This window comes from Equus przewalskii, chromosome 9 (assembly GCF_037783145.1).
Source record: "Equus przewalskii isolate Varuska chromosome 9, EquPr2, whole genome shotgun sequence".
In the NCBI taxonomy this organism is placed as follows: Eukaryota; Metazoa; Chordata; class Mammalia; order Perissodactyla; family Equidae; genus Equus; species Equus przewalskii.
Genome location: NC_091839.1, coordinates 30,630,802 through 30,702,890, shown reverse-complemented (window position 1 = coordinate 30,702,890; position 72,089 = coordinate 30,630,802). Strand labels below are relative to the sequence as shown.

At 36.9% G+C, this 72,089-nt stretch overlaps 1 long non-coding RNA gene across 1 annotated transcript; it reads left to right on the top strand.

The window, feature by feature from the left end:
- The first annotated feature begins 49,700 nt into the window (after positions 1–49,700).
- On the top strand, positions 49,701–58,292 carry LOC139073711 (uncharacterized). The gene is made up of 3 exons (XR_011522693.1): positions 49,701–49,783; positions 51,576–51,699; positions 58,142–58,292. It is a non-coding gene; the product is annotated as an uncharacterized lncRNA (long non-coding RNA).
- The last annotated feature ends 13,797 nt before the right edge of the window (positions 58,293–72,089 follow it).

Genomic DNA, 72,089 nt, shown 5'->3' with positions numbered 1-72,089 from the left:
ACAGTAAGACATAAGTCAAAGTCCAGAAAATTAAAATTGCCATGATGACATCTTTTGTGTCTCCTGTTAAATCTCAACTCTATCACTTATTGGTTGAGAAATCTTTCTAGCCTTAGTTTTCTCATCTATGAAATGGAGCTAATTATCCCTAATTTATAGGTTTCTTGTGAGAATTCAAATTGTAATGTCCTCAAAGTGATTAACACATTTCCTGACTCAAATACTAGCTGTTACTAGAGTTGTATTTGGGACTTAAATTACATTACATGTATAAAAATGATTCCCAGAGAAAGCACCTGTTTTAGAGAAGCAAAGCAAGTGCTCTCATCATGAGTTATTCATTTTTTCATTCATTCATCCATTCATTTCAAAATACTTATTAAGGGCCAGCCTCATGGCCGAGTGGTTATATTCAGGCACTCTGCTTCAGTGGCCCAGGGTTTCCCCAGCTCGGATCCTAGGCGTGGACATGGCATTGCTCATTAGGCCATGCTGAGGTGGTGTCTCACGTGCTACAAGTAGAAGGACCCGCAAGTAAAATATACAACTATGTACCGGGGAGCTTTAGGGAGAAAGAAAAAAAAATGAAGATTGGCAACAGATGTTAGCTCAGGTGCCAATCTTTAAAAAAAAAACTTATTAAGCTTTGAACAGTTGCCAGAATATATGCTGGGCACTAGGATAACAAAACGATATGACACCTTCTATGCAAGGTTCGCAGACTAGTGGAAGAGAAAGAACTATGAACCGATTAGTTGAAATAAGGTGTCACAAGTGCTGTATAAAAGAACACAAATGAGGGAATGGCAAATCTTGAGGAGTTAGGGATGAATTCATAACATTTCAAAGAACTATTAAGGAATTAGTAGGAAGATTCTAGAAATCCTATTAAATGAAGCTCTCAGAGTAAAATCGGGTAACAAGAAGTAGAAAAATGTCATCAAGACATCAGATAAATTAGGAAATATGTAAAATGAACTAAAGGAGAAACTTTCTGATCAATAGTAGTTATCCGCCTTTTATCAGCTCTTCCCCACACTCAAATCCCCACCCCGACCTGAGTCAGCAGCACCTGCTTCCCCACCGCACCGAGTCCCGTTTAAGGGATAAGGATGGTAGTCAGCATCTTCAGTTCTCCGCATTAGAATTAGCTCATAAGAAGCAGATGCCACCGCTGCAGAGGAGGATGGGAGCCTCGCTAGAATTCCACTGCTAAATGGTTTCTTTTTTAAATGCAGGCCTGTTTTGACGGCTCTACCTCAAGATATTTCTGGTTTCTTTTTACTCTTCCTTATCAGCATGAATGAGACTGAAAGATTGGTTCATTCTTTTCTTCTAAGTTCAGTTCACAGATGGTTAGCATTGTGTCTTGGAAAACTTTGCCTCTCCATTCTGTTGTTTAGACTGGCTGTGAAAAATAAGATCGATGTTTATAAAGACAGGAAAGAGACCACAGACCCCTATGTCCTCTACTTTGCTACAGTTGGTGACTTTTCATCAGTGTCATTTAAATGTGAGCTTCCTCCATATTTTAGTTGAAAATAGAAGGCCATCTTCAATCCTTTATTACCCCCTAGCTATTCTTTCTCTTCTCTTATTTGTAGCCAAAATGATTGACATCACTCCCCATCCTCACTTCCTCACGTTTCATTCACTCCTCCATCCTCGGAAATCTGGCTTCCTTTCCCAAAACATCACTGAAGTTGTTTCCCAAAAAAGGTTGCCAATCACTGTACATTCTAAACACAGAGTACACTTTTTAGCTTTATCCTACTTGGACTCGCATCAGAATTTTCCATCGACATCAACACTCCCTTTAGTTTCTGTGACAGCACTCTCTACCCTACTTGTCTGTCTTTCTCTCTGGCCCCTCTATCCCATTCTCTGTCTCTGTTGTTACAGTGCTGGTGTTCCTGGGGTTCTTGGATAGGCCTTCATTTCTACCCATCTTCCATTGACTTCCTTGCTGATTTCGTCCACTTACATAGTTTCAATTAGCCTCCATATCTTGTTGACTCCAAAACATATGGGTCATATATCTCATCTATACACTCATCACCTTGCATCCATTTATCCAAATCCTATGAAAACCTAACTGAATGCTTATATTTGTCCAGCTTACTCCATTCATTTAAAACAGTGTTCTCCAAATATTTTTATTGCCAAACAGTATTATATGTGTATATATTTACATGTTATAAAATATGCAAAATAGAAGCGTAAAGTGGTTGAAAGAAAATAAAATTATAGAAGTTCTGTTTCTTTTCGAGCCGAATTAGCTAATCTTGTGCACCCCAGGCGCTTATACCCCTGCTTCAGAGATGGTAAGTCTGTGCCATCAGCATGTCCTGCCTCGAATAGTGCAGCAGGGTCTCATTTCTACCTTGAAGTCTATTTATAGTACTATAGATAGAGGGAGATTCTCAAAAGAAAAAAGTTTATCATCCCCCCAAATTAAAATCCTTCAAAGATCTTAGGAAAAAAACCTTCCTAGTACAGTAAACAAAACCCCTATTGGTCTATCTCCTACCCCCTCCCATATCCAGGCTTCCTCCCTGTTCCCTGATTGCCTCAAGGCTTACAGGTGGTCTTCCCTCCTCTATAAGCTGCCCTGACTTCACTGAGCTCACTCTTATTTGCCATTTAAGATTCAGCTTGGGAATCATACCCCAAAAATCTTCCGACTCGGGGATAGGTGGACCTACTCTGTGCTTCCAAGGCATCTTGGGCTTTTCTTTTCTTTAAGTCACAATTCATTTACTTCAAAATGAAATCATGTGTCTGAACCTGCCTCTCCTACCTCCCAAGACCACACAGTGTCTGCCTCTGGATTCTCAGCATCTTGCATATCGTTTGGCACATAATGCATGCTCCCGAAATGTCTTCTGAACTAGCAAATATTGCCTATGAGCTTTGAATTTAACTATCGTCTTTTCTTTCTGCTTGAATATAGAGATGCACATAGCAGGAAGGTTTGGAGCTCAGGCTTTGGTGTCACACAGACTCGGTTCAAATCCTGACTTTGCCATTTCTTATCTGTGTGACTTTGGACAAGGCACTTATCATCTCTGAGCCTCAGTTTGTGCATCTGTTAAATGGAGTAATAAGTCTTACCTCAGCACATTTGAATAGGCACTATGGAAATTCAATAAATTGAGCACTTATTCCTCTTAAGAGTTCTCAAACCAGGGGAGTTTGAAGTGCATCTTAAGGTAGAAGGGTTGAGTCATTAATTTACTTATTCAATAAGTAATAATTATCGCCAACTATGTGCAAGATACTCTACAGGCTTCTTAAGCTCTTGTTTTAAGTAATCATACTATTGGAGCTTTTGGCCTTACTTGTTTCCACGTTTTGTTAATAAACTTTCATTTTCTCATCTTATTGGACCTTAGAATATTTTCAGATCCTTTCGTTTTATGGCTCTTAATTGAACACACATCTTTCAATTTTAACTGCAAATTTTCTTCAAACATCTTTCTCTTGTCTTCTACTGTCATCTTTTAATCAATTTTCTACTTTGTTTGTTAAATTTTATTTAGAAACTTTTATTAACTTTTATTTTATGTATCACCCACAAAGCAGTTTTGATAAAATTTCAGGTCATTTAATATAGGTCATGGAGTTCTGTAGACTATTATATTCCTATCTTTCTCATTTCACTTTTTCTGTTACGTGCCTCAGCTAGAGGGGCTGAAGCTAATGCTTCTCTGTAGTTGGTTTGAACCCTCATGTGTACATCCTCTATGCTAATGGCCAATGAAGGATAATGATCATGAAAATGAAACAACTATTAAACTTAGAAAAATCAGTTTTGTATCTGGCCTGACATCCTTTCTCTCCATGCAGGATGGTTAATGCTTAGGGCATGTTGTAGAACCCATTATGCTCCTATCTGTGCAAAACTACTCCCCTCAAAATCAGTTTTCCCCTATCAGCTAATCATCAGTTTGAGGCCAAAACACAAGGACTGTAAGAATCCAATGCTTTGGAAATGCTCCCTGTAGTAAAATTGTAGCAGCTGTTCTTGTGCGCACGTGTTCTCCCGTAGTCAACATCCTCTGGGATTAGCTCAGTCCCATGTCACACCCTGCTGACAATTATTTTATTAAGAATAAATAAGCCATTCTTTTTCTCCTTTCTCTTTAAGTCCTAACATTAGAAGAAGGTAACCTTTGAAATAACTGATCAAGTTAAATATCTGCTGAAAATAGGAAAAAGAAGTGATTTTTATTAGACATGCATTTTATTGACATTGTCTTTCTCTTGTTTTTTTCTAACACTTTTTCCCTGTTTATGAGAAAGGGCTTGAATATAGTCAAAATATGGATAATATAGCAAAACCACAAGACTTAAAATAAGTTGTTACAGAAAATTCACCATGGGACTGCAGACATGACGTACACTCCTGATCTTGTTTCATTGTCTATAAATTGAGGGAGTTTTACTAGATCCCCTTTCAAGTCATTTAATTTTTACTTTGGGCCATTCCAAACATGGCCTTTATGTGGGTCCTTACCAAAATGATGACGGCAGTAAACAGAAGTGCTTAAACAACATCTCCAATCACCTTACATGAGACGATCACCTTCTGTATTTGTATTATAATCGTTTGAATCCCTTAACTCCTAATGTAATGACACATTACTTGTCTTGCAGACAAGCACTAATGAAACCTAATGTTTGAGATTTGTAAATTAACTTTATTATTTGAAATAAAACTAAACTAGCAAAATACAAACCAAGAAGGAATCACACTTCAAAGCAAATGTCACTGGACAGAACAATCACTATAAACAAATAAAACACGGATTTCTTAGCATTTGGGGTGGAGAGGATGTCTTATTTTCTGGTAGGTTTAGTATTACGGAGAGGTGCTTATATTGAGAGACGGTCATTCTCTCAAAGAATAATATTACTATACAATAAGAGCTATTTATTTAATCTGTACTACAGTACTAACGATAGATATTATTACCCTGTTTTTTCATGCTATTTTTTTTTGGCAAACTCAGTCTTAGAAAAGTTTAATAATTTAACCAAAGTCACACAGTTTACAAGTATGCTCTAAAATTAGTTCTGTACCCAGTTAGTCACTTTGCTTTCTCAACCAAAATAGCTTTGTTGAGCTCTGTTAATGAATACTTCAATGATGTTCTTCATGTCCACAATGTAAAGCTTTGGATTGTGGGAAAGACTTTGATGGGGTAAAAAGGTCTGTCAAAAAGTTTCTTGAAATATAAAGGAAATCAGATTGGATTATAAGAAGAAGCTAGCATTAAACCAGGTTGTATTAGGTCTCAGGCACTATGCTAATCCCTTGATCATAAAATACATGCAAAATTTAACACATATAACATACTATCACTCAGTCATTCTTTCAATGTTAATTGAATGCCTTTCCTGTTGCTTTTATATTTAAAATACTGTGAGGTTCTTATTATTATCCCTATTTCACAGGTGGAAAAACTTAAGTTCAGGAACTTTAAACACCTTGCTTAAGGTCACACAGCTCCATGTGATCGAGTCAGTTCAGAGCTGATTCAGAACTAGAGCTCCAACCGCTGAGCCTCACAGTCCTGGGGAAAGCATGGGCGACTCCAGGAGACTGACGACGTCTATCGTGATGCAACATGGAGGACTGCCCCAAAACACGCAGCTTCAAGAGGAAATCATGGAATTCTGAACTCCTCTTACCCAATACACACATCATTAAATGACTTTCGTATAAAAATGTTTTCTGTTTCAGGTGAGACACTAGCAATTATCAACTAGTCCTCCCATCAGCTCCTTATTACTCAGATTTATATATATCATCTAAGTTTTATTCTCTTAATTTCATGCCTCATATCTTTCCACTTCTTGCATGTCAAATCAAACCCATGTATATTCTTTCTAGAGTTCATATTCAGTAAGAAACTGTTTTTTAAGTAGAAAGAAGATTGGAACTATTTTTTGACATAATCACAGAATCGAAAATTTCAGAAAACAGAAACCATAAATATCAAACAGAACAGCTTCTACTTCCAGGATTCCTTTGAAGCAACCGAATATGGTCTCTGGCTCCTCGATTTGAGGCTTTAATGCTATTCTCTACTAAAAGGAACCAGAACTCTGAAAAACAGCTAATTCAATGTCCTGAGGCAGGAAAAAACAAGGTGAATCTGGATTATTTTTTGTAAAGGAATGCTTCCAGAGTAAACAATGGTGGTAATAATAATAATAATAATAGTAGAAAGGACAGGCAAGGGGCCAAGTAGGGAAAATCTGAGCAGGGCAAAAAGATTGGAACACATTGATGTTGTTAGAATAGTCCGTAATGATGCTGACAGGAAAAGGTAACAAAAATTGTGTTAAAAGGTTATTGTATGCAAACATGAGTTCATCACATTGTCTATAAAAATGCTGTACATTGAACAACCCAAATTGTGTGATAACACTGAATGTTCGGTCAATTGCAACATTATAAAGTACAAATATGGATTTGTTTTTATAGGGAGATAAAATTTAAAAAGACATGTAAAAGGAAGGTGAGTGTTGAATAAAAATTATCCATGAGAAATTTCAAATACTCAGATGTGAGATGAGAAAAAAATCATATATTGCATGTACTTGTGGTAATTATCTCCCAAGATGGGTCTTGATGATTCTTGCTTCTTGGTGTTTGTACACTGTGTGGTCCCCTACTACACTGAGTAGGAATAACCTAGGTAACCACTAGTATGACTTACGAGACTAAGGCAAAAAAGACATTGCAGCTTCCATCTTGCTCACTCTTGGATTACTGACCTGGAAGCAATGAGCTGCTTTATCATGAGGAACTCAGGCCTCTGAAGAGGAACACATTGCAAGGAACAGAAGCCTCTTGCCAACAACCAGAACTAATTTGTCAGTAACAAGAGCATGCCACCTTAGAGGTTGTGATAGTTAATTTTATGTGGCAACTTGACCAGATCAGGGAATTCCAAGATATCTGGTGAAACATTATTTCTGGGTGTGGCTATGTGGGTGTTTCTGGATGGGATCAGGATTTGAACTGGTGACTCAGTAGACTAGACTAGCTCCCCAGTGAGGACAGGCATCATCTAATCTGGTGAGGTTCTAAATAGAACAAAAAGGCAGTGGAAGGAGGAATTTACCCCATTTTTTTCTACCTCATTAGTTAAACTGGGACATTTCATCTCATCTTCTCCTTCCCTTGGGCTGGAATTCACACCATCAGCTCCCCTGGTTCTCAGGCATTTGGACTGGGACTGAATTACACCACTAGTTTTCCTGGGTCTCCAGGTTTCAGACAGCAGATTATGGGGTTTCTCTGCCTCCATAATCACATGAGCCAATTCCTCAGGATAAATCTCCTTTTCTATTCTGTTAATTCTGCTCTCCAGAGACCCCTGGCTGTTGCAGAGGTTGATCCTTTAGCCTCAGTCAAGTCTTTGCTGACATCTTGCCTGGAACTCACAAGAGATTCCCAATTAGAACCACCTAGCTAGACTGTTCCCAAATTCCTAATCCACAGAAATGGTGTGGGACAATACACATTTATTCTTGTTTCAAGCTGCTAATTTTAGGGGAAATTAGTTATACAACAACAAATAACTAATACAGTGTTGGAAGGAAAAATTATTCAGAATAGTTTGTAAGAACATATAAAGCTGATATATCCATGAAAATGGAGAGTTAGACAAAAAAAACAAAAGAAAACTATATAATGTTTGGAAAGGGCATAAGCCCCTCTGAGCTTTTTAACCCCTCAGAGAATAAAAACAAGGAAGCAAGCCAAAGTAAATGTGAAAAGAAAGGAGAAATTATATCAAAGTAAAAAGAAAAAGAAAACAAAAACAAGAGATAAAGAACAAGAGAAAAGTACATTTTAACAAAAACATCAAGAAACACAGAATGACACCCTTTTCAAAAGAGATTTGGGGGCGAGCCCCGTGGCCTAGTGGTTAAGTTCAGTGTGCTCTGCTTCAGTGGCTCAGGTTCACAGGTTTGGATCCTGGGCATGGACCTATACCACTCATCAGCCATGCTGTGGTGGCAACCCACATACAAAATGGAGGAAGATTGGCACAGATGTTAGTCCAGGGCTAATCTTCCTCAGGAAAAAGAAAAAGAAGAAGAAGAAGAAGAAGAGCTTTAAAAGAGACTGACAACACCAAAATCACTAGTGACTTATAGCAGAAGTGAAACATCAAGTTCTTCATATTACAATTAAATTATAATGCAAAGAGTCAGAAGTACAGGCTTCATACACTTTTAGCAGAGGCAGCCCCAAGAGACATATCGGACACTAATTAGGGTAAAGAAAGAAAACAAAAGAAGAAAGATTTTGTTGCTGTTGCTTTGTATAAATATGTAAATATATACATTCGAAACCAGATATTTAAGTGTCTTGGGTACCACCAATATGATATTCTTCTTGACTCTAGTCATGTAAATACATGTAAGGAATCTCATAGTTGAATGCCCTTCTAATCAATCAGCGTTGCTACATTAGGAGAAAGGTCAACCTCGGTTTTCATTTGCCTCAACTAACACATCTCATGTTGGTATATAAAATGCAAACATACGTGTACTGCATCATCAGGCAGCATCTAAAAGGATAGGATTCCCATCAGCTTATATATTTTACGTCTTTTTTTGAACTCCAAATAAAATTTAGCCAGATGTATATTTGGATAATAATTTTACAAATGATAAGGTAAAAATTGCACCATCTTTCAAGTATGGTACCTAATCCAGTGATTTAGATTGAGTTATATATGCTCCAAAAATCCTGAGTTGAGGAAAGAAGACATGATTGCAACCATATAAAATTTCATATAGAAATACATTCTCAGAATTGATTTTCTTTCCTACAAAAAGTTAACGGTAGTGAATCATTTTTGCACTAAAGTAATTAGCAATATTGTCAAATTCAAAATATAAATCTAGTTCTGGTAAATAGTTTAGGGAAATTACATTATCAACTTTGATGTTTTATTTCATTCAATTTATATCTGTTAAAGAACTGCTTGTTAAAATGTGATCCCTGATTTGGAGTAAGTCTACAAAAATCCATTTTAGAACCTTCCCTAACATCATGTAAATTCCTAGGCTCATTAACTTCATTACAGAATCAACCAAGTCAAAAGTTAATAAGTACATTAAATCTTCTAGATTTTATCTGCTTTCCATTTTATAGAAATAAAGAGTAGCACTTTATAAAACATAGTTATAAATTCTAAGTGAAGTGCAATTTAACTCAAGCTGATAGATCCAATTTGGGATATATTTTAAAGATGATTGCTTATTAACCCTAATTCGTAATAACTATACAAATTATTTTATAGAGGAAATGTTCTATGCAAAAGAAAGTTACATCTTTCAACATCACCAAGAAGCCAAAACAAACTCCTATACTGTACTTTGCAATTTTATTATGCTTTTCCATTTCTTTGTTCTATAAGCTTTTGGAGCACTGAGCCCCTGTCTAGCTTGATTCTGAATCCCAGGTACCTGGAATACTACATGAACACAGTCAATTAACTTCATGGGCTGCAACTACAGCGTCAACATTTTTCTGTCACTGACTCTCTTGGGGTTTTTTTCTTAAATAATCTGACATAGATAGGCTTCATTTTCTATATTTCTTATTTTGTACACATTTTCCTTTAAAAACTACACCCTATTTTGACACAACATTTTGGCCTCTACTTCAGTAGTGCATAAGTGAAGTATTAATTTTCCTATTCTTTTCCTAGACCTTTAATTTATTGTTTGTCTATTTGATTTAGTCTTTGATAGTCAATACTAAAATTCAAGTATTTATTGGAGTTGAAAAAAGAGAAATTCCCAAGAAAACCATTTTTGTACCTAACCTAGATTCAGAAATGTATTCTAAAATGTATCCTGAAAGCCTAGCAAGTAAAATCTAGGTCCTAAAGCTTAATCCTCAGGGACTAACCGGGTAACTAAGTTTCATCTGCACACTCAGGGCCTCATTTTTGCATGGTAGCGGGACAAGCACATTTCCTCTCCCGCTGGTTAATTCTAATCCTTGCACAAGTCACTAAGGAGTTCTGTGAACCAAACCTAGGAATTTCTGCATGAATATGTATGAGTATTTTTATTAAAGCTTATGTTTGAAATAAAGTCTTTCTGATGTAGCTGTTTATGGAAATATATTTCTACTGACCAAAGAGATGCTAACATCTCTATAATATCATAAATCTTTGTTCATGTTGTACCTTTTGGTGAAATTAATGAACCATATGAATTTCAACAAATGGTACAACTACAACATGACGTAAAACATGTCTTCAGATTTCTTTCCCTTTCATAGCTCTTTTCTATGCTACATCCCAGACTTTCAAGTTCTACTTCTCTATTCCTCTGTCAAGTACCAAGCATTGGAATTTTGATTCTATATAAAGCATTTCATATTAAATAGACAAGCCAAAAATAAGAATATTCCAGTAGGAAAACACAAATCAAACAATTGCTAAATCTATTATTTAAGAACTTTTGAATATTTAAAACTTAATACTCATGATTGTTTTGAGAAGTGGGCAATAACAATATTCCTAACCCAACTTTATTATATGGGTGGTATGAACAAAACTGAGACCCCTCCCTCTGGTCTAACAAGCAAACCTAGCAAATAGGCTGCATAGGCTTAAAGTCAGAAGAATAAAAATCCATGTCATACAGTGAAGCAGCTGTGCAGGCCTCATAAGCTGGTGTCTAAATGATCTTGCGACTCCACACCTCATGACTGAAGACCCCAGCTGGACAGATCCACAATAGGAAAGATAAAGGGACCTCGCTCTCATATTTCCCAGCTGCATTTCTGAGAGACTGAGAGAAAAGGTAATGACCCTTGTCCTTGCCTCCCCCCACATGTAGATAACAGCAACATTACAAGCCTTGTTTGATGTATAACCAAAAAGTTCTTCTTCTCTTTCAAGCATATGGCTATTAGATAGGTAAGCCATTTCCTGCACATACACTGCTTTATTAAAGGGTATATAAACTACACCCAGATCTGTAGACCTCAGAGCAGTTCCTCAGGATATTCTGTCAGACTGTTTCCTGGGAATCAAGTTCTTCATCTTATTTCCCAAATAAACTCCTTTAATTAACCTTTATCCAGACTCTTTATTTTGGTTGACAAATTGATGACCAGAAAGGAACCCAGAGAGGCTACCTGAGACCACCTGGAGCATCAAGAGGACACAGTGCCATGCTCCAGCAGGGCCCTTTGAGCACATCCAGCTTCCCAGAGCTCCAGCTGTGGCAAGATGAGTCTTTCCTGGGTCTTAGGTCTCTTAATCAATGGTTGAATGTCCTTGGGTTTATTTGATAGTTGTTTTGTTTTTGTCTGGGTGAGACAAATTATCCTCTGTGTTCACAAGAAGGAAATCATAAACTTGGTGCTCAGGTTTTCTGGCCTTTTGAACCAAGAAAAATAAGGAGAATAGGCGGTGGCTTGAGTTGGAGTTTTCTTTTATTTGCCTCCTTGACAAGTGAAAACTCATTCAGCTAGCACAGAGCTAGAAGGGAAAATAAAACATCAGAAGCTGGGAAATGTGTGGCATCTGACAGCGAACCACCTGCTAGTATTCCAGCAGAAATACTTACGGAGCGTATGCTTGCAAATGGCTTCCTAAATGGTAGGATATTACTAAAGGTGATCTCACTTTAAAATGGCTATGCTGGGGAACTTTTGTTTCAGGTAAGTCTACCTTAAGGGTTGCCCTTAAAAGATAAGATTCTGAAACTCTCAGAGACGATGGAATGCATTCTTTGATTGACATGCAGGAGTTTCTAAAAGACAAAATAATTTCAAAAACAGCTCTAAAAAGGATCCTACAGCAAATAAAAAAAAATCTTTATCAATAAAACAATTTGGATCAAACTATTCTTTGTAGTTTTGTACCTGAGATGTAGCTAAAATTTTTTATGGATCTCTGTTTATGTCTATTCATATGTCTCTACCTCTCTATATCTGTATATCTTTCTCTATATATTTTCCTACCTGTATATGGTATAATTTCTAAAAGAGCTCTTTCTAATTGACTTAAAGTAAGCACTTATATAATTTATTTCTAAATGTAATGGAAACTAATCCAAATGTCTTTCAAGTTAACATGATACAAAATAATCTTTGGTATGTGAAAGCTTAAGTTTGTTGGTTTGATTAAAATAAACATGTTTTAAGAGTTATCAGCATTAGATATGATAGAGACGTTATCTCTGTTACAAAATTTATCAGCAAAAAATAGTAACTTAGGAGAAGAGTTTATTTTGTCTAATCTATCATGAAGTTTTTGTAGGCAGTTTAAATATAATGGCTGGGAAAAAGTGAACTAAATATATGTGAAAGTAAGTTTTGAGGTGAATTTTTTAACAATAATTGTGTTCTAGTATATGTACTTCAAAACCTGTTAATAACTTGAAACTTTAAAGTTTTGCTAAATTAAGTTAAATGATAAAAATTTATTGAGTATCTAGGTCATTTCCACTTAAGATAAAATATTAGAATTTATTATTAAATATAGATTATCTACCTTTGGCCTCTTATTTCATAGAAAGAAAATATTTGGGTTTATTAATAAATATGTTTTGTACCATGATGGGAAATTTTTTATGAGAAAGCACATATTTCTAGGCAGTCTATATACAAAGAAAATAAGATGTATGTTTTCAATAAAGAAGGTATACAGAATGGAGATATTTTTGTTTCTTTTGTTATGAAAGATAAATTTGTCATAAAGTACTAGGGCACAAAAAAGGCATAGGAGAAATTCTGAATGCAAAAAAGAAAGTGGTAGAAGTTTTGTAAAATAAAAACTCTGAAGAGTTTTGTGCATGATCAAATTGGCTAAGATTGAAATGAATTTAATTAAGTAAAATCTTAATATCAACAATTAAAGTTAGGTTTTCTTTTTCTTAAAAGGAAGATTTTCTTGGACTTTTAATCTACTCTTGAAAAAGAGATTATGAAAGGTTTCTTTAGCTTTGAGTAGTCTACCAGAAAAGCAGGGATTTTGTATTTTATCAAAATAAATTTCCTGTATTGTTTTTATCATCTTTAATCAGAAGAGTTAAGTTTTTTCTTGCAACTGTTTAAATTTCTGTATTTATCTGAAAGTTTTTTTATTGTACCTTTGGTTAAATAGATAATTGTTTTGTTTCATATTGATCTATGATTCTATTTAACCAACCATACTAAAACCTTTTGATATTTTTGACAAAATTCCACAAATTCAAATTCAAAGTAAAGTCTTTCTTTTGACCTGAAAATAGCTGAGAATTTCCAACAGACCCCTGGGATTTCTCAAAGAACTTTATCTTTCTTCTTATAAAAAGGGAAATATTAAACTAATTAGGCTTGTTTGGTATGTTAAATTACACGACATGCTTTGTCAAATAAGTGATGCTAAGCCTCCCTTATGGATATCCTTGCATGAATATATGTTATTTATATGTGATTTTAAAATTTTTTAAATTTTTAGGATGTCTTGGTATAACATTATCACTTGTATTTCTATCTTAAAATGTTATATGTCACAGAAATATCCAAATTCCCTTGTCAATTACATTATACTGTTAAGTCTTTTGTCATCAATAGATAGTTATTTTGCTCTGATGCTTTCACACATGTTTCATCCTCAGAAAGATTCAGGGCAAGGCCTCTAACACTCTAGAATACAGATTTCTGATAAAATTTCAGATCATAAAACTGAACTAGGTAAAAAATTACAGAAATATAACAGAAAAACTGATGGCCTCATAAACTGCTAACAAAGAACAATTGAGGGAATTTTGTAGGACTCACTAGATACTGCAGAAATTGGGTGCCTAACTTTTCACTCATAGCTTAACCTTTATATATATATTACTTAAGTCTGACTAGTCCAATTTGATTAAATGGAAAAGAGAAGGTTAAAAAAGCCATAAACAGGGGCTGGCCCCGTGGCCGAGTGGTTAAGTTTGTGCGCTCCGCTGCAGGCGGCCCAGTGTTTCATTGGTTCGAATCCTGGGCGCGGACATGGCACTGCTCATCGGACCACGCTGAGGCAGCGTCCCACATGCCACAAGTAGAAGGACCCACAACGAAGAATATACAACTATGTACTGGGGGGGCTTTGGGGAGAAAAAGGAAAAAATAAAATCTTTAAAAAAAAAAAAAGCCATAAACACCTTAAAGTCCATCTTGGCTCAGGCACCAAATTTAGGTCACCCCAATTTTAACTTGCCATTTTTTCTCTTTGTACACAAAGATAAAAGAAATGCTTTAGGTGTATTAACTCAAGAATATGATGATCAGCATTGACCTATAGGTTATCACAGTCAACTATTAGACTCGGTAGCATAAGGACTTCCACTGTGTATGAGGACTATTTCAACAACAGCTCTCTTGTATAAGTCTACTGAAGAAATCATAACGAGATCTCCTTTAACTATTTATGTCCTACACTCAGTTGAATCTGTTCTAAGTTGTCATCACTCTCAGCAATGTTCTGTAAACCAATTAGCATCTTCTGAAGTTCTGTTGCTTTCTGCACTTAATATTACTTTAGCCAATGTAATAATCTTAACCCTTCAACTTTGCTTTCAGTACTACAGGAGGAAGATGACCATGCCTGCATTTAATAGCAGATTACCTTTTTGCTCCTAGGAATAATTTACAAGAAACTCCTATTGTTAATGCTGATCTAATCTGGTTTGCAATCAGGTCTTACTTAAAGGATGAACAAGAACATTACGGGGCTGGGCATGGAATAACATCCTCAGTAGGCATAATTGAAAGTTCTTATTTATCATAAATAAAATCAGTACAACAACCCAAATTAATTGCTTTGACTCAGGTTTGTCAAATGGCTAAAGAGCAGGTGGCAAATATTTTTACTGACAGTGGATATGCATTTAGAGTAACCCATGATTTGGCGATGCTCTGGGAACAAAGGAGTTTTTTTTAACCTCTGATGGACAACATATTAAAAATGGGAAGCAAGTGACTGGTTTGCTGGAAGACATTTTCCTCCCTAAGGAATTAGCAATAATAAAAGCACACGTCCACTCTATGGACACTTTAAAAACTAAAAGAAACCAGTTAGCAGATCCCTCTCTGACGTAACTGAAGATTTGTTTGATTTCAGAAGACTTCCACAAAAAAAATGAAAACAAATGTGGATCCCAAAATGGGGGACTTTTGATTCTCATGGGAACCTGTGGATTGGACTGAATCAATGCCTAATACTTCCATTAAATGCTCAACTTCCTTTTCTACAGTATATACAGGATGTGACTCATTGGGCCCCAGAGAAAATAATCTCTTGGGGAAAACAATACTGTTGGGAAACTCTCTTTTACCATAGCACAAAAAATATATTCTAAATGTTTAATGTGCCCAAAATGTAACCCAGGGAAACCTCTGCATAATTCAAAGGGAGTTTTCCCTTTGCCAATGGGACTATTTGAAATTTGGCAAATGGATTTTATCCAAATGCCACCCTCTTAAGGTTTTCAGTATATACTTGCTATCATTTGTAAGTTTTCACATTGGGTTGAAGCTTTCCCTTGCAGAACAGCAATGGTTTTTACAGTCGGTAAATTATTACTAGAAAAAGTAATTCCTGTTTAAGGAATTCCTATCAAATTATACAGTGACCAGAGAACTCATTTCACTGGACAAATAATTAAATCTACTTGTGACATTTGGCCAATAATACAGCCCTTTCACTGTGCTTATCATCCCTAGTCCTCAGGATTAATGGAAAGAACTAATGGCACTATCAAAACAATTGGCAAAAGTTTCAGAAGCATTTAATCTCTCATGGCCAAAGTTCTTCCACTAGTGTTCCTCAATCTTAGATCTACGCCTTCTGGTAAACATTGACTGTCTCCCCTTAAAATAGTAAGAGGACGAACTAGGCAATTAGATGAGGGAATGTACGAACCCATTTTGCCCAAAGAAGCTATCTTGCATTATTGTCAAGTTCTTATTAAGACACTAAAAAGAAATGAAAGAAGCAGATTCCTTTCACAGTGAGCTCCTGGAAGACGAAGATCTTAAGAATCATGGACTACAACCTGGAGGTTTTCTTTGTTGAAAGAGATACCAAATTAAAGACTTTTTGCAGGCCCATTGGAAAGGACCATACCAAGTACTCTTAAACAATCCATGCACTACAAAATTAAAAGACATAAACTCATGGATTCGTATTTCTCATTTATAAAAGGCCCCTCCTCCTGAGTAGACTTCAACTTCCGTAAATGACACTCAGCTTCAACTAAGACAAGTGCTGACAAACCAGGATGAGAAAAAGTTGACATCTGATGTAGACAGCTCTCCCAAGAGGCTGGACCAAGCCAATAATCAAGGGGAAACATGCATTACTTTTGTTTCTTTCTGGACTCTCCTATTCTTGTCACAGCATTTGTCTTTCCAAGCCATCCCAATTCTGAGATACTAACCATTGGTCTTGGGAAAAGGTTACCACTTTGAGTCCAACAAGTGCTGAGCTCATAAGTCAAATACTCATGTTTAACTCTAAAACCCAGAGTCTAAGATCTATCTTGCCTAAACCTGTTCTAAAGCCTCCTATTAATCCTGATTTCATGGGATCATCTATTATATAAGACATGCCCTGGGGAAAACTTCCAGAGAAATTCTTCCAGGGTACATTTTTTGGGAGAGAAATTTAAAAACTATTTTCCTTAATTGTAACTTTGATCATATTGATTATCATGTTGTTCCAATGTTATGGTAGGTGTCAAAGGAGGCAACAACAGGGCAAGGCCTGGATCACATTAACTAGGAAGGTAAAAGTGGTCCTGAATATACTTTTAATGAATGATTTGTAAGATAGGTAAGGAAATGAGAGGTACCCTACCATGTCAGAGGAAAACCAAAAGAACACCTCAATGGTCATGAATGAAACCTTGGGTTGCTGATGACCAAAAGGGGGATCACGAACAAAACTGGGACCCCTCTCCCTGGTCTGATAGGTGAATCTAGCAAGCAAGTTGCATAGGCTTAAAGTCAGAACAATAAAAATCCATGCTGTGTTCTGAAGCAGCCAGGCAGGCCTCATAAGCCAGTGTCTCAATGACCTTGCAACCCCTCTTCTCATGACTGAAGAAACCAACTGGACAGATCTATAACAGGAAAAGATAAAGGGACCTCACTTTCACATTTCCCAGCTGTATTTCTAACAGATCGCGGGAAAAAGTAATGACCCTGGTCCTTGCCTCCATCCACACATGGATAACACCAACATTCCAAGCTTTGTTCCATATATTACTGAAAGTTCTGATTATCTTTGAAGTACATGGCTATTAGATGGGTGAGTCCTTTCCTGCACAGAAACTGCTTTGTCAAAAGTGTAAAAACTGCACTCAGATCTGTAGAACTTGGAGCAGTTCCTCAGAATACTCTGTTGGACTATTTTCTGGGATTTGAGTTCTTCTCCTTGATTATCAAATAAACTCCTTTAGTTAACCTTTACTCAGACTTTTTATTTCAGTTGACAATGGTGATTGTCTTGTTAACCTATAAAAGAGGAAGACACAATTAATAATTATTAATCTGACCTATGGTCAACCCATTGTGTACTCAGCTATAAGAAATGTTGGTAGATATAAATACTGGGATTGGGCCAAAATGATATCAGTAAATTTTTCTATAAAGATAGAAAAGTACCAACAATCATTCACTTTATGATATCAATATACCAATTGTTTAACTTTGCAAAAAGAATTCTAGCTTGGTTCGTTAAGTAATATTGTAACACACCTCTTTTGAAATATTTATTTTCACCCTAATTGTCACTATCAGTTATATATTTATAGATTTGTTAAAAATTTAGCGAGAATATTTCATGTGTTTCTATTTCTCAATATCTCAATTAATTATATTTTCTTTAAAGTTCTTTATCTTTAAGTCAAATAACTGCTTTTCCTGAATTCTAAAAATTTATATGCCAAAGTTTTTCTTAGTATAATTCTGGCTCTTTTGACTTTTTGAAATGCATTTACTGTTTTAACATCTAAACAAATTTAAAAATTGAATTACAGTATACCTTTACTAGTTATTTTAAAGCCTTTATACTACCACAATTTTTCTACACCTAGACTTAGAAAGTACTACTCTTTATTAGGCTAATGCAAATGAGCCAGCAAAGCTACAACCTCCTACCATTTTACTGTTTCCTGAAGCCCCCATGTTTGAGCCAGTCACTAATGGGGTTACGTGTAGCCCACACCCTATGATCGCTCCCCTTCCTGTTCATCATTTAATTTTGTGCTGTGCGTATTTCCCCTAGAGATGGCATTTCAATTATGTCTGACTTCTAAAGGCTTACTTCAGCAGATGTTGCATATGGAGCTAGGAGCTTCCTGGCAGTTTGGCTTCTGTAATTTTAATCAAATGTTCAGTCAGGGAGTTTCTGATTGAATTACTATAAATTTCACACAGAGATGTTGTGTGGCACAAAGAATCTAAAATGTTTTCTAAAAGGTTATGAAGTCAGTTGAAACACAGTTGAGTACAAAATAAAACTATTTATGCAAGTGGAAGTGGCTTGATTCCCTCTCTTGCTTTGTCTAAAGCCAGGCTGCCCTTGTCTGTTGACTGAACAGCTCCACCACAGAGTACTATTCGAGAGGTGTAGCCTGCACCCCTTCTCTCCTAAAACCCCTCGTTCATGTGGTGTCTGAAATTGTTTTCAGAGGAAACACATGCACCTTCCCACCATAATAGACGTACTTGAAATGCACGTACTCCTGAGGAAAGGAAAACTACCAACTTCAGTTTGAGAGAAGGTGTAAATGACTGGCATTAGACCGAGGACTTGAATCTGTAACTGTATGCATATGATGTGTGAAAACCATAGCAGAAAGGAGAAGTATTGATAGGAGATAGAGCAAAAGGACTAAGAAATGAGTCAGAAACAGCAAAAGCCAAACTCTAATTTACAACTTCACCTAAGGAAAGCTCTTCCTTAAATCTTAGATGAGATACTATGAAGACAAAGAAAACATTTTGAAAAAAAATGAAGTGAAAAGACAAAGAAAAAATTAAACTGATTAAAATCAAGCTCATGTACTGGTTTTATAGTTCTCATGGCAGCAGCTGTACCTGTATGTTGGTCTGCTTTTAACCTGGCTCAAACATCAGTTTAAAGAGGAAAACTTAAACCCTTAAGATACTGGAAAACATATTTTAGATCCATGTAGCTTTTCCCTGTGTTTATTTGAGGTAATATGATAGGCAGTTTAAGTTTACACAATAGTTTTAAGACAAAAGCAGGATAAATCAGAGACCATTTTTGTATGTGTTTATACATTTTTGTCCGAACACTTGCTGGTTTAAATTACTGTTTAAATTACTGCTTTAATTACTATTTCACTAGTGTTATAAAAGTATAATTACTATGAAGATATCATTTGTATTATTTGGACAACTTGACCTTGTAATGTACATGGTGAATTTTAAAGAAACTCAAAAAAGAAAGTGAGTTTCTGTCATATGATTATTTAATGGCAGTGTTCTAGACTGAAAATAAAAATGGTCTTTGAAAATAAACTTGCAGAATCATTTGCCAGTTTTTGCTGCTGAAATAGTCAACTAAGAATAAAATTGTCAAGTTCTAAGTGTAATATCAGTCAGGATAACTAAGTTATGCCTCAATAATAAACAATCTCAAATCTTTAGTGTCCTAATGCTTTATGTCCAATGCAGATCTGCAAAAGGGCTCTACTTATTGTATTTATTCCAAAATTCAGGTGACATAGGCTTCATATCAACACATACTTCCATGATCTTTGAAGAAGGGAAAAGTAAGTGTGGCAAATCACACACTAGCTCTTAAAGCTTCCACATGAAAGTGCTCATAACACTTGTGCTCAACATGTCACTGGCCAGAGCAAGTTAGATGATCACACATAATTCAAACTCAATGTGAAGTGCAATCCTACCATGTTTCTGGAAGGAGAGGGAAATTGGAGTATTTGTGAACAGATCTAATGACCACCACAACAGGAAACTGGGACAAGAAAGAGGAGGAAGCCAGCATGTGTTGAACTTAGAGGCCAAGCAAATGCTACTCAGAGGCCACCAAAATAGTGGTGGGTGTGGAAACGGGCAGTAATTTGTGCTTCATGGGAGAGATGATTCCAACTATTCCACTATAGGAAGATGGCGATCATGAAGACCACAAAATAGCTGGGCCCCAAAAGACCTTGCGACCTCTGATTCTCACTGCTAGGATTAACTTTTGAGTGTAAACAGATCATGAGGGCTCTAAACAGAGCTGCACATGGCCTGTGGGTATGAATCAGTGTTAGCTACATTGTTAACTATTTACGGGTTGCACTGGTTTTATTTTTTATCCTTTGTTTTATAACGAAAAATCACTTTGTTTTGTTATTGGTAGTAGATCTTTTACTCTCACAGAAATGGGTTGCATAATTACCTAGAGTCTTAATTGCAGACCTGAGACCTTATCCACCTCCCAGTGTACTCTCCACTGGCTGTGCCCTCCCAACAGTTGCTCCCACTCACTACTGGGGACCAAGAAACAGGAGCAGACAAAGGTCCAAGATTAGGCACATGTTCTTGTCCCAACCTATGAACACTGTGGGAATATGTTGATTTCTATTTACCCATCTATGTATCTATATAAAATTATGTGTTGCTATTCCCATATAGGTCTGATGTAGATATAGTTTTGTTTTGTCACAAAAAGGACTCTGTTCTAATCTATTTATCGGAGTGGAGTTGAACAGAAATCAAGTAAATGATAGCAGTTTGCTCTCTATGAACTTGATAGAAAGTGCAACCACACCATTACTGAGAGTGCAATGCTGTTTATAGATCTGGCCTTCATAGGCACAGTATCTCTAAATTCTTCTAATCCTTCTCTTTATTACCTCAGGTCAACGTGAGTTTCATGACCGTGTCTTCAGTCACTACTGAATTTAGCCAAATTCAAGGCTGATGGAAAGTGTGGGTGAGGATAAATGTGACCTTACTTATAAACCTCTCCCTCACCCCAGGGTCATTGGACAATAGAATTTAAATCCCTTCCATTTTCTCATTGATAACTACAGGCTTGAACTAGACTATGAAAAGACTTGACTTCTTCAACCAAAATTGTATGTTAGCTAAATTTGGGCGCAAATATGAGGAGCACTGAACTCTATGCTATAGAATCACACCCTGGCATAATATTCTAGTTTAGCATTATTGTAATTATTAATACATTTATCTTGTGGCTCTACCACATACGTCCAAATAAATTGGCCATTAAAGTTTGAATACACTATTACTATAAGTGAAGTTCGTTTTTTCTTTTGAAATTCTAATCAAATTCTTTTACAAAATGCATAATGCCTTCAGTTGTTATAATTGAAAAAGAAAGAGCAGAACCTATTAGAGAACGTCACTTTTATTCATAGTAATCTTTAATTTACTGACTTTATCCTGAAATTTTTAATATTTTTCTGTGAAAAAAACACATTTTGGAGATTTAAAAATTGAGAGAGAACATGAGCTCTTCTTGGGATTATATAAAAAAAAATCACCCCTACTCTAAGTGAAAATCAAGAGGAGAGCACACATTTTCCTAACTCCTGATAATAAGTAGCTTAGAGGGATATTATTCTAAAATAAATAACTTTGTCCATAACAATACAACTAAATTGAAAGGAATAAACAATGTTAATGAAGCCTTAAGCTCAAGGTTAAAATCACAGTAGGTCTCAAATGAAAGGACTGTTTACCGAAGTGAGTGTCCTACCTAAAGCAACCATAATTTTAAAATACTCTTATTTTGAATATAATTGGAGTTTATCATTTCCAACTGGCAGTAGTGGAATATTAATCAGTGTATTGTATGGTCCTTGATTTCTTTAATAAGAGGGAAAACAAAAGAATGTGACCTTATTAAGGCAAAGGAGGATGGGAAAGGCCCTGTATCCATCCATGATTATATGGCTGTCTCTTAGCATTTCAACCCAGTGGTCTACAGAACTGGTATCAACAAAGCAGCTATAATACCCACTTTCTTATATGGTTGCAAAGTCTAAATGAGACCAAACATGAAAGGTGCAAGTTCAGTGCCTGTAAAATAGGAAGCATCCAAAAACCAGTAACTGTGATATAACACAGGCTGTGGCTCATGCCAGAAAGCTCAGCTGATACTTTGTGTCTCCCCTCACGCACAGCCTACCCAAAGCCAATTAATCACTAAGGTTTAGTGACAATTAATTACCCTTAAGTTCTAGTTGAGTATCATTTGAATCTATTCAGTGCTTTCCACTCATAATACAACTACTTTATTCCAAGCCTCATTTTTTACCAGATTTACACTCCATAAATATTTATTGAATGACTATATTTGGTCATCAATTTAATCTGAACTGTATTATTCTCCTTCCCCCAAATTTATCGTAAGTCTCCCCTCAATCACCTCAATCAGATTTTGTTGATGGTGCTCACATTATTGCTCGTGCCGGAAATGACCTTCTCATCAGTCTTGTTAAGACCTAGCTGTGTTATCAAGGCCCTGCTCAGAAAGCCTCTCTTATTACTCTTCCCTCCTCACACAAGAAAGTAATCTGCTCTTTAATTTAACTAATGAAGCATGACATCTGTACCTGTCTTATGGCACTTTTATGGCAACTCTCTTCTAATCAATTAATTTCTTCGAGAGCAATTTAGAATGCAGACTTCCAGGCCCTGTCTCAGTCTGATAGTCCAAACCCCTGGAGGAAGCTGCAGATTTACCTCTCCAGGTGTTTTGGATGCATCCTGTGTGGATAGACAAGTTTAAGAGCTTACAAGTCAATTTCTTAATGCCAACAATATTAAACTTTCATTGAGAGTCGGAAAGCAGGTGTGTATCTGGCTCTTTTGAAATTTTCCTACTTTTCTTAGCCCAACAATTAGTACTTGTCAAAAATTTTCTTTATCCAAGTCCTTCTTTATTAAACTATAAGTTTAATACTGTCTTTTCTTTAATCAATAAAGGTAAAAGATTTAAACAACAACAAAAAAGCACATCATTTTATTTCATTTTAAAGTTCCTTCTGACACTTTATATTAACATTATATTTTATAATCTGTCCATTTAATATGTATTTACCACTTCCATTTTTTTATCTGCTTTTACAGCTATTTTATTTTCAGCCTTGTTCACAATCATCGTGAACGTTTTCACAATTCAGTATTATCACTGGGTTCTATAAGGACCGTCTTCAGTTAAAAACACTTTTGATCTACTTTTTCAACACTAGAAGTTATTTTTTGGCATTTGATAATCATATTTGGTCTTATACTTTATAGTTTATTTCCCAGCAGAATTACTCATTCTCAGTCTGCCAAAATAGTGGCATCATTTTCTCTCAAGAAAACAATAGCACATAAGGCCCTGATTCTATTCTTAGATGTGAAATAATGTATAAAGAATTGCCTGGTTTGCAAATATCCACAGTTTTCTCTATTTTCCCTTTTCAAAAGTTATATTCATTAGCATACCACCAATGCAATTTTATCCTAAGCCCTCAAGAGAAAAACATGATCAATAATGAAAGTACTATTCCATCAAAACAACCTCATATCAAAATTCATTTTAAAGAATGATAGAAAAAAAGAATATATTGATCTAGTTTGATAAAACTCAAGTTTAGTGAATCTACAGTAAATAACTAATGTTTGTGAGAAAAAGCATTCCTTTTAACAAATGTATAATAATCTGTAATAGATAACGTTGGTTCAAAGCCCACTTTGTATCAGGTGCTTTACAAACTTATGTCTAATTCTATTTACAAGAACCCCACCAGGTTAAGTACTGTTACCCTGAGCTTATGGACATAGAAATGACTGTTCAATAACTTTTCCAAGGCCCGTGACCATTTAGCAGCCTTGTCAGGTTTCCAGTTGATGTCGCCCAGGCCCAAATACATTTTACCTGCTGCTGAAGAAAAGACTCCTCACGACCACTGAGCTCCTAAGGGACCAGTTGTGCTCTGTCACCTTTGATTTGGCCACTTAGCCTTCCTGGGTCTCAATTTCTTCTTCTAAATATTAAGATACTGTATTAAAACTTCCCAAAGTCCCCTGCAGCATTGAAACTCAGACTCTGGTGTACAGAATCGAACTCTTCCTCTCTGTTTCATCTGCTGTGTTCCTTTAGAGGGAAAAACCATTACCAAAGAACTGGAGCTTTCTCTAGCTCATATAACTTCTAACTTTTGTTCATTTTCTGAGAATGACTTAATTTATCTATTTAGAAAATTCAAGAAGACCTCACTTTTTATATATGTCAGCCCATGCATCCTCCTGCTGCTTTTGTGAAGACAGTAATCTCGATATGACTGTCTGCATTCTCTTTTTGCCACATTGGTTTCCTCATGTGTAATATCTTTAAACGGGCTCTGTCAGAGTCAATTTAGTGCAGCATGATGGGATTTCTAATGGAAAAGTGAAACAACAAACTCTCCCGTTATAAAAGGGACACGTGTTTTGCTGCATTTAATACTATATTAGAAACATTTCTCCTAAGATTAGCTAAGCTATTTTATGGATTTGTCCATAAATACTAGAGTGACATATTTTGAGTGAAGTGTTTGATTAGATAGTTTGTACATGACTTTTGAATCTATCTAATGAGTTGAACATTTTATTGTGTTTTTCTCTTCCAAATTTTTGTATAATCTTTAAAATCATTGGTATGATAGAAATTTATTGATAGTGTTTTGCATTTTGATTTCTAGTTTTAGATATTTAGATGAGACAATATTGTGGATGAAAAGGACACAAAACTTAGAATCAGATGACTTAGGTTTGAATTCCAGCTCACATTTTGTTAAGTTTATGAGCAAATTTCATAACTTCTCTGGGATTAAGTATCTCCCACTGCAAAAACAAAAGTAAACAACATTTACATGTTTAATAGTAAAACCCTTAGAAAAATTCATGGAATGGTAAAAGCTTAATACTTATTAGTCAAAATTATAGGTTTTTTGCCCCCATTGAGGACAGTTACTTATTGTGCAAATTAATTCTGTGTTTTAGCAAAGAAAATTTAAGGTATATAGACTGATAGGATTGTCACTATCCATATAATAGGAGCCCTACAAGAAGAGAAAAATATGGAAAAATGGAAATACTTGACCACAAATTTCCCAGGATTAAAAAATTATGAACAATTTTAGAATTAAAAGGTTAAGCACACATAAGAGAAATAAGAAATCTAAAACCTAAAAACATGGAGAAAGAGTGTGACTTCCTATAAAAGAAGCAAAATCAGATTGACGTTACATTCTGAAGAGTAACACTATGAGGAAAAGACGAGGTAATATTTTCAAAAGTATTCTAATATGTAGAACTGGTTTATTATAGTTAATAGGTTGGTCAACTGAAGATATTCTCAGTTACAAATGCCTCTGAAAACACTCTCTTTAAAACACTTTGAGAAACAGAACTCCAGCAGAAAAGTTAGAAATTAGGGACAGCCTAAGTGGTTATTACAGGGGAATTTGGTAGATATATTTACATACTATGTATTCATAATATGCAGATGCCAGAAGCAAAGATATAGCAGTAAAAGTAGCAACATGGATAGATCTGGCATGTTGCATAAAAACATAAATAGAATAAAACCTATAGTTCAATAATATTTATGTAAATAAAATCACCTGCATACACTAATATATACGGAACACTACATATTTTGACAGGGATATACTCATATTAAATGACATATATATCAAACTCATTAGAATGAGAATCTATAGAGAGAGGTAACAATAGGGACAAGAATCTAAAATAAACATGACAAGAGGAAGGTCCTAACTAATGCAATTCCCTAAAACATAAGGATTTGCTCTTTATCCATTGGTTCCTTGGAATGTTTTCCTTCTCCCAATACACTGTGAAAGTTTCCATCAGTTTTACTTGGAAATCCCAGGAGTGCTCTTTGGCGTGAAGAGCTTGCTGTCTGTAAGAGTGCTCTGTGTCCACATTGCCTTTGTCATCCGTGTTCTTTCCATTGCAGCTGCTTTCTCTGCAGGTTGAGACAGGAAGAGTCATTTTGGGCTTAAAATTGAAGCTCACCTGGACCCTCACTGGCCTACCCCCATTTTCTTGCACCATTGTATCTGATGTCTACTAGTTTGGTTGAATCTTTCTACATAACTCAAGGCGTGTCATAGTAATTGTATTAGTAGAGGCTCTCTAGAGAAATAGAATCAATAGCAGATATATATATATATATATAGATATATATATATCTCAAGAGATTTATTATAAGAAATTGGTTCATGCAGTTATGGAGGCTGAGAAGTTCCACAAACTTCCATCTGCAAGCTGGAGACCCAGGAAAGCTAGTGGTGTAATTCAGTACAAATCTAAAGGCCTAAGAATCAGAGAAGCCAGATTCCAGTCCAGATCTGGAGGCTTGAGAACCAGTACTGCTGAGCACAAGGAACACCGATTTCCCAGCTCGAGGAATCAAGCAGGAAGGATCAAATTCTTCCTTCTTCTGCCTCTTTGTTCTACTCAAGGCTCTCAAAGGATTGGATTGCCCACCCACATCAGGGAGGGCAAACTGCTGTACTGAGTCCACTGATTAGAATGCTAATTTCATCCAGAAACACTGTCACAGACACACCCAGAAATAATATGTAGCAATATATCTGGGCACCCTGTGATCCAGTCAAGTTGTTAGATAAAATTAACCATCACTATATTCTTTGGTGAAATTTAGGTGTAGTTCATTTTAAACATTTCAGCACCTGTTAATTACATAATAGGCACTCTGTCAAGGAGATTTACCTTTATCCCAAGAGCAAGAGAAATGCCCTTGAAGAGTTTTAAGCACATCACAATGAACCAGAATGAAAATTGGTATGCACAGAGAGCAAACAAAAGATGAATCTGGATGATGAAGATAAGTAATTTGAAGACTCCACAGCAGAAATGTCCATTGTTGCATAAGCCTTCCAGATCCCTGTGCTACCTAGGAGGGCAGCAAAGAGAGAGAAAGAAAGGACTGAGAATCCTGACTTAACCTAAAAATACTAATTTTAAATCAAAAGTCATTGAGTTTCTTTGACTTGGCAAGATTAAGTTTTCCACTATGAAGCAGATGTGAGAGTTTATACGCTAAACTGGGTCCAGATATGGAGTAATATAGAACATGCACATGTGATGTTACTATGCAAAATTCACACAGGTTAAATACATAAATAGCCTAATATCTTTATTCAGATTAGAACCATCTTTACAATGGATGGTTACTATAATGCAGAACAAACAGGAAACAATTTTTAAGGGGGAGGATGTATAGCTTTATTAGTACTCAATAAATGAAAACTGATGATAGTGATTATGAATTTCAACTAGATTCATCTAACATATTGTTACATGTCAAGAATACGATATGGGGGAGGAAGGGGTGGAGCAAAATGGCGGGCTGAGCTGACCCGGGATTCTCTCCCCTCCAAAATACAACAAAGGACTGGAAAACCTGAATTTCAGAGAATAAATCTGATGCCAACATGTTAGAGACATACACTACCAAGAAGGTGGAGAATATAAACCTTGCTGACGGCCTTGGAGGTCCTGGAATGGGTAGGAGAGAACTTCACTCCCTCCCCTAGAGTCTGTGACCCCTGCTGCACAGGTCTGGGAAGGAGCGGGGGAGGGGCCGCAAGACTGGGGGATCATCCAGGACTCCTGCCGCTGGTACAGTGGAAACCCGCTGATGGGGGAAAGCTTCCGTGCATGGGTACCCCATAAACCCAGGACCTCAGGAGACCAGAGAACAGAACTGATCTGAACCCAGACCGGCGCGTGTAACAGCCCCTCCAAACCCCCCCAGCAAAGCCAGTGGGCGCAGCCAGTGGGCGCAGCCATCTTGCCCCAAGGTGGAGAGCTCATAGCATGTGGCTCTCGACCCCCATCTAGTGGTGACAGGCTGTAACTGCAACCGAATTCTACCACCATGTGAAAAAACCACTCCTCTACCATCCAGCAATTTATAAAAGCCCCAGACCAGAAGGAAAACAATAAAAACATAGAATTAAGTCCTGATGAATTGGAATTAGGTAAACTAAGTGATAATGAGTTGAGAGCAGGTATAATCAAAAAACTCAATGAGGTAGAGAGAAAGATAGAGAAACAAGCCAATGAGTTCTGGAGATACTTCACAAAAGAGATTGAAATTATAAAGAAGAATCAAACAGAATTACAAGAGATGAAAAACACTATGGCCCAGATAAAACAGAATACAGATTCCCTGAATGCCCGTGTAGACACCATAGAAGAGAAAATTAACATAATTGAAGATAGACAGGCTGAATGGCTCCAGACAGAGGAAGAAAGAGAACTAAGAATTGAAAAAACGAGGAAAATCTCCAAGAGATAGTGGATTCAATGAGGAGTAAGAACTTAAGGATCATAGGAATTCCTGAGAACGTGGAAAAGGAAAATGGAGCAGAAAATGTGCTCAATGAAATTATTGAAGAGAACTTCCCAAATCTAGGGATTGATGGAGAAATGTGTGTAGAGGAAGCATTCAGATCTCCTAGATTTGTCAATGTAAAAAGACCTACTGCAAGGCACATAGTAGTACAACTGGCAAGAGGGAAAGATAAAGAAAGAATACTCAGAGAAGTAATAAAAAAGAAGACAATAACCTACAAAGGAGCCCCTATCAGACTTTCAGCAGATTTCTCTACAGAAACCTTACAAGCTAGGAGAGAATGGAGTGGCATATTCAAAGCTTTAAAAGATAAAAATCTTCAGCCAAGAATACTCTATCCAGCAAGAATTTCCTTCAGATATGAGGGAGAAATTAAATCTTTTCCAGACAAACAAAAGTTAAGGGAATTTGTAACTAAAAGCCCTCCACTACAAGAAATCCTCAAAAAGGCTCTCATACCTGAAAAAAGAAAAAAGGGAGAAAGGGATCACAATCCACAGACTAGGGAGACCGATGGATAGAACCAGAACAGGATAGCAAATATTCAACTATAGCATTAGGGTAAAGGTAAGGAAACTACCAAAGCAAGGATGATCTTATCACTCTAACTACAAATTCATAACACGAGTTGGAATAAGAAATGAAAATAATTATTTAGGAGGGGAAAGAGCAAAGGGTCTAAATCAGTATTGACCAAGTAAGTAAGAGACCACCAGAGGATAGACTATATTATACATGAGATTCTAAATACAAACTTCAAGGTAGACACTAAAATAAAGTACAGAACAGAGTCACATATCATAAATAAGGAAAAATCTAAGAAACCCAGCATAAGAAATTGCAGTATTAAATGGGTAGGCTAAAGCACACAGGAAAAGAAATGCAGGAAAACAAGATAATGAGTGACAGATTGACAGCATTAAGTCCACATGCATCAATAATCACTCTCAATGTAAACGGATTGAACTCTCCAATAAAAAGACACAGAGTGGAAAAATGGATTAAAGAACAAGATCCAACAATTTGTTGCCTCCAAGAAACACACCTCAGCCCCAAGGACAAACACAGGCTCAGGGTGAAGGGGTGGGGGACAATACTTCAAGCAAATAGCAAGCAAAAAAAGGCAGGTGTTGCAATTCTTATATCAGACAAAGTGGATTTCAAAATAAGACAGGTAAAGAGAGACACAGAGGGACAATATATAATGGTCAAAGGGACACTTCATCAAGAAGAAATAACGCTTATAAATATCTATGCACCCAACACAGGAGCACCAAGATTCATAAAGCAACTATTAACAGACCTAAAGGGAGATGTTAAAAACAACACAATAATAGTAGGGGACCTCAACACCCCACTCACATCAATGGACAGATCATCCAGACAGAAAATCAACAAGGAAATAGAGGAGCTAAATGAAAAACTAAAACAATTTGACTTAATAGACATATATAGATCACTTCATCCTAAAACAGCCGAATACACATTCTTCTCAAGTGCACATGGAACATTCTCAAGGATAGACTGTATGTTGGGAAACAAGAGAAGCCCCTACAAATTTAAAAAAATTGAAATAATAACAAGCATCTACTCCGAACATAATGCTATAAGGCTAGAAATTAATTGCAAGAAAAAAGCAGAGAAAGGCACAAAGATGTGGAGACTAAACAACACACTACTGAACAAGCAATGGATCATTGAAGAAATTAAAGAACAAATAAAAAAATACCTGGAAACAAATGAAAATGATAGCATGCCATACCAACTCATATGGGATACAGCAAAAGCTGTATTAAGAGGAAAATTCATCGCAATACAGGCACATCTTAACAAACAAGAAAAATCCCAAATAAGCAATCTTAAACTACCTAACTGAACTAGAGAAAAAAGAACAAATGAAGCCCAAAGTCAGCAGAAGGAGAGAAATAATAAAAATTAGAGCAGAAATACATACTATTGAAACGAAAAAGGCACTAGAAAGGATAAATGAAACAAAGAGCTGGTTTTCTGATAAGATAAATAAAATTGACAAACCCCTAGCCAGACTTACAAAGAAAAAAAGGGAGAAAGCTCAAATAAACAAAATCAGAAATGAAAGAGGAGAAATAACAACAGACTCTGCAGAAATACAATGGATTATAAAAGAATACTACGAAAAACTATATGCCAACACAATGGATAACCTAGAGGAAATGGATAAATTCTTGGACTCCTACAATCTCCAAAGCTCACTCAAGAAGAGGCAGACAACTTGAACAGACCAATCACAAGGAAAGAGATTGAAACAGCAATCAAAAACATCCCAAAGAATAAAACCCCAGGACTAGATGGCTTTCCTGGGGAATTCTACAAAACTTTCAGAGAGGATTTAATACCTATCCTTTTCAAGCTATTCCAAAAAATTAGGGAAGATGGAACACTTCCTAACACATTCTATGAGGCCAACACCACGCTGATACCAAAACCTGACAAGGACACCATGAGAAAAGAGAAATACAGGCCAATATCACTGATGAACATAGATACAAAAATTCTAAACAAAATATTGGCAACCAGTGTTCAGCAATTCATCAAAAGGATCATACATCATGATCAGGTGGGATTCATACCAGGTACACAGGGATGGTTCCACATCCACAAATCAATCAACGTGATACACCACATCCACAAACTGAGGAATAAAAACCACATGATCAACTCAATAGATGCAGAGAAAGCATTTGACAAGATCCAACAGCCATTTGTGATAAAATCTCTGAACAAAATGGGCATAGAAGGAAACTACCTCAGCATAATAAAGGCCATATATGACACACCCATAGACAACATCATACTCAATGGGCAAAAACTGAACCCCATCCCCCTGAAAACAGGAACGAGACAAGGATGCCCTCTATCACCACTCTTATTTAACATAGTACTGGAGGTCCTGGCCAGAGCAATCAGGCAAGAAAAAGGAATAAAAGGAATCCAAATAGGGAGGGAAGAAGTGAAACTCTCGCTGTTTGCAGACGACATGATCTTATATATAGAAAACCCCAAAGAATCCATTGGAAAACTCTTAGAGGTAATCAACAACTACAGCAAAGTTGCAGGGTACAAAATCAATTTGCATAAATCAGTAACATTTCTATACTCTAATAACAAACTAACAGAAAAAGAGCTTAAGAACACAATACCATTCACAATCGCAACAAAAAGAATAAAATACCTTGGGGTAAATTTAACTAAGGAAGTGAAGGACCTGTATAATGAAAATTACAAGGCCTTTCTGAGAGAATTGGATGACGACGTAAGGACATGGAAAGACATTCCATGTACATGGATTGGAAGAATAAACATAGTTAAAATGTCCATTCTACCTAAAGCAATCTACAGATTCAACGCCATCCCAATCAGAATCCCAATGACATTCTTTACAGAATTAGAACAAAGAATCCTAAAATTCATATGGGGCAACAAAAGACCTCGAATTGCTAAAGCAATCCTTAGAAAAAAGAACAAAACGAGAGGCATCACAATCCCTGACTTCAAAATATACCACAAAGCTACAGTAATCAAAACAACATGGTACTGGTACAAAAACAGGTGCACAGATCAATGGAACAGAATTGAAAGCCCAGAAATAAAACCACACATCTATGGACAGCTTATCTTTGACAAAGGAGCTGAGGGCATACAATGGAGAAAAGAAAGTCTTTTCAACAAATGGTGCTGGGAAAACTGGAAAGACACATGTAAAAGATTGAAAATTGACCATTCTTTTTCACCACTCACCAAAATAAACTCAAAATGGATCAAAGACCTAAAGGTGAGACCTGAAACCATAAGGCTTCTGGAAGAAAACGTAGGCAGTACACTCTTTGACATCAGTATTAAAAGGATCTTTTCGGACACCATGCCTTCTCAGAGAAGGGAAACAATAGAATAAACAAATGGCACTTCATCAGACTAAAGAGCTTCTTCAAGGCAAGTGAAAACAGGATCGAAACAAAAAAACAACGCATTAATTGGGAAAAAATATTTCAAGTCATACATCCAACAAAGGCTTAATATCCATAATTTATAAAGAACTCTCACAACTCAACAACAAAAAATCAAACAACTCAATCAAAAAATGGGCTGGAGACATGAACAGACGTTTTTCCAAAGAAGATATACTGATGGCCAATAGGCACATGAAAAGATGCTCATCATCGCTGATCATCAGGGAAATGCAAATCAAAACTACACTAAGATATCACCTTACACCCATTACAATGACAAAAACATCTAAAACTAATAGTAACAAATGTTGGAGAGGTTGTGGAGAAAAAGGAATCCTCATACACTGCTGGTGGGAATGCAAACTGGTGCAGCCAATATGGAAAACAGTATGGAGATTCCTCAAAAAATTAAAAATAGAACTGCTGTACGACCCAGCCATCCCACTACTGGGTATTTATCCAAAGAGGTTGAAGTCAGCAATCCCAAAAGTCCTATGTACCCCAATGTTCATTGCAGCATTATTTACAATAGCCAAGACATGGCAGCAACCTAAGTGCCCATGAACAGACGAATGGATAAAGAAGATGTGGTATATATATACAATGGAATACTACTCAGCTGCAAAACAGAACAAAATCATTCCATTTGCAATAACATGGATGGACCTTGAGGGAATTATGTTAAGTGAAATAAGCCAGCTAGAGAAGGATAATCTGTGTATGACTCCACTCATATGAGGAATTTAAAAATGTGGACTAAGAACAGTTTAGTGGATACCAGGGGAAAGGTGGGGTGGGGGGTGGGCACAAAGGGTGAAGTGGTGCACCTACAATGAATGACAAACATTAATGTACAACTGAAACTTCACAAGATTGTAACCTATCATTAACTCAATAAAAAAAAAAGAGAGAGAATACGATATGGGGCTGGCCCTGTGGCCAAGTGGTTAAGTTCACACTCTCTGCTTCTATGGCCCAGAGTTTTGCTGGTTCGGATCCTGGGCATGGACCTAACACCATTCATCAAACCACGCTGAGGCTGCATCCCACATAGCACAACTAGAAGAACCTACAACTAAAATATACAACTATATACTGGAGGAAGGAAAAAGAAAAGATTGGCAAGAGATTTTAGCTCAGGGTGACCCTAAACTTTTTTTAAAAAAGGAAGAACTATTGAAACTTTAAAAAACGAGGATATGATAGAATATTTTGTAAGATAACTGCATATCTTTTAAAATTAAATAATTAAGTAACTTCCTAATCACATGGGAAGGGAATGTACTTTCATCAAATGCTTGAATTTTATTCACTTATTTACTCAGTAAATATTTCTTGAGCACTAACTATGTGCCAGATACCTAGGTTTCACTTTCACTATAACGTTGAAGAGTAGAAGGCAGAAGAATTTGAAGAATAACTCATAATAAAAGCCTATTGGTAGTAGACGTATTTTAAGAGTAGTTGACAAAAGTTATAATCTGCCATTGAGTAAAACATTTCTTAGCTTATGATCTTGGAGTTTAATTTAGTCATAGATACCTAGGCACCCTCAGATTTTTGAAGTGGGGGTTTAAGAACAAAGTATCATGGAGTTCAAAGTGTCTGCCTCATTCAAGACAAATTATCTATTTTCACAGAGGTGGGCACTATAATGGGCACTACAGGCTCAAAGAGTGCACACAGCTTGGCAGAACCTAGATCATGCCTATTTGGGGGAAAATTTAATATTACATCTTTAAATTATAGTGGTCATTTTTAAATGAAACAGTTATCTTCAGTGTAATTCTAAGCAGAAAGAGAAATTTTTTAGAAAATATTTTATGTGGAATTTACATGGACTTTAGTTTTATTTTTACAAAAACGATGGAATAGATTCTGTCGTAGAAATAACAGTATAACTTCGGAATTTCACTTTACCTTTTAAAGAAGAGTAGGTAATAGCCTGGAACTAGCAAATCAATCCAGAGCAGTAGTTGTCAACATTACAGGGGTTATTTGAGAAGTTATAATTGACAAGGAACTTCTACCCAGACAACCACACCACTAGCACATACACAATTTTGCATACAATTCAGGAGTAGGGAGATTTCTGGACTCACAAAAGACTACCGACGGATCCAGCTTAAAGAGAGATGCCCAAGGAGGCAATGTAAAGACTTGTTCAAGTGCCTGATCATGGTAAGGGAACTGTGTTTCTTTATCCTGCCCCATTAAGAACTATAGCTCTATGCAGGCTAATGCAATTTTAACAGAAGTGACAAGGCTAATACAATATCAATATTCTATAGCATTTTTCACAAAGAGAAATAAGTTTAGGCAAGAAAAAAAATGACTTGTCAGTGTAGAATTTTCCACAAGAACACTAGTGAAAAACTTCTCTCAAAATTTACATTGTGCACTGAAGAATATAAAAAATAATGTTATCTAAAATGAAAGTGAGTAGAAAAGGAGAAAATCTTCAAGTCCTTATAAACCATTACTGGGAATTTTCAAATTACATAAACATGAGAGAAAAATGAAAACAACATTCAAAAATAGTAACTTAGGAAATTGCAAGTCCATTATCTGAACATTTTATGATCAGACTGAATCCAGGAGAGTAGTTAGAATATTTGGGGAGCCATGAGAAAGCATTAGAGATGATTCTCATTTTCAGTTCAAGAGAACAATGGAGGTTGTGCCAAAAGCAGGCAATCTTAAAAATTAAGATAGGTACAGTGAATATGAATGTTGTGTCCAATTAATAAACAGAAACCTCACTAAATCAGAATTGGGAGGCCAAGAGGGGGAGCTCTCACACCCTATGTTGACGGCAGAGCCTAACAGAAAGAATAAAGACTTCCTCTTCCTGACCAGCAAGAAGCTCAGCCAATGAGAGACTGCCACAACTCAACCAATGAAAAGCCCTACACAACAAACTATCAATTCCTCCAGTGGACTCTTTGTTTATAATAGCCCTCCTAACTCTTTCTTCTCTTCTATAAATTTTTTCCTCCCTTGCTGCTGGAGGACTTACACGTGGCTCACCACGGTTGCAGACGCTCAGTTGCAATTCTTTACTGATCCTGAATAAACCCACTTTTTCTGGAGAAATAACTGGTTGTCTATTTGTTTAAAGTCAATATTTTGGTGGTCCATGTGGGAATCCAGGGAAGACCCCCAAGGCCTCCAAGGCTGGTGAGCAAACTGCTGTGGTACCCACAAGAGAGCTCATTGAGCTCGCTGCTTTTCTTGTCAGCCCTGGAGTTTGAAGGTAAGTCTTTTCTGGATCCAAGCTTCCACCCTATTGGAGGCTCTCCAGGCTGTAGTCAAGATCTATTTCAAGTCTTCGTCCTTTTCTGGTTAAGGGCTTGTTTGTCTGTAAGCACTTGGGTGGCACTTCAGCCTAACCCTTTGAATCAGGCTATTCCTTTGAACTATGCTAGCCTTTGGTCCAATTCCTTTTGGAACCAGACTGTTTCAACTGAAATTGCTTAGCTTTTGGTCTGACTTCTGGACTATCATCAGAACTATACGTGTGCAGGCTTCAGCCTGACTCCCTTGGGAAAAGACTGTCCCTTGGAAGTGTGTTGATCAACCTTTGGTCCCGTTCCCTTGGGAACCAGACTGTTCTTTGGAATCCCGTTGTTCCTTGGAACTGCATGGATTTGACTGTTGGTCCACCTTCATGATGTTGGGACTGGCTGGTATTAAGCCTGCAGGCTGTTTGAGCTGTTCAAGCTGTTTAAGTTACAAGGTATTTAAGCTGTTTGAGTTGTTTATGTTGTTTGAAAACTATTCTTTTGCTTTACAGAAAAACCTCTAAGAAACGTAATCTTCATTATCTAAATATTTTGAGAACGTCCCCCTACAGGGACCACAGCCAATTTTAAGTTTAAAAACTGTGGTCACTTCTTATGTGAATTTCTAACTAAAAGGACCAATTTGACCAAAAATAATTTAGACTATCAATGGCCATTATGGGGAACTTTTGAACTTCCCGAATTTACTTTTCTAAAAACTGAAATGGACAACCATAGGTCTATAATTTCCAAAACTAAATGGAACGCTTACTTTAATTGGTATTTTGAGGCTTCCAAATATTATCAGGAGTTTAAAAATTGCCTCTTTGGAAAATAAAAATTTAGAATTAGGAGCTGGCCTGGTGGCACAGTGGTTAAGTTCACACACTCTGCTTCGGCAGCCTGGGTTCACTGGTTCAGATCCCCGGCACAGACCTATGCACCACTTATCAAGCCATGCTGTGGCAGGCACCCCACACATAAAATAGAGGAAAATGGGGGCCGGCCTGGTGGCGCAGTTGTTAAGTTCGCATGTTCTGCTTCAGTGGCCTGGGGTTCACTGGTTGGGATCCCAGGTGCAGACATGGCACCGTTTGGCAAGCCATGCTGTAGCAGGCGTCTCACATATAAAGTAGAGGAAGATGGGCATGGATGTTAGCTCAGGGCCAGTCTTCCTCAGCAAAAAGAGGAGGATTGGCAGCAGATGTTAGCTCAGGGCTAATCTTCCTCAAAAAAAATTTTAAGATTAACTGAGGCAAAGAAACAATTAAAGAAAGAAAAAATGCCTCTCAAAGCCTCAAGTCCCTCTCCCCTAGCTCCTCATGTCCAGGCTCCACCTCCAGTGCCATCTTCCTCCTTCCCTTTGGGAGGCAAGGGATCTTAAAGGTTTCAAAGAATGTGGCTGCTTGTTGGGAGGGGGAGCCTATGGCCTTGCTAGTTGGCACTTTTCCCACCAGCCTGCATTTGGCTTTGTGAGGCTGCTTGCAGAGAGGAGGGTGGCAAGATAAGGGAATCTGCAGGTGGATATCCTTGGATGTCTGCCTCCTGGTGGATGGTGGATCCTGCTGCCAGGAAGCCAAGGAGAAAGTAGGGAAGGAGGATGAGTGCTTTGGTTTTAACCCCATATATGCTGGGTCTAATGCAGGGGAACCAATATCAGGAGCAGTATCACCTGAAAATGTTGATTCCACCTGGATAGCTCCTAATTCTATGTTGATTAATAGGCTGAACCAGAACCTTTTCCTTCTAGTAAAAGGACCACGATAGAATGGAAAACTATGTCCACTTCAGATTTGGTTAATCTGGTAAAACAACTCTCTTGTATTCTAGATGTGTCAACTAAAATAAATACCACTAACATTCTTAATCTTCAACTTCAGCAAATGAAGGCCCCTAAGTGAAACCAAAACCCTCCTGGTTTCTGTTATTATTGCAAAGATGCAGGACATTGGAAAAGAGATTTTTACAAACATAAGTGTTTCAAGCACCTTCAGTCCTTTAACCAGCCTTTCCAATGTCCTCTAAATTCTCAATGACAAGGCTCCAAGGAACTGCAGGGACTCTTCCCAATCCTCCCTCCTAATCAACTTGGAGAAACAGTTCTCCAGGTTGGAGATGAATCTCTCTTTGTCCTAATTGACACTGGAGCCACACTTTCAGTGCTCAATCCCACTACTATAAATCAAGCCTGGCCTCGGACTACTAACACAGTTCAGGTAGTGGAGATTTCCAATAAACTTCAAAAGTTTCCTGTCTCTGGACATATTCCCTTTTTTTTAAGCCCTTTGAGAGACACACATCCTTTTCTCCTTTGTCTCTCCACCCCTATTTGTTTATTAGACCAAGACTTCTTAGAAAAGTATCATGCTGGAATTTCTTTCTCCCAAAAGGGGGAAGTAATTCTAGAATATGACAGTAGCCGTTAAAGTGGTCAACCAGGTGAATTAAATGGCATCTTTTTTTATTTGACATCTTCTATTTGCTCTTTCTCTGGTGGTACTATAGCTGATTCTAGAAACACTGATCATTTGTTTCTATTGAATCAACTACTATCCTTCTTATGGGAAAAATCTCCAACTGATATGGGTAAAATTCACAGCACACCTCCCATCAAGATGCAGATAGACTCCCTCAAAATTTCTCCCCAGAATTTATCTATTGATAAGTAAAGAAACCCTTCAAGATATAAGGCCTATAATAGAGGACTACAAGGCCCAAGGCCTCGTTATACTTTGTCCCAGTCCCCGAAGTACTCCTATTTTACCTGTGGGAAAACCCAAGAGCTGGGCGTGGAGGCTTGTCTGGGACCTCTAAGCAGTAAACAACATTGTTGTCTCTCCACATCATATTGTTCCTAACCCTCATACACTAGTAACATCCATTTCTACTGGAAGCAACTTCTACACTACAATTGATTTTTGCAGTGCATTCTTTAGCATTCCAGTTGAGGAAGTTAGTCAATAGCTTTTTGCCTTCACTTGGGAAAGGAAACAACTCACCTGGACAGTAATGCCTCAGGGGTTTACTGAGAGCCCTTCTTACTTCTCACAAATGCTGAGGGCGGATCTAGATGATATAAAGTTCTCTGGGGGATCTGCTTTGTTGGAATACGTGGATGATTTGCTTCTTTGCTCTCCCTCCCAAGTCTCCTCACAGGAGGACAGAATCCATGTGTTAAAATTTTTAGCCTTAAAGGGACATAATGTCACCAAGAAGAAATTTGCCCAAACCCAGTTTCAATATTTAGGCATCTGATATCAGAACAAGGGCTACACCTAGATCTGGATAGGCTTCATGATGCACTAAATTTCCCAAAACCCAAAACTTAGCGCCAACTATGAGGTTTCCTCAGGTTAGTTGGTTATTGCCAAAGTTAGATTCCAAATTTTTCTTATAGCCAAACCTCTGTATGTTTTACTAAAGAACAACAGCCCTGACCCAATTTTATGGGAAGAATCAAATGACATAGCCTTTAAGGCCTTAAAGGAGAGTTTAATAAACCCACCTGCCGTTGGTCATCCTAATTATTAGATTCCTTTTTTCCTCTTTGTATATGAAAAGGAAAGGAATGCCCTTGGGGTACTCATCCAAAAATATGGGGACCATCCTCAACCCATAGGGTATTATAGCCTTACTTCCAGGAGAAATAAAATTAAAAATGGCCCCTATGGCCAGCCCAGTGGTGTAGTGGTTAAGTTCGCATGCTCTACTTCAGCACCCAGGGGTTCGTGGGTTCAGGTCCCAGGCACAGGCCTACACACAACTCATAAAGCCATGCTGTGGCAGCACCCCACATATAAAAATAGAGGAAGATTGGCAGAGATATTAGCTCAGGGCCGATCTTCCTCACCAAAAAATAAGAATAAATTAAAAAAATAAAATTTAATAAAAGGGTTCCCATGTTCAGGAATTATTGGATGCTGTACTTTTAACTGCCACTTTAGCTATTATTAAGATCCTGGGGCATTCTAAATTTGACTCTCTGGAAGCTAAAGGAAATCACCTTGCTGATATTTCTGCAAGAATGCAACTGTTAGAGGAACCAACAACAGCCAAACCTCTCTTATGGTCCAAAGGGATATTTCCCCAAATGATAACTTAGAAAAACTGACCAGAGAAGCCCAATAATTGGCCTCAGAAAAGGAAAAATAAGATTAGAAATTCAACAATTGTTGGTTGGATAAAAAGAGAAAGCTCTGGTTGGACCAAATAACAACTCAGTCCTACTGGATACTCTAAAATTGCGACTCCTCGTTACTGTAAGTGCATCAAACCATTGGTCTACTGACACGATAGCATTCATGAATCAGTATTGGTGGGGAAATATTAAGAAGGCTGCAAAAAGTGCCTACCTCACTTCTTCCACTTGTTCAAAATACAATCCAAGGAAGCATTTTCATACTGTTCCGGGACATTTTAAACTGCCTGATGGACCATTCGAGGCTTGGCAAATGTATTTCATACAACTTCCCTGTCTCATGGATGTAAATATGTTTTGGTCATGGTTTGTATGTTTTCTCACTGGACTGAAGCCTTCCCTTGCAGACAGGCTACTGTCTTTCCTGTGGCTAAAGTTCTGCTGGAAACAATTATACCTCACTGAGGGACTCCACTCAAGCTGCAAAGTGATCAAGGAACCTATTTTACTGGTCAGGGAATTTGACAATTCTGTGCTGTTTGGCTGGTTTTACAACATTTTTTTCTTTTTTAGGAAGATTAGACCTGAGCTAACTACTGCCAATCCTCCTCTTTTTGCTGAGGAAGACTGGCCCTGAGCTAACATCCATACCCATCTTCCTCTACTTTATATGTGGGACGCCTACCACAGCATGGCTTGACAAGCTGTGCCATGTCTGCACCCGGATCCGAACCGGCCAACCCCGGGCCACCGAGAAGCAGAACGTGCGAACTTAACCGCTGTGCCACTGGGCCGGCCCCCTTACAACATTTTCATTGTGCTTACCACCCTTGATCTTCTGGTTTAGTTAAGTGCACTAAAGGTATTATTAGACTCCATTGGCAAAATTAGTAGAGACCCTTCAAATACCTTGACCAAAAGCATTATCATTTGTCCTTCTAAATCTCAGATCCACCTTCTTTGGAACTCACAAACTCTCACCCTTTGAGACAGTCACAGGATGCCCAGTGTACTTGGCTCCTGCCTCTTCCGATCTACAGCCAATAAAGGAGATATATTCCAGTATTGCAAAAGCCTAATTGCTTCTATTAAAAATAACCACATTTTGTTCTTTTTCTTTTTTAAAGATAGGCACCTGAGCTAACAACTATTGCCAATCTTTTTTTTTTCCTGCTTTATCTCCCCAACTCCCCTCCTCCCCACCCCCCATACATAGTTGTATATCTTAGTTGCAGGTCCTTCTAGTTGTGGCTCGTGGGACGCCACCTCAACATGGCCTGATGAGCAGTGCCACGTCCGCGCCCAGGATCCGAACCCTGGGCCACCGCAGCGGAGCACACGAACTTAACCACTCGGCCACGGAGCCGGCCCCAAAAATAGCCACATTTTGGTAGAGCAATCTTTTCACTGTGCTCCAGGGAGATGAAGACCTTAAGCATTACACTTTGCAAACTTGAGATTTCGTCTATTGGAAAAGACACTTCTAGAAGGACTCTCTTCAACGTCACTGGAAAGGCCCCTATCAGGTACTGCCAACTTTCAGGTACTAATCCTTATGCTATAAAACTCCAGGGAACAAACTCTTAGATTTATGTGACACACCTAAATAAAGCACCAAACCCTGACAGGACCTGGTAACCTGAAGGTAAAGATTCCCAGGAACTGAAGCAGATGAAATCTGATGAAACAACTTTCCCAAGATGTCCAGATCAGGCCTGTTGGAAGTTTGTTTGCCAAATCTTTGATGATGACATAGTGCTTCAGATGACCTCCAATGCCTGTGATCTTGATCACATATGAACTTCGGAAAAGAAAAATGTCTGAGAATTCTCCCTTCTACCCCTCATTACTCAAATGTAGCCTCAACAGATTTCCAATCTCTGCATTTTCCCTCTGACAGGACCTTGAGAAGAAGCTCCTCCTGGCATGGAAGGACAAAAAGCTGCTGAAACCAGAAAAACCTGACTGTTGATCAATGATTCTTTCAGAGAAAGATCTTGATCAAAAGGGGTAAATGTCACATGAATAAACAGAAAACTCATTAAATTGGAGTCAGGAGGCCAAAGGGGGTAACTCTCACACCCTATATTGACAGCAGAGCCCAACAGAAAGAATAAAGACTTCCTCTTCTTGACCAAGAAGAAGCTCAGCCAATGGGAGACTGCCACAACTCAGCCAATGAAAGCCACTACACTTGGAAATTTCAACTCCTCCAGTGGACTCTTTGTTCACAATAGCCCTCCCAACTTCCTCTTCCCTTGTATAAAAGCTTTTCCTCCCTTGCTGCTGGGGGATATACATGTGGCTCACCATAGGTGCAGACCCCAAATTGCAATTCTTTGCTAATCTTGAATAAACCCATTTTTGCTAGAGAAATAACTGTCTATTTGTTGAAGGCCAACAGTTGCAAAACAAATTAAACCTGTGCATGAATCTTATCTTCAATATTAATTACAATTGGTCATCCTATTTAAACATTTCCTTGTGTTTGAAAACTCAGCATGGCAGCACACTCTGTTTTCTAGGAAGTTCCTGTACTTAAAAGGTTACTCTTGCATTGAGTCAAAAAACATTTTCAGGTAACTTCTATCCATTGGTCCTGATCCTTTCATTTGCAGTCACAAATAAATCCATTTTATTTCTCCCCAATTTTAGAACTAATAACTTCTCCTAAGCCAGCCCTGGAGGTCCAGTGGTTAAGACTGCGTCCTCTCACCGCCATAGCTTGAGTTTGTTTCCCAGTCATGGAACCATATCACCCATCTGAGATGGCTGTGTGTTGCATGATGCTGAAAGTTATGCCGCTGGTATTTCAAGTACTAGCAGGGTCACCCATGGGATAGGTTTCAGTGGAGCTTCCAGACTTAGACAGATTAGGAAGAAGGACATGGCCACCAACTTCATAAAAATTGGCCATGAAAATCCTGTGAATAGCAGTGCAGCATTATCTGAAACAGCACTAGAAAGTGAGAGGAGGGCACAAAAAGATCAGGCAGGGCTCCTCTCTGCTGTACACAGGGTGACTAGGAATCGGAATTGAGTCAATGTCACTAGCGATGAAATTTATCTTCAGTCATCTTCTTTACAGGCCAACCTCTCTCAAATCTTCCGTCCTTTTTCAAAAATTAAAGGTTGTCAGTACCTTCCCCATTCTATGAACTCCAATTTGTGAATGCCCATTTTAGAGTGAGTACCTAGAACTGAATGCAATATATCAGGGATAATTGAGCCAGAAAAGCAAAAAGAAGAAAAAACACAAAAGTGAATCCATAAAAGAAGAAAAAAGGGTAAGCAGGTAATAGATGTTTAATAAGTATTTATTAAGCAAATAAAACTGTTGATTCATATTTATTCTGTAGACGTATTTTCCTATATGAAATGAAGTAAAGTTATGTTTTTCGTGTCTTAAATATTAGCAATGGCATTTTTAAAAAGTTAAGTGTTGTACTTCAGTTTATTCCAAATGAATTTCTCCTTGTTAGATATGGAACAGCTTTGCAGCATATAGAGATCATTTTGGATGTCGATTCTGTGACTCAGTGTACTTGTTATATTCCCAGCTTCATGCTGTCTGTAAATTTAGGAAGAATTACGCCTATGTCAACATTCAGAGCAGTGATAAAAATATTAAACTAAACAGCATACTGAGTTGCCACCAGAGGCCTAGTTCCTGCAGGCTAACAATGATATAATCAGTAGGACCTTTCAGGTATAGCCATTCCACTGATTAGGAATTCACTTAATTTATTATCAGGTGCCACACATGTCTTTCCACAGGGCATAATAAAAACTGTCAAATTGTAACTCACATCCAAATTTGCTATATTACTTTTTGCTACACTTTAGTAATTATATCACACAAAAAAAATTGTGTTCCATCAAAGTGTGCCTTGTTGTAAACCCACCCCAACACAGAGGGAGTTATTTCCTCTCCAAATACTCACATTTATTTCGTTTTAAATTTATCTTCAATGGTGACATTCAAAGCCTATTGGATTAAATGTCCCTCTCCTTTTGATAGCGTCTCCTGGTCTCCAGTATACCTGTTTTGACAGTTCAATGGCTTTTTTTTTCTTTACACTGAAAACATACTTTAATAACTATGAGTAAGTAAGTCAGAATATATATATTTTTTCTTTTATATTTACCTCTCTAGAGTTGGCTGGGAGAGGGGTGCCAACTAAAACTAATATTAATAATGTTACATCTTAGTCATTCTGTCAGATGCCTTTTAATACTCATATATACCACAGCAGACTCTGATAGAAATAAAACTTAGGAAGACAGAGTTCTGTAAATGACATTGCTTACCTGGTTTTGTACATATAGATAGGATTCACCAAGTACACTATTCATATTAAATAATCCTTGAAAAGATTCTCTAACTGTGCATTCCTTAAAGATGGCAAAATGAACTGCTAGGAATGATTTATTCTGCCATCTATAGGAATAATTACATATCATTTATTAAGTTTATTTACAACAAATAATACAGGGATTCTAATACCAAGCCTTAGTAACTCTTCATGATGGTCATACTGATAACCTTTAACAATTCAGACTAAAGGAGTAGCCTATTCCACTCTAAAGTTTCTAAATTTTTTAATCCCAAAGACTTCTTTCCCAGTGCAATCTGGGCACTGATATCTTACTTTTTGACTTGGTTCTTTTATTACTAATTTCTATTTGTAATTCATCACAGTACATTCTTCAAGAACTGACTTTTCATCAGTTGATCAAGTCACTTATTCATTCATTTGGTATTTATCAAACATCTACTCTTGCGGGACACTGTTCTAGGCTCTAACTGCAGTGGCAAAAAGAAAAGTCAAATTCCCCTCTTCAACAAGCTTATATCTTAGTGGAGAGTTTGTCTTCTGTGCTTATCAGAGACAATGATAAGTGCCATGAAGAAAAAAAAGCATAGAGGGATAGACAATAAGGGTGAGAGTGGGGTTCTTTATCTAGACTGGAAGGCCACTGTGCAGAGATGGCATTTGAGTTAAGAATTGAAGAAGAGATGGAGTCAACAATGAAAAGATTTGGAGGAAGAAGCTTCCAGGCAAAGGGAAGTGCAAGTAAAAAGGCTTCGAAATTTGTCATATCTGAAAGGCGGAAAGAAAGATGATTCATCTGGAGCATAATGGAAATGAAGGCAAATGACAGGCAGTGTCCAGATCAGGCAGAGCTCTGTAGACCAAGCTAAGCATATGTTAATTAATTCTAATCTGTGATATGGCCAGGTCGATGATACGCTACAATTTAATTATTACAGGACCATTATGGAGGTTGGATGGGGAATTCCCAATAGAAAAATGCAAGAAAGCTTGAAGACTTGATGGTTGTAGAACAGTAGAGAGAAGAGGTCGTGCTGGCTTGATGACAAGAGAGATATGGGGTATGAGGAAAATGGAGGATTCATTAATGCCTCCTAAGTAGCTTTGTGGTAGATGTCGCCATTATTGAGATAGTGGAGATTGAGGGTTGGAGGTGTAGGTAAGGAATCAAAAGTCCTATTTTATATATACTTAAGGTTGATATCCTTATTATATATCTAGTAAATATTTTAAATGGAATTTGAGCTCAAGAGAAGATATTAAGCCTGAACATACACATTTGAGAAACAGCAACACATAAATGATACTTTAAGCCATAGGATTGCAAGAGATCAGGTAGGAAGAGCATTTAGATAGAGAAGAGGAATTAGAAAATTCAAAATTTAGAGGATGAGGAGGGGGAACCAGGAAAGGAGACTAAGAAGATGAGCAGCAGTGGGATAGGAAGAACTCACAGAGGGTGGTATCCCAGAGGCCTGGAGATGACAGTGTTTCAAGAAAGGCAAGGTTAAGTGATGAAGCTGCTAAGAGGCCGAGAAAGAGGAGGACTGATAACTGAGTAGTGGGTAAAATGGAGGTCAGTGGTGGTCTTGATAGGGATTGTTTCAGTGAAATGAGTGAACTAGGATCAGAAAGGATTGGGTTAAGAAGAGAATTGTTGATGAGGGGTGGAGGCAGTGAATTCTGCTTTGTCTCTGCACAAAATTCTGTCTGTGAATGTGGGATCCTCTGGGTCTTTGCTTGCCAGTTCAGTGCTCTCTGTATATTGTTCACCTGGTAGATTAAAGAAGAGGAATTTTAAGACATGATTATGTAGTAAGAGTTATTTCCTGGTTAGACTCTGAAATGTAAATTAATGTAAATTTCCCAGAAATATATTTGTTTATATATATATATATATATATATATATATATATACACACACACACACACATATACATATGTATATATCTACATATATATATAGTTTTTGTTTTACTTGAAATAAAAACAAATATTCTCTAGATTATATATTTCAATGGAGGTAGGTGTTGCACAAACCAGGATTTTTAGTATCCAGCCAATATTACTAGGTCAGTTCATAAGCCACAAGATTATTTAACCTTACTAAGAAGAATATCTGAGATCATGTTGTCATTTTACCACCACTTATCAAAGGTACTCACATTACTTTTATATAACAAAATACTTTGTGCCCAAAATAAGACTATGAAGTAATTCCAACTCTGTCAGTCTGCCACAATCAACTTTATTAATTGTGAAATCTCACATCATATTTGAAAGTATGTAGCATAGTTAATTAACTACTGACAAAGTCATTTGGAATCCAGGTCTATCAGAATGTCTTCTCTCATTAAGCAACTCCTAATAATTACTGAAAAATACTGTTAAAGAACAAAGTACTCCAAAAAGGTACGGATATTATCTAATAATGGCTAACATTAGCACTTATTACATAACAGTCACTCTTCTTCAATATATTACCATGTTTAATACTCACAACAACCTTATAGAGTACTACTACTACCAAGTCCTTTTAAGGATAAGGAAACTTAGGCACAGGGAGTTTAAGCAACCTGTGCAAAGTCGCCAATAGTTACTGTGACTACAGAGCCTGAGGTCATAATTGCTATGTTGTTTAAGAGTACTTCCTTATGAGGAAAGATAAGGGAGTGATGTCAGCAGAAAAACAGAGTAGGAAGCCCTAGACCCACCTTCCCTACACGAACACACAATTGGGCAAGGTCCATATTAGATTGAGATTTAGTGTCTGGATCTGAACTGGAAAACAGAAAGGAGAGCTAGGTAGGTAGCATACTGAAAAGATTAGGGATTAGCTGAAAGCTCTTGTGAACAATTAAATGTCTGACTTTTCCCTTCTGAGTTCCAGAATGCCAACAACTACGTTTATATTATCTTCACTCCTCATCTACACTCTAACTTCACCTCAGGTTGGCGATTAGAACATTCTTGTCTGGAGAAATTAAACTATCCAGAGTAACACCTACAGATGCTGATATCTAGCACTTCCCAACAGAAAACTGGGGAGCCTTTCACCCAAAGCACGTTCTGCCCCATCTCCAAGCCCTGCCAGTGCACAGAGCTTGCCATCTGCTTGTTAGTTTCTTAGTCCTAAAGCACAATGAATGGCTAAGACTCAGCAGACACTTGGGAAACGGTCTAATGAGAAAGTCAGAGAAGTGGTGAGGGAGGGGACAGGTAGTAAGAGAGAGACAGAGAGAGAAGAAACTCACAAGAAAAAGAGAATAGAGAATGAAAGAAAACTCATTGTGCCTCAGTAGAAGTATAGATTGCTATTAAAAAGAAACAGAAAAAATAAACTATCCAAAACTATGATAACTAAAAAATATGATAAAAATTCAATAGAGAATTTGGAATATATAATAAAGGAAATCTTCCAAAAGGCAAGGGAAAATCAAAATAAAAAAATAAGAAAGGAAGAGAACACTAATCTAGAATGTAAAGCATTAAACCAATAGGAATTTCAGAAACAGAAATAGAAAGAAAGAGAACCCTTGAAAGAATAAGAAAATAATGGTTTAGCAAACTGAAGAACCTTTAAGCTCTAAAGAAAGGCCTGTTCAAATGCCGAAATAGTTGAAAAAATTAAACTAAAAAAAACACAAAACCTTATTGAGACACATTATTATAAAATTTCAAAATGAAAAAATAAGAAGAAAGCCCTAAAAGCTTCCCAAGAGAGAAGCAAGGTCGCACAGAAAAATTAAAAGATGTCAATCTCATCAGACTTTTCAAAAGCAAGAAGATAATCCTGGAAGACAAGGAAGCCATTCTTTCAAACTTCTGAGTGAAAATGAGATTCAATGTAGATCTCCTCCTCTATTTAAACTATCAGTAAAGTGAGTAGATGAAATAAAGGCACTTTTCTATGTGCAAATCCTTATATATGTACCTTTCATGGGCCTATTCTCAGGAAATTACTAGAAAAACACGTGCCACCAAGCATGAGAAAAACTAACACAGAAGCAAAAGGGCAAGAATTCCCGTGACAAATGCTATTTAACTGCTAAAAAAGGAGCCCCTTTAGGCTGGAAGAAGAGGTCAGAGAGTTCCAGGAAGGTGTCTCTAGAAAACAGGTAATTAAACCCACAAATTATTTAACAGACTTGTCCAAATGGAAAATTGTATTGTAAGATATTTTACTGAGACAGTGTGCAAATAGTTATTCCAGGAAAATAAATAACGAGAAAATTATTAATAAAATCATATAAGAAAATAAAATCTTAGACACTATTTAGAACAGAAATAAACTATATTTAAATTGTCATAATAGTGAAAACAATAAACATGGTTTTATCCAAAAATTTATGTATAGTTATATTGTAATGATATGGCTAGGTGAAGAGGAAGCATGAGCTAAAACACTCATGGAAAACAAAATGAAAAAAATAAACACTAAAATTGATAAATCTGTTGAGAAAACTGAAAATGAGATAGTAGCATGGGAATATCACTTATAACTATCATGGTAAATAGCAAGAAAACATCTAACAGGGTAGAAGATGTTTGTATCTGGAGAATGTGGAGGGGGTAGTACTGGGTAGTGACAAGGACTGTCATTTTTTTATTATAAGGTCTGTAGTACAGAAAGATTTGTTTTATTTTTGAAGGCAATATTTCAATACAAATTAAAATTAATTTTTACCTTTTAAGTGATGAAGGATCAGGGGGAAAAGGATACAGAAGCCAATGGAATCAAATACAATAGGGAAGATATTATACTGAAGACTAAAAATGCCCATATGGATTTGTTAACATGAAAGTTCATTGTTGACCTTGACAGGAGCAGTTTCAGTGGAGGTAAAACGATAAATTATAGTAAACGCATATAGCAACTGTAAGTTTTCTTCAAGAAGTTTGACCAAGAAGGGAAAAATATAGCAGTAGCTCATTCATTCAGTCATTCCTGGATGAGAAAGGGAAATTTCCTGTTATTCTAAGAATTCTAGATACGATTATACTTTCCTATATTTTATTTTCAAAAATCATTCTGAGACAGAACATTCAGAATAAATTCTGCATCTTTTCAATATCTCCCTTCCTGTTTTCCCCTCCACACACAAGCCCAGCTCTGTTGCCCATCTCCATCACTGTTTTAGTGGTTTGTGTTTTTAATTGATTGTGTTTTCAACCAGATGAAAGAGTTGATACCACCCACTATAAATATTGAAATGTTATAGTTTTTTGTAAAAGTTTATGCTTACCAAGTCCAAAGGCAAAACTAGTGTCTCCACAAATTAGTTTAGAAACTACTGAAAAGTCATGAAATGGACTGTATTAAATTTAACCATACCCGAGTAAGCCACCCCTTACCTACCTAGAACAAGTTCCAGTATAAGAAAATATCTTTTAATAATTTATTTAAATATATAAATGATATTGCAGAGTTCTCATGAGACTCACACATAATCTGCTTTTCTCTCCACCAGGTACAAAGGGGCTTCTGTCGGACACCAGAAAAGTTAGTGGGTCTCTGCAGAGGACAACGAACAACTGACCTTGGACGTGATTGGTAAAGTCCACCCACAATCAGGAAATCTTACTATGTTTTCTTTCAATTAAAAAAATCTAATTATTATTTCTTCAAACATATAGAAAATTAGGAAAATAATATTAAAGATCCTCCTGGTAATATTTTTTAGCCAAAAGTTATCCTATTCGAGTTCTTAAGACGAGGACAAAAACAAATAAAAGGATTTCCTATAAAATAATCACAATATTATAAACAAAATTTACCAAATATTTTGGCTAAATATAAACAATTAGGAGTACACATCTACAGGATCACATGTACACCTTGTAAGCAAATTTCACTTTGAGAAAGAACCAATCGTTCATCAGATGAGAATTTAATCAAGTTTTCTAGATCCAGGGTTCCTTGTAGTTCCCGGTAGTTCTTAGGGGAGATTCCTTCTTCCTCTTTTGGCCTTTGTTATCTTCTCCTTCTCGTCTTCTCATCAGAAGTTCCCTCTGACAACTTTAAGATACTGAATTGGAAGAATTAACAGGAACAGCAGCTAGATCACACACCACCTTCTGAAAGCTTTCTCTAGGCCCCTGTCAAGCAATGGCAGGGCACACGCCACACACACGGAAGCCTTGCTAAGATAAGAAAGGATGTCTACCCGATCTGCCTGTGCTGAGCTCCAAAAGCAGGATGGCAATTTTGCGTAGACAAGATGTCTCTAAAGAGCAACTGATATTTTTAGTTCAGCCTTTATAAAGGAAAGATGGTATCGGACATAATATCATAAATATCTGACAACACAGAACCTAAACTAGGGAAGAAAAGGATCTATCCTCCTAAGAGTTTCTTCAGTTTCTTAGCTGGGAAAAGATGTGACTCAGTCACTACCTGAATATTGTTGCATTTGGTTTAGAGTAGGCTATGTGCCTAAAGCAATTGGAGAGGGAACTCTGTACCATTCTCATTTGCAGAATGGGTTAAGTCCTCCCCAATTTACCCTTTGGTGCCATATAGTCCACTTGTGTATTATTAAAGCAGGCCGCAGTCACAGCTGATATTGTAGAAAACACTTGATCATCTTTGTGTTGGATGCTTGTTCTCACCTTCCTAATTCTAAAGATACGTTCTTGTTCCTCTCTCTTGGTTTCTCTGGAGCTAATGACTTCTTGGCCCTTTTGCAAGATATGAGATTTGATTTTTAGCTTCATTATTTCTCCACTGTGAAAGGAATTTGACTTTTAGAGGATGATTCCTCCCTAACAGCATTTCCATTTCCTTTGGGAGAATTAGCTATTCCTCACCATGTGTATTATGGTAGGAATCCTTTCAAAGTACTTTGCACTCCTCAGTTAAGAGCCAAGTTAGGTCAATGGAATGTCTTTCACGGGGCTTTGAATCTTGAACAGAGAACCTCAAAGACCTGAAGATGCCTGGTGTGCATTTAGTGCAGTTGCTGCCCCGCGACAGGGCTGTGAGTATGTAGTTCCTTGGGCACAGTCCCCCAGAGCGGCCCTGGATCCTGTCCTGGGGCCTGTACTGCATTGGTCGTGTAACCTTGGGCAATTTACTTAATTCCCTGCACCTTTGTTTCTTCAGCTGTGAATAACACTAATAACATGTCTCACAGGGTTATGGTGAGGATTAAACGAGATAATCCACGTAAAGTGCTGAGGACAGCTCTGGGCACTGTTAAATCCCCGGTAAATGTTATCCACTAGGCCTCATTTTTCCACCCTCACAGTAGGTTTCCTTTTGGCTAAATGTAGCCTGTATTGGTTTTGTTTCTTGGGACCAATGAACCATGAATAGTTAGTCTGTTGTTTCTCTGTGGTCTTAGATGAGGACTCCTGCCTCAAACCCGTAAGGCCATCACCTGGCCAGACATGAACCAAATACTCCAAGACAAGGAATAGACCAGCAGTCATTACCTGCCCTCTGAGGACAACTTTTAAGCCACATAGGTAAGAAACTTCATTGTCATTAATTCACCTTTCCTCGATAAACCCTGTCTTAAAAGAGAAAAATGCTGAATTTCAGTTGGAGTAACAGAAAGAACGTTGGCTTAGAGAATAAGAGGAACATTAAAACTGTGGCTTTTTTGTTGATTTGTTTATTTCTTTTTTTTTTTTTTTTGAGGAAGATTAGCTCTGAGCTAACATCTGCCGCCAATGCTCCTCTTTTTGCTAAGGAAGACCAGCCCTGATCTCATATCCATGCCCATCTTCCTCTACTTTATATGTGGGACGCCTACCACAGCATCTCTTGACAAGTGGTGCCTTGGTCCACACCCAGGATCCAAACTGGCGAACCCCAGGCCGCTGAAGCAGAGTGTGCAAATTTAAGGACTGCACTTCCAGGCTAGCCCTTTTGTTCATTTTAAAGCAGCCCCTGTTATATCTATAGCTGATAAGGATGGAATTACATCAAAGACCTTGGCCAGTCAGCTGAAATCCTCAAAAGAGACAATCATTCAGTCCCCATTATATGACTCCAAGTGATCAAAGCTAGCAGTCAGTTCTCAAAGCAATATTGTCCTAACGTGTATAGCTACTGTGTATAGGTGAAAGTCTCTAAGAACTGAACTGAACTGACATAACAAATTCTATTTAAATTTAGTCATTTGAAATATATAAAATATTATTTGAATCTTGCAATTTAGTGATTAAAATAGAAAATGTTCTTTGCCTCTTCTTAGATTTACTGTTTATAACTTTAACATTCAATTTACATAAGGTTTACATATATTTTATGATCTTAAGGAAAAACTATTTAGCCTTTCCCCCCAATTGCAAATCTTACTTGGAAAGAGGCTAGGTTTGCCATGGCCTAAACAGATTAACACGACACTTGGTGTGTCGCGCGTACAACTCAGACACCGTGAACTAACGGTTCTGGATAGTAATCCTAATACCCATCTGGGAGTATGCTAGCAGAAAAGGATATCAAAATGTTCTGGCTCTATTTTAGGTGATAAAGAGTTTAAGCTTGGAACAAGTTTTGAAAATAATTTAATGATTTAATGTCTTGTGCACCAAAATAGCTGAAGAGGCTTTTAATTGACTTTTAAGGAAAATCTTTTATTTAGTGTTGCTTCATTGGACAACAAAACTTAAAATGATAATCAAAATATATGAATGTGTGGGCTTGGCAAGAAATTTACTCAGCTGAGCATGTTCATTCAGATTGAGGCACTGACACTGGCAGGCTTTTAGGTTAGTCCAGTTTTTTTCCTATGAAATCCGTAAGAGAAAATTTTAGTGCCGCTAAAAGCTGGATTCTAATAGCTGTGGTTGAAGCGGCCGTACAATGAACAGTCTCCATATCTGTTTCTACCTCACTCTCCAAAGGCAATAGCCTGTGGTGGTGGTGGCTGATGGAGCCAATGATGACCAGAGTGCAGACAGTTGAAGCCCCATTTGACATGGACTAGATTTCAACTCAGTTATTCTCCAGGTATTTTTTTCTTCTTTAGGGTTCCTCATCAAGATGAGGGAAAAAAGTCTTATGTTTTATACACTTCACTGAATTCAGCTAAAAGTTAAGCAAAAATTTTTTCCCTATTTTGTCATAAGAGTTTAACTGCTATTTGGTCTCCAAGTAGCATGTAAAGTCAAACACAATTTTCAGCAACGGCATGCTTTGTAATTTAGGTTACAGAAAAGCAATTGCGTTGTTCCATCTCCTCTATTTCTTCAGGGAAGAATTTAGTCACTATTTTATATAAAAAATAACACCAAAACATTTATTGGTATTTCTTCATATCAGCAATTCACGTATAAGTCTCTCTCTCTGTTTTAATTCTGAACTCTTGTGTCAACTCATTTTAGCACTGATTTGCTTGGCTTTTAATAGATGAAAATGGATTATCAATAATAATCTTCATGGTAATTATCTATGAATATGAATCATCTGAATTGAATGATAGCTTTAGATTGGCATTATAATTCTCAGCTGTCTGAGCTAGCTAGTAATAAATAAGTTAGGAAATGTAATACATGCATACTTCGGTTTTCTGTTTCTGTAATCGATCTTTGTCTAATGGAAGCTGAGAATGACGTTCTGGGAAATATTGCAGAAAATTTACCTTCTTTGTGTTTTATAACCAACTTGGTTGATTCTGATCAATCACTGTGTACTGGGAAGTTCTATAGATAATACATTCACATTTGAAAGAATACTAATTTTTTTAGCTATGACATAGAAAATTTAAAAATTACCGCCTTATCAATTACTGGGTTGATTTTATTAATATTATTCTCTAAGAGCAAACATAACTAAAAACTACTATAATGTCTTTTGAAAATTGTTATTAACTGGACCTTTTAAAATATTAGATCTTTTTAAAAATTAATATTAACGAAACATCAAATTTATCACTCTATCCTTTACATCCAAATGCATTAACCTACAATAAATTGCACATGGATTAATAGCTGGAAAATTCATTTGTAGCCAGACTATCATCAATTCAAGGCCATGGCCCTGTGTCCTGAGTACTGGCAACTAAGTTTATATTCCTTTGTAAATTAGCTTTTACTTATGTTTCAGTAAGATCTACTGTTTCATAATAAATTCATCAACACTTTTGAGAAATAGTCAATAGAAAAAACAAAATAAGTACTTATCACATTTTAAAACAAACTTCTGAAAGAAATTAGGTTTTTATTTCTAGTGACTATTTCTCAAAAGTGTTTAAAACAATCTTCTGAAAGAACTTCTGATTTTAAAATATTTGATCTTTCTCATCATTGTTTATAGAACCTTGCTCTCAATGGTCTCCGTTTTCTGTACATTTATGTGGTAGCTTACAACAGTGACAATACCCTTTATTTCTCTCTGTATTTACATCTTTTGAAATCCTTCAATCTCTACCTCTTGAATCTGAGCCGACTTTGTGGCTTGCTCTGGTGTATAAAATGAAATAACAGGGATACTGGACCAGTTCCAAGACAAAACCTCCTGAGGCTGTACGTGCTTCCTTCTTTATTGGAACTCAGCCCACCTACCATATGAACAAGCCTGGCTAATCTTTTGGATAATAGGAGACTGTGTGAACTCGAGCTGAGTCAGCCCAGCCCAACCGAGGCCCTAGACATATGAGAAAGCCCAGCCAAGATCAGCAACGTTGCTCACTTGACTCAGGATGCATGAGAGAGTGCAGCCAAGAAGAAACACTGCCCAGCTGAGCCAAGCCTAAATTGCCATCCAGAAAAGTCATAAACTAAATAAATGGCCCCTGTTTTAATCCACTGTTTTGAGATGGTTTATTACATACGATAGCTAATTAACGCAATTGGACATTGCAAATTATAATAGATTTGGGCTATGAATTGATAAATCACTGTGAAATGTCATTCTCTAACATATGCCTTTCATTTAAGAATGATTTTTGTATAAAGTATCAATAAGATATGTTTCCTCTCTTGCCATTTTCTAGAATTATGCATGCTACAGTATGTAGTAATTGTTTTACTGAAAACCAGAGGGACATTTTCCTTCTATTACTCACTCATTCTTTCTTCCTTTTTCTTTTTTTAACTTTCTTTTTCTCTTTCTCTCACTTTTTCTCGTAGAAGAACATAGCCAACTCATGGTTCAAACAAAGCATAGAGATATTTTACTCCATCCACCTGTGAATTAGATTATTTAGTGACTTATATAGAAATCTATCAGAACACTAATTCTCAGGCTTTCTTTCAAAACATTTGGTGCAAGAATTTAACAACGTGCCACTCTGTCTATTCTGCCTTCCATTGTTCATTAGGGATTTAATAAAATGTTAAGAAATGATGATGGAAAGTTCTGATGACTTTCTATTATTTCCAGTTAATGAAGCAGTCTGAATGGAACAGAGATTGCCACTCTTTTGACTTGAAATACTTTTTCAGCAATTTCTGTGTAATTATATTGCCTGAATGTACTGGACCTCTCAGGAACTATTTACTTCTTTGAGATTATTTTAGAACACATACTTTCCTAGTCAATTTATGTTTTTCTACTGAGTTTTTAAAATTTAATTACATCAATATACTATCATAAAAATGGAATCTCCAAAACAGCATACAATTTTGCATAAGATATTCTGATTTAATCAAGTTGTTACATGCTTATTTCCTTTATATACATCAATTATTTGAGGGATAAAATTGACCTGTCTTAACCACGATTTGCACCCTTAGATTGCTAAGTTTTGCTAAACCATAGGATTTAAATCATGGATGGCTGGCCTAGTGCAATTGTTCAAAATAACTGCTGTGATACCCAATTTAGAAGAAGAAGAACTGGTATTTGAACACATTAACTTATCTAACAAATAATTCTAAGCAAATATTTAGTACCTTGCACTTTACTAGTTACTGGGAATTCAAAGACAGAGATTTATTTTTTCTTCGAGATATCACCATATGGTATAGAGAGATTAATAAAGTTGAGCAAGAGTGAAGAGAATGGAGTAACTCTTCTTGAAAAGTTAGGAAATCTTCACAAAGAAAATACCTTAGGCTGGATAAATCCTTTGATTTGTCAGATATGAAGAAGAGAGAAAAAGGCACAGATTTATGGTAGAGAAATTGTTTTAATCACCTTCTATGCACTTTATTGGTGAGGAAGGGATTCTTACCCTATGATTATACAGATCTGAACACATGACACCCAACACGTGACAAATGAGACAACAGGAGTTATTAGTCACATACATTCACAGCCAGGAGGAGGAGGACTCTGTGTCATACAGAGCCACACAGGCAGTGCACTCAGGAACAGAGTGAGCATTTGGAGGCTGAGGGAGACAGGCTTTATAGTATCAAGGGGGTGACGTACCCCCCTGGTTCCTTCAGGAGATGTCATTGGCTTGTTTGAATGCTGCCAAGGCTATCAGGGAACTGAAACCCACTCTTACTCAGGGATAAGCAAAACTATGTCTGCTCCCTTGATAAGCAGGGTTGTCCGGCTAGGAAATCTCATCTGTGGGAGCAGACTAAGGAGGGGACTTGTAGTGATGTAAGACATGTTGGTATTGAGATACACAGGTAAGTAAAACTGGGCCCTTCAGTCATAGGCATGTTGTCTAGCAAAGACAGAACAAAAATATAGTCAAATAAGTCAAGCTGACTGTTATAATCACACTCAAGTATTATGTTCAGGACAGATTTTTAATAATCTCATAGGCTAAACTACATGGTTTAGATTTAATTCTATAGTCAATGAAGAGATGAGAGAGGACATTAAGGATTGTAGTGATACAATTGTATTTATTATTTAAGTGGAGAGCTCTATGGTAAAGGGAAGTTTCAAGTGAATTGAGAAGAGGCTGAACATTGTGGGACCATGAGCTGTAATAGTCGAGAAGAGACATTAAGGGGATGTGAACTAAAGTAGTAATATTTGGCACAGGGGAAATGATAGATAATTTCAAATTTCTTCAAGGCAGAGTGCACATAGAAAAGTGGTGATTGCTATATAGTATAGAAATCCACCTCCTAGAATATGTGCAAAGGGAAATTGATCTGACCATATAGACCCTGGAAAAGCTTAATATTTTGAGGCAGCAGTGCAAATGAATGCACCTATGAAAACTGGAATACTTGGACAATGAATATGGAGCAGTGGAACATTCCATTACAGTATATAGAAGGCCTAGCAGGCTGAGTAGGAGAACTATGCATTTTGTCTTTTGCCCACAATCTGAAATTTGAGATTTTCCTAGTCTAGCTTCTTGCCAACTCACCTCAAAGTAAAGCCTGTAGGAGATAAACACTAGACAGCATTTCTACTAACGTAATTTTCAGTTACAAATATACATGCAAGAAATATTAAACATTGAAGATACTTGACACTATAAATAAAAAAGATTGAAATAAAACAAACATATAAAGAAAAAAATAACTGCAGATCCAACAATGACAATCCAGGTGTGGGGGTTCAGAATTGACTGCCCCAAAATATGTTTCTTTGGCATGAGGATTATTTTGAGCTGGTTACTTTTAAAACCTGCAGACATGGGGAAAGCTCTGAAAAACAAGTAAAAGGAGAAGTTACCCTTTTTAAGAAACATTTGCATTTGTCAGGAAAATCTCCATCTTTAAAGTTGTCTCACTCTCTGTACCAGGAAGAAGGGGGGATGACCTTATCTCTAGAAACTCTTATCACTGTGGAAGGCAAAGACTTAAATCTGCATAATAACCTTACTCTTGTTTACTGTGCTTTTCTGGTAAATCTCCCATAACTGACTCCTGCCATCCCCAATATCCTCCTTTGTCTTTAGCTGAAGATGGTATTTAAGATGAGAGCTTCCGCCATTATGGTGAGTAGCTCGGTTTTCCTAAGTCTCTCCCATGTATACATGTTATAAAGCTTTGTTGTATTTTCTCCTATTATTCTGTCTCATTTCAATTGAATTTGCAGCCCAGCCTGCAGGACCCAGAGGGTAGAGGAAATGTCTTCCTCCTCTACAGTTTGGCAACTCTGTGGAACAAAACTTCATCTACTGGACACTGATCACTCCTGGACTTCTACAGCCAAGAGATCCTGGACCCTTGACAAGAGCCTGTAGGAGGTAAGAGTTCTTACCACATCAGTCTCCTGGATCTCTTCCTGCAGGGTCCAATGGAAGCAATAGTAGTGAGTATTTTTGCTTTTCTAAATTTAAGTTAGCAGAACAAAATATTGATGAAGCTAGCTTCTTGAACTCAGTGACTCTAGGATTTGGTTGAGTATTCATTGGTTGTAGACCCTTTCCCTCCCAGAGATAGTATTTTTCCTTATCTCTGTCTTTTTTTGTCGTTTGTCATAAGACACAGGCATCTCTATAAGCCTGTTGTCTGGGAATATGCACATGAGTTGAAAGCTGTTAAGGGCATCTTGGAAGCCAAAAAGGCCACAAATATGGTGAGCACAGGTCGAGCAGTTAAGAGACCTTAAGGCACTCACCACTTCAAGAAATCGCCCACCGAAGGAAGAGTTGGTCACAGAACGGGGTAGATGACACAGGCCCTTCCTGCCAACTTCAAGAAAATGTCTGTGCAATGACGAGCTACTCTGTAAAGCACACACAATCCCCAATGCCGTGACACCTCCCTCCTAGGTATTACTCTGTCTCCAAGAGACCCAAGCTTAGCTAAAGCTGTTAATGTGCATGTCAGATGAGATTTTTCTTTTGTCTTGTTATGTGTCTTGAGAGCTTGGCTTTGTGACCTTTCTTGTCTCCGCCATCAGGAGGATGAACATACCAGCACGAATCTTCGTGGCCTGGTGAGTAGACTAGGGTTCCAGGACACATTCTCTTTGTCTGGCTGTCTCAGCTCTCAGGAGAGTTTGTCATATGGGGTCCCAACTGCTTTCATAAGGGGCTGTCATCTCAACATTCATTGCTTAATGTGAAATTAAGGCATTTGCTTTCTTAGACTATTCTTCGGAGTGAACTTTCTGGAAATCTTTTGGAGATGCCTCCTGCATCCATGGTTAAACTTATTGGTGTGAGTTGTTGTTAAGATCCTACTCAACAATGTGGCCAAACAATGAATCCCTTAAATTGGAAAAACTAAGTTGGGAAAAAAATTTTGAGAGCTCTCATCATAATTTTTGTTGGTACCTATGAAAAGGCCAAATTGAAAAGAAATTACAAAAAAAAAAAATAATGACGAGCCTTTAGACCTTGACTCAGATTACAATTAAATTGAGAAAATGTAAAAGTATAAGTGTTGATAAGACTATAAAGGTTGGAATATTTGAGCTGATTTTATATAAAGAGGTTATACCGACATTGCCTGAGTATGCTTTAAAATGTTTGACTGAGAATTCTTCCCCTATCCAAAATTATAAGACCAAGACCTATTGATAAAGTCCGAATGAAAGCTATGATTAGAGGTATGAGTTGGTGGAATTCAAATGAAATTTTGTAGAAAATTGATATATTTTATGCATTTTATCTGAAGTGATTGTATCTCTTTTGGCCTGATTGTATTACAGAGTGTATTGTGGGTATAATAAGCATTGTGTCTCACTGGGAAAAGGGAAGTTTTCCCATGCCTGATTGAAAGACAGCATATGGGGCTGGCTCGGTGATGCAGCAGTTAAGTTCATTTGTTCTGCTTCGGCAGCCCAAGTTTCACTGGTTTGGATCCCCGGTGTGGACCTATGCACCGCTTGTCAAGTTATGCTGTGGCAGGCATCCCACATATAAAATAGAGCAATATGGGCGTGGATGTTATCTCAGGGCCAGTCTTCCTCAGCAAAAAGAGGAGGATTGGCAGCAGATGTTGGCTCAGGGCTAATCTTCCTCAAAAAAAAAAAAAATAAGTAAGACAGCATATATATCTGCTCTTCAGACAGTGTTAACTACAGTTACTAAAGGGAAGTCATTTAGGGTTTCCTGAGGCCACACAGTATGAGATAAAAACTAGAGGCTAATATCAGGGGCTAGTAAAAAAGGATAATAAAGCTCTCCACCCCTCCCCCCAGCCCAGATAAATTGGTCTAGGGTTAAATTGTACACTTAGAAAGAGAGTCTTTGTTAAATGCTTTGTGCATACTTTTAAAGGTGTGATACACTGTCCTGAAAGTTTAAGAACATACAAATCTTTGATTCATCTCCTAAGTTAAAAATTTCCCTGATCTAAAGAAGCAATTGGAAGGGTGTAGCTGGAGGGGTGAGTCAGCCTCTTCTTTTTCATTCAGGCTATAATCCAGTTCTTTGGGGAACTGGAAGCAACAGTCTTTTTCTTGCAAATCTCTGTGAGCCTCTGGGTGTATGGTTCTAGAAGGCAGTTGAAAGTTCACCTCTCTTTTGCCAACCCCAGGGCTTCTTCTGTTCCTCCCAAAAGGCTCCTAGATATTGACTGAGACAAAAGATTGAGGCATTAGAAACAGATAAGGTAAATACGCCCCAGAAACTCTATCTTGAGTAAAACTTGACTTCTTCCTCTGTGGCTTTATGATGTGGATTTTCTCCTCCCATCTCCTCTAGGACCTAAGAGCCATTCTTTGAAATGAAAATGTTTCTCAGAAACTAATGAGTTTTGTATTACACTTGATTCATAACAAAAATTTAACGTCTCTGTCTGTGTCTACCTGTGTGTTTGTGTATGTCTATATGTATGTTATATCTGTGATATTTTACTCCTGGGTGGTATGGTCAAAATCAAGAGCTCTGCTTAACTGACTTAAAGTAAGCACTTACACGTCTTTCAAGTTAATGTAATATGAAATAATCTTTGGCAAATGAAAGCTTGTTTAAGTTTGTTGATTTGATTAGAGTAGACATGTCCTCTGAGTTTTCAGCATTGGATATGATGCAGACATGCAGCCTGGGTTTACTAGTAAAAACAGAAAAGCTCATGTTATCCCTGTTACAAATTTGTCAGCATAATAACTTAGAATGATAGGTAATTTTGTCTAATGTCTCATGAAGTTCCGGTGGATAATTTAAACATAATTCTTGGGAACAAATAACTGAGATGTAAATGAAATAAGAGCTTAAACTTTTAACAATAATTATGTTTTATGACATGTATTTAAAGAAACTTCCAAAATCTCTTTAGTAACTGGAAACTTTGAAGTTTTGCTAGGTTAATTTAAATGATAAGAATTCATTGAGTATCTAGATAATTTCCAAATAAGGTAAAATATTAGACACTAATTATAAATGTAGGTTTGCCTACATTTGGCTTCTTATAACAAAGAAATTAAAAAGTTTTTGGGTCTATTGGCAAACATGTTTTGTGTTTTATTAAAAGATTGTACTATAAAATAACAAGTTTCTAAATTTTAAAACTTCTATATAAACTTGCCAAGCCACAGAATGCTAATGTAAAAGACAGTTTATAATTGCTTACTTGTAAGGGCTAAAAATTCAAATTTGTGATTAAGGCTACTAGAAATTAATAAGGAAAACATATTTGTATTCAAGGAAACTAAGATGTAACTTTTCAGTAAAGAAAGTATAAAGAATGGAAATATTTTTGTTTGTGGGGTTAAGAAATATAAATTTGTCCTTAAGTATATAGGGGAGGAAGACCTTTCCTCTACCCACTCTAGGTCCTTCTGGCTGGATTATGAATTAAATTGACATGAGACAGAATAACAGGAGAAAGTCAAACAAAGCTTTATAACATGTATACATGGGAGAGACTCAGGAAAACTGAGCAACTCATCAAAATGGTGAAAGATCTCACCTTAAATACCATCCTCAACTAAAGACAAAGGAGGATGTTGGGGAGTGGTGGAAGTCAGTTACAAGAGATTACCAGAAAAGCACAGTAAACAAGAGTAGGGTTATTATGTAAATTTAAGCCCTTGCTTTCCACACTGATAAGAGTCTCTAGAGATAACATCATCCCCCCTTCTTCCTGGTACAGAGAGGGCTACATTTACAGATGGAGATTTCCCTTACAAATGTAAATGTCTCTTGCAAAGAATTAAATTCTACTTTTCAGAGTTTCTCTCATGTTTGCAGTTTTTAAAAGTAACCAGCCAAAAATAAACCTTATGCCAAAGAAACACATTTTGGAGTGGCCAATTCTGATCCCCCACAAGTACTAGGAGAAAAAAAAAGAGGCATGGGATAAATTCTGAATGTAAAAAGAAAGTTATAGAAGATTTGTGAAAGAAAAATTCTGAAAAGACTTTTGTGCATGGTCAAGTTGGCTAAAATTAAAATGAATTTAATTAAGTAAATGAGTTTTAATATCAAAAGTAAACTGGTGCAAAATTAGAATTTGTTTTTTTCTCTCTCTCATAAGGATAATTTTCTCAAATTTTTAGTCTTCTCTTGAGAAAGAGATTATAAAAGCTTTTGTATTTGAGTATCCTACCAGAAGGATAGGAATTTTATTTTTATCAAAATAAATTTCCTGTATTGTTTATATCAGGTCTTTAATCACAGAAGTGCTAAGGTTTTTCTTATAGCTATCTAATTTTCTGAATTTGCCTGAAAATCTTAATTGTCACAATGGTTGGATGGATAACTAAGCATTGTTTCATTGCAACCTATGATATTGTGTGGGTAAACGTTGTTGATGTAAGTATTTTAAAAATTACATAACACCCCCCAAAATTCTAATCTGTCCTGAGGGTCAGTCATAATTTTAGTTATTATCATAAAGTGTTGTGTGTCACAGAAATAAACAAGTTTCTTTGTCAGTTGTCATTTTTAATTCTTTTTTCATTTACAGAGAGTTTTGTTTTACTCTATTTTTACAAATGTTTTCATCTTTAGAGATTCATGGACAGGATCTGACACTTATTCTAAAATATAGGTTTGTGACAAACGTTCAGATTATAAACTGAACTAGGTAAGAAATTACAGAACTCTTAACAGAGAAACTGATGACTTCATAAAACTGCTAGCAAAGATTAAGCTAGAGAATCAGTTACACAGAACTGAGTGAACTGATGAGGATGATTATAATTTATATGACTTTTCATTTGAGATGTTGCTTTTTTTATGTTTTGTTTTTTTTTAGATATAAGGAAAATTTTTTCTCATTTCTCTTAAGCTAAGTATGACTTATAACTATTTGGTAAATTATACTTTTGTAAACAAAATAGAAACATTTGTCTTTTTCTCCCTACCTGATCCCTCCAGAAACTGGAAACCCTTAGGGAGTAAGTATTGTTATTTTCATGTCAATATAGTTATTGGCATAAGTTCAATAAGAATCTGTTCTCCTTATAACAGGATACAATTGGAAACATTGTTTATCTCACCAAAGCTTCCACTGGAATGTCATATTTTAGAGAAACAGGCATAGACTCAGATATGACTAGACAGTTTTGAGAAACAAAGATTGGACTTTATAGAATAAAGCCACTTGGAAATATTGGCCTGGCATCACATTTCCTAGCAACTTTACTGGGTAAGTAAGGAAGGTCACTTATCTGGCAGATGTCTGGAACCTCAAAATATTTTGGGGACCTCAAGAAGAGAAGAATTCAGCCAAACTGATAGGTATTACAGGCTTTGTCTGATGTGACCTTGGATTTCCTGGCCTTGAGAGTCTGTTAAATTTCAGTCTAAGATTCCTTATAAAAAGTTTCAGTAAAAAGCAGGTTTAAAGGAGTCTATATGATCAACTCTATTCTTGTTGTACTTATGCAAATAACTGGGCCAAATTTATTGAAACTAGACTTATTTTACAAGCCAATCAGTCTTAATTTGGCTATCTTTGGTAAAATGGGGGTGATTTTAGAGAGAAAATTTATGTTTCAGTAAAAACTATAATACACACTTGTGGGTATTAGATCTTAGTTCTGTAAATTGTCTTTGAGGTTTCTGTTTTCTACCTGTGAACTGGACTGGATCTTGAATTCTTCTAATCTCTTGAAATATCTGGCTACAAATCTCCAAACTAACATTTTCAATTTTTCCTTCACTTTTATTTGACATCATTGAGAACTGAAACCACCCTTGCTCCTAAAGCCCTGCAAATAGAGGTTGAACAACTTGTTGTAAACCTAAGAAAGATCACCATGATAGCACGCCTTTTGCTGTGTAAGACACTCAAAAGGTTACCTGAACACTCAATGACATCATCAGAGACATTTTAAACAGCAAAAGATGTTTTGATGCTGACATCTAGAAATCTTAATTGGCTGTCGTCTGAGCTCAGAAATTTGTTTATAATTTGCTCCAACCATTAACCTTGTTTTTCTTTTTATTTCCATAGAAATACTTCTTATTAAATACCTGATTGCGTGCTTCCACAATATAGGCCTAGCTTTGAGAGCCCACCTGCATCACTGCCTCCTGAAATGAATCTAACAGGACTGATCTATTATTAGGACTAAGAATTGTGTTCAGTGAGATAAAAAAATCTACCACTCAGTTTCTGGGCTATGAAACTTCTTAAAGATTCAAAAGACTGTGAAACTTCTGAAAGTTTCAAAGACAGCATTGTGGAGGATCAGAACTGGTGACCCCAAAATATGTCTCTCTGGCATGAGAATTATCTTGAGCTGGTTAATTTTTAAAACTGTAGATGTGGGGAAAGCTCTGAAAACCAAGAAAAGGAGAAGTTACTCTTTTTAAGAAAAATTTACATTTGTCAGGGAAATCACCATCTGTAAAGGTGTCTCCCTCTCTGTACCAGGAAGAAGGGAGGATAACCTTGTCTCTAGAAACTCTTATCAATGTGGAAGACAAGGACTTAAATCTACATAATAGCCATACTCTTCTTTACTATGCTTTTCTGGTAATCTCCTACAGATGACTCCTGCCATCCCCAATATCCTTCTTTGTCTTTAGCTGAAGATGGTATTTAAGGTGACAGCTTCTACCATTTTGATGAGTTACTCAGTTGTCCTGAGGCTGTCTCATGTATATATGTCATAAAGCTTTGCTTGATTTTCTCCTGTTATTCTGTTTCATGTCAATTTAATTTGTATTCCAGCCTGGAGGACCAAGAAAGTAAAGGATTTGTCTTCCTCCCCTACACAGGGAACAGAAAAGAATTTTTTTGAAAGGTCTTATAGTATCCTGATAGAAATTCTAGAGTGTATCCACAGAAACAAAGATAAGATTCAGTGAGTATATCAGAGAACAAAATATAACTCAAGGAAATAAAAATACTATTGCCAAATAAAAATTAAATTTAAATGTTAAGACATAAAATTGAGAAAGTTCAAGAAATGGAAAATACAAGAAAAAATTTTCCAAAAGATGAACAGGCCCAACTGACAAGTCCAAAATTTAACTAATAAGAACATCAGAATGAGAAGACAGAGGGGAGAAATTTTCAATGAAGTAATATTTTACAAAATTCTAGAGTTGAAGTTATGAGTCTTTAGATTTGACATGCTCACTATGTGACTTGTAAACTGAATAAATAAAATCAGGATGTCAAGATCTGTCTCATTTCCTTTGTATATATATTTAAAAGTAGGATTGTTGGGCCATATTGTAGTTTTATTTTTAATTTTTTGAGGAACACCAACACTTATCTGTTGTATTTTTTAAAATAGTCATTCTCACAGGTGTGAGGTGATAGCTCACTGTGGTTTTGATTTGCATTTCCCTGATGATTATTGATACTGAGTACCTTTTCACGTACCTCTTGGTCATTCATCTTTTCTTTGGAGAAATGTCTATTCAGGTCTTTTGCCCATTTTTCTAATTGTTATTATTGAGTTGTGAGAGTTCCTTATATATTTAGGATATTAACCTCTTAGATATACGGTTCACAAATATTTTCTGCCATTCAATAGGTTGCTTTTGCATTTTTCTGTTTCCTTTCTTGTGCAGATGCTTTTTTGTTTGATCTACAGTAGCGTCACTTGTTTATTTTTGCTTTCATTGCCTGTGCTTCTGTTGTCATATCCAGAAAATAATTGCCAAGAGCAGTGTCAACGAACTTTTTCCCTACATTGTCTTCTAGGAGTTTTTAGTGTCAGGTCTTAATTTTTAAGTCTTTAATCCATATTGAGTTGATTTTTGTGTATGATGTAAGATAAGGATTTAATTTAATTCTTCTGCATGTAGATATTCAGTTTTCTCAACACCATTTTATGAAGAGACTATCCTTTCCACATTTTGTATTCTTAGTGCCTTACCAAATGAGTTGACCATATATGTGTTGGCTTATTTCTGGGATCTCTAGTCTATTTCATTGGTCAATGTGTCTGGTTTTTATGCCCGTACCACACTCTTTGATTACTATGGCTTTGTAATATAATTTGAAATCAGGAGTGTGATGCTTCCAGCTTTGTTCCTCTTGCTCAAGATTGCTTTGGCTATTCAGTGTCTTTTGGCTATTCAGTGTCTTTTGAAATTATTGCTAAAGCATGTTACTGGATAAGCTCTCTGATTAGTTTGAGTCTTGTTTGATAATCCAGTCCTTTGCATTAGCTCATACCCCTTGATTCTTGAACCCATGTATTATGGCCATGGGAGAAATAGCACCATATTTTGGTCACTAATTCAAAGATTACCTACAACCAACTCATAGATCTACATAAACAAATTTATTTTCAGAGTGGAAAGCTATTTATGGATATTTTCTAAATGAAACAGAATTAAACTTTTAATAATTAAACTGGAAGACATTGGATAAACTAGTAAAACGCAATTCTCATTCTACTTCCTTTGAAATCAATGTGAAAAAAAGATATGAGAAGCACAATACATTTCCTGGGTAGGGAGAAGTGCTGACAGCAAGTGCTGTGCCCTAGGGCTTGACTTCTCAAATCCTCTTGGATTAATTTATGTCAAGCTTGTCTAAAAATGAAGATCCTAAGATTATTGAGGCAAAATCAAATGGTATATATATTTTGACAAATGGTCACCTGTCACCCATCGATTCTTTCCAGGAACAATACACAGGTTAGGTCAAGGGTCTGTTGATGTGTTCAAGCATCCCTCAGGGGAAACCTGCTTCTTACTAATGATTGGATAGCTCACTGGAGTCATGAATAAACTGACTGATTTAGCAATCACATCAGATATAAACATGAAGAGCTACAGCTTAATCAGATCCCTAGGATTTTTTAAAAAAAATAATCAGACAAATTTCCTGAGGAATATTCACAAAAAATGTTCCTAGTATTGAATTTGGTTAACCATAGGGGTATATATCAATACTGACCTCTGTTTTTCTCAGGCAGTGGGTTTTACCTACACTACACATCTCTGACTGGGAGCAATCGAGAGGAAAGTGGTATTACAGAAAGCGGTGTAGCAGGACTCATCTTGACAAGGAGATTCGTCGAACTGAAATTGGTGCTGTTTGTAGACCTTGAATGATTAGCTATCTCTGTACTAATATTCAGGGATTCAAGCGAAGAAGACAAATCAATAGTGCTTATATTGTCACTGATTATATTGTCAAATCTATGGCTAGGATGTGCAATTTTCTATAATATAAAGAAGAAAATATCCAAATGATCTGAGTTTGTGAGTCTGTCTTCATCAATGTTTAGGGCAAGAAAAAAGCCCATATGCTTTAAAGCAAGAAGAGATTTAATCAGGGAATTTAGTACCTAAACATTGTTGGAAGGGCCTAAGGAGCATATTATAGGCTAGACCTCTTGAATTACTACTAGAACAACATGGAACTGAAGCCACCACCACGTAGAAATGGAAATCAAGAACCCGCCACATCAGCCATGAACACCTCTCATGCCTAGAAGGAAAAAAGGAAACTTGAAATTAGGCTTCAGAGTTTAGAAAGTAGTAGAAAGAACCATCACCACTGCTATCACTGCTTTTTGGTATGGTGAATCTGGAGTAGGAAACTGCTGTTTTGCAAGCAAGCCACGTGTTTCCAGGGACTTCCAGGTAGCAGTAAAGCCAAGAATATGAGGCAGGGGACCTCCACCCCCATATGCCTTCCAAAAGGCATGAATGCACCTTAATGGCAAAAACTAATGCACAGAAAAGAAATCTAGTTGCAACAAAATGTGGGAAAGGTAGCTTTTTTAGCTTTCCAACTTTTCCAGCTGATAGAATGGAAGTTGGGTTGGACAATTCAAAGTGACCAACAACATCCTAGAATGTAAGGAATTTTATGTATAAGTGAAAGGAAAATAAGCATCTCTTCTTATCTAAAAAGAAAAACATTAACCTTATCATGTGTCTGATAATCCAAGTTATAGATTCACAAGCAGCATCATTTGCCTAGTAGCATCAATAAACAGATAGATAGGAAAAACAAAGAATAAACAGAAAAATCAGATCCAACTGTGTCATGTGCTTGAATACCCTGTCACACTACTTACCCTGTGAAAAGGGTAGATTAAAAAGCAGATTACAAGGACCTAACTGGACTGTATGATGTGGATTTATCACCTCTCATCTATCTAGTTTCTCTAGAGATTTATCACTTCTCATCTGGCTAGTATTATCCTACTAGCCAATGAGATACTTTATGTGCATCTAGCAAACTTATAATCATAGTCATGTTTTTAATGCCTTCTGTTTCTATAAATATATCTTCTTCATTAGTAAGACTGTTCCATTTGTCTTTTGTTTTTTATTGATTAACCTTGCTAGAAGTTATTTTATTAGATTTGTAAAAGAATTATCCTTAGCTTTGTGGATCCTCTCTGGGATATCTTTGTTTTCTATTCATTAATTTCTTTTTTTATATTTAAAATTTCTTTCTGGGGGATCACAGGAAAGATGGTGCTGCAGAGGGACTCTAAGCTCACATCCTTCCGTGAATTCAATGAATTTAAAACTATTCTTGGAATAATTACCCCTGCTACAGAACCAGAAACTGGATGAAAGGAACCCCCACAAGAAAGGAGAGTGCTGACTAAGGTGGAAGAGGCAGAAATTTCTTTCCAGAGAGAAAAAAGCCACATTTTAGCTGTGGCACTTCAGCTGGGAGCAATCTTAAGTAGCAAAGCTTTTCCTGGAGAGTAAGGGATCTGAGTGGGAGAGCTTTGTCATGATAAGCAGTTTTTGGACTCACACAACCAACATGAGTGTCACTATATCTGGCTTTGCTGACTATTAACTACAATGGGGAATACCCCCAGAAAAGCTTTCAGATACAAGGGGAAAGAAAAGCCTGCTCTTAAAGGGCCCACACACAAATTCATCCATTTCAGAAAGCAACATAAAATCACCATAAAGAAAGCTACACGGTCCTTTGGTGAAAAAAAACTCTCTTGATAGGCTCTGGTTGCATCTCAGTGAGAGGTGAGACCTCCTCAGGGACTGAGACATTGGCAGCAGCCATCATTGTCACCTAGTACAGGCGTGCTGACACAGTTGCTGGCAGATGCCACTGGAGTTCTTACCCTGGCCTGGGAGCACACCAATTTAATCCAGCTCAGCCAGAGCAGGCAGCCAGCTCTAGGGACGGGCCCCATCCAACAGCAAGTCCTAAGGCAGCTTGTGAGCCTGCATAGGTGGTGTTTGTGGGATCTCTGTGGGGGGTGGGGTGCAAGTGGGTTCACTTGAGTGGGTCAGGGCATGTGTATGGAGCAGGAATGTGTTGTTGGGCTATGTGGCCCTGTGGGCAATGGGGCTTATGAGCTGCAGCAGACTTGTGCTTCTCAAACAGCCACATAAGGGATCAATCCCATCTACCAAAGCCTGAAACAACTGTGTGCTACCACACATGGGGCCAGCCCCACTCAGCTGCACTATTGAGAGAGCTGACAACAGCTTTGCAGGCCAGAGGCCTACAGCAATTGTGAGCCCGAGCCTAGCACCCAGCCATGCTGGGGGTCTACTCACTTAACAGAAAAATTGCAGCAGGAATGTGCAATTAGGCCTTGCAGCCAACTGTGCTGGGGCTCCCCATACCTGATAAAGTGACTGAAGTGTACACAGCAGCTACACGCAGCTGAGCATTACAAGCAGCCAGCCAGGAGGACAGAATAGCCTCTCTCTGCACCTGTAGCAAGAGTGACACTGCCACAACAGGAGGACACAAATAGCCTGCACAGGGGACACTCCTGAAGCACGTGGGACTGGTGATGAGAGGGAAGCACACTGTTTGGCCTCATAAGTCATCTCTGACATAAGTCTACCTCTGCAAGATAAAGAGACATAGTGGATCTACCTATAGATATAAGCACAGAGAAAGAGGCAAAATGATGAGACAAAGCAATATGTTCTGATTAAGGGAACAAGACAAATCCTCAGGAAAAGAACTAAATGAAACAGAGATAAACAATCTACCTGATAAAGAGTACAAAGTAATAGTCATGAGGATGCTCACTGATCTTAGGAGAAGAATGGATGAATACAGTGAGAACATCAACAAAGAACTGGAGAATATAAAAAAGAACCAATCAGAAATGAAGAATACAATAATGAAAATAAAAAATTCACTAGAGGGAATCAATAGCAGAGTAGATGATACAGAAGAACACATCAGTGAGCTGGATGAAAGATGAGAAGAAATCACCCAAGCTGAACAGATAAAAGAAAAAAGAATTAAAAAGGATGAAGACTGTCTAAGGGACCTCTGGGACAACATCAAGCACACTAATGTCCATATTATATAATATCCATATATTCCACCCCAGAAGGAGAAGAGAAAGACAAAGGGACAGAGAATCTATTCGAAGAAATAAGAGTTAAAAACTTTCCTAAGCTAACAAAGGAAACCGACATCCAGGTACAGGAAGCACAGAGAGCACCGAACAAGATAAACCCTAAGGTCCCACACCAAGACACATTATAATTAAAATGTCAAGAGTTAAAGATAGAGAGAGAATCTTAAAAGCCTCAAGAGAAAGGCAGCAAGTTACATACAAAGGAAACTCCAGAAGGCTATCAGCTGACTTCTTAGAAGAAGCCTTGCATTCTTGAAGGGAGTGGCATGATATACTTAAAGTACTGAAAAGAAAAAACCTACTGCCAAGAATACTCTACCAGCAAGGTTATCACTCAGAATGAAAGGACAGATAAAAGAGTTTCCCAGACAAGCAAAAACTAAAGGAGATTATCACCAAGAAACCAGCCTTAAAAGAAATGCTAAAGGAGGTTAAGTGGAAAAGAAAAGACCACAAATAGGAATAAGAAAATTATCACAAAACAACCCAATAAAATAAATGGTAAAGGTAATTACACAGTGAAGGTAGCAGATGAACCACCTATGAAGCTAATATGAAAGTCAAAAGACAAAAGTACTATAAGTTATCTATTTCCATGATAAGAGGGTAATGGATACACACGCACCAAAAAGAGGTTAAATATGGTATCAAAATATAAAATATGGCATAAGAGGAGTAAAAGTGTAGAGCTTTTAGCAAGAGGTCAAACATAAGACACCATCAACTTAATATGGATTACTATATACATAGGTTATTATATATTAACCTCATGATAATTACACAGCAGAAAGCTATAATAAATACACAAAAAATAAAGAGAGAGGAACCCAAACATAATACTAAAGAAAGCCTTCAAACCACAAGAGAAGAGAGCAAGAGAAGAAAAGAATAGAGAAAAACTACTAAAACACACAGAAAAAACTAACAAAATGTCAATAAGCACATGCTTATCAATAGCTACTTTAAATTTCAATCAAAAGATGTAGGGTGGCTGATTGGATTAAAAAAAAAACAGGCTCCATAAATATGCTGCCTACAAGAGACACATATTAGACCTAATGACGCTCACAAACTGAAAGGGAAGGGATGGAAAAAGATACTTTATGAAAATGGCAATGAAAAGAAAGCTGAGGTAGCAATGCTCACATCAGACAAAATAGACTTTAAAACAAAAACTGTAACTAAAGACAAAGAAGGGCACTACATAATGGTACAAGGAACAATCCAACAAGAGGATATAACACTTGTAAATATCTATGCACACAACATAGGAGCACGTAAATATATAAAGCAATTATTAACAGACATAAATAGTAAAATATACGGTAAGACAATAATAGTAGGG